The sequence below is a fragment of the Plectropomus leopardus genome, chromosome 6, assembly GCF_026936395.1.
Source record: "Plectropomus leopardus strain MGB_pleo_1.0 chromosome 6, ASM2693639v1, whole genome shotgun sequence".
NCBI lineage: Eukaryota > Metazoa > Chordata > Actinopteri > Perciformes > Serranidae > Plectropomus > Plectropomus leopardus.
Window position 1 is genome coordinate 9619088 of NC_142181.1, and position 72089 is coordinate 9691176.

The following is a 72089-nucleotide window of genomic DNA, read 5'->3' on the forward strand; positions in this document are numbered from 1 at the left end:
AAAGTAAAAACAAAAAAACCACCTTATCGTTCCAAATGTCAAAAAAGTTACAGTATAGCATGTTGAAGAAAATTCTACAATAGAATCTTTATAAACGGTCCAAAAAGTCAACATTTTAAACAACAAAAAAGTCATAATATACTATGTAGAAAAACACCATACTATAGCATGTTGAAGAAAAAAAAAACAGTCGAAAATGTTAGTATTCCAACCAAGATGTTGAAAATGACATAGTATAGTATGTAAAAAACACTTAACTAAGGGATGTGTCTATTATTGACAGTTAAGAATTAACCTTTACATTCTTCTCTGAAATCAATGTCCTGTTAATGAAGTGTGCTACTTTGCTAGTAAAGCTCTCCTTCTGAACTGATGAGCTACATTAGCCCTGCTTATAATTCAGATTGCAGCTGCCCGAAGTGTATGTAGAGCACAGATGCAATCATATAAAGTCCATGATTTAAAAAGAGTGTTGTCACCCTCCTGTGGTCAAAGTGCAGAACCGTGAGCCCTAAGACAACTCACTGCATAGACCCCTCATTACAACAACTGACAGAACAAAACACAAATAGAAAACTCCTGTATTAGAAGTTTTTTTTTTAATGTTTACTTCTGAGGCACAGTAACACCCAAAGAAAGAAAAGAAACACAAAAGGCAATCGATTTCTTGACCCTGTTGTGATCCCTGTAGCGTCCCTTCAATAAGCTTAGAGCTTATATTTTCACATTTAGCACCCACTTCAGTAACCTTACAGCAGTCAGTTTACACCAGCAACCAACATTTAGATGCATGTTGTCTGTCAACACTAAAATACCACAGAGGTTACTGCAATACAGAGGCTGCGTAGGGACGTGAAGTGACGTCCACTGTGACCAGTCTTTCTCTATTGTAATTATTAATCATCAGTCACGTTTTTTAAATGTAATGCTTGGTTGGCTGGAGCATCTCACACACTGGTTCACCATGTACAATAACATACTCAACATAGCACTGCACACAGGGTAAAAAATATATACCCAGCCAAAATACACACATTAAACCTTTCACATCTTTTAAAAAAAAAAAACCCAAACACATTTACTTTAACCATAAAAGATAAATCTTCACCCCCAAACCATTTCCACCAGTTCCTCTGGTGCACTGGGAGCACAGCTCACATACATCAGTTGATATGATCAATACGATTACATGCACTGCTCAAAAGGAGGGCGGGGCTGGGGGGCATCTATCAAAATAATTATCTTACATACACCTTGTGAATATTTCACTTGGAGGAGAAGGCAGGACTTCTGTAAACAGCTTGTTCGTGTTTTTTTTTGTTTTGTTTGTTTTTCTCTTTAAATATAAATATTAACTCTAGTACTGTTATGAACAACAGCACAGTGGAGTGCTGACAGAAGGCAAGAGCATAATGAGCTGTTAGCGTTAAGACTCATGCTGCAATAAAGCCTCATTCAAATAAAATTCATCTGCTAAGAGAAGAATATCATACAGTGGTTAAAATCAAGAAACTGCTTTGGAAAATTAGCTTAAAATGTATAAAGAAACACGTTTAAAAAGAAGTAAGCATTGGTAACTCCTGGGGACCTCTCGGAAAGTTAGATGCAAGAGGAGGCGGCCACAGATTTGGTGAATTCCATTAATAAAAAGTGCGTGTAGTTCCATGTGATATACAGTATGTCTGACAAGCAAAAAGTATTTACAGAATGTACACAAAGCAACTGGGTGGTTGTTTTCGCCATCAGATACAGCAGTCTGTAAGGTAATCAGTAGGAGAGACAGGGAGACCAGACTTCACACTTACTGGAATAGGAATGATGTGAACACATAGAGCGGTGTCGTCTCCGCATCACTACAGCCGATTCACACAGTCTCCCAATCACTGGCTGATGCCTTGATTGGTGTAGTAGTCGTAACCATTGTCCACGTACAGCTCCTCAGCACTGCCGACTCCGTTCCCCACCTCTGGGGGCGCCAAAGGATAAAAAAAGTCAGTGTACTGCATAATAACATGCACTACCATCACTTCCAATACACATCCGTTGAGAAAATAGAAGATAAAGGAGTCATCGCAGGCAACACTGAATGAAAAGATGAATGAAAGAATGATGAGCCTCAAACAGCTGTCACTGATATGACTCACCTTTGACCCCCAGCACTAGAGGCTGTCTAGACAGACTGGGGCGTCTATTAGCTCCCCTACACTTGACGTTGTCTCCGGTGGGAGAGTAGTGGGGGAGGTTTGGTGCATGAAGGGGTGGATGGATGAAGGGGAGAGGGACATAGTATGCAGAGAGGTGGCAGGTAATGGATGCATGGATTAAAGGAGGAAGAAGTCATTGCTGGCGGAGGAGGTGGTAGCATGGACAGGAGGTGGTGCACATCACACAGGCTGCTACTGGGGTTGACCTTTAACAGGGAAGAAAGGAGGAAGACGAAGAGGAGGAGCAAGAACATTCATAGACACTCAGACAGATGCATGCTGGGGCGTGGTGACATGCTAGCTGGGCACCTCAAACTCAAAACCTTGATTCCTCATCTCTGACTTTTTGTAAATCAGCAAATTAAATTTAAAGTACAAAGAGAGGGATTTAAATCTGAGTTCAGAAGCCCAAACAATAGCACACTACAAAACATCCAGGAGTGACAGACACAAACACGTCTTCCTCATCTCAATGTGAGGGTCTTACCTGAGAAGATGAGTTTCTCCTTCATGACGTTGAGGTCTCTGCTGGACCTCCTGACTGCGGCGCTCAGCATGATCTGTTCAGGGTTGTAGCTGCGCATACCACTCATCCGGTACCTGTGGGATCACATGTTAGTCAGAGATCTTCAAGACAATAACATCAATAAATACTGCTGCCTCCCCTCTCAGAATGCAGTTCAGGGTCAAGTTTTGGTCAATAAAGGGATAACATTTACATTTTTAGAAGGATCTATGGAGTTAGTATACATGCCTAACTCTGTTCTTTATGAAACAGATCTATTCGATTTTAGATAGCTTAATGTGGCATTTTATTTTCCCTGGGCATTCCTCTATTGTTGATCCCTGGTACCACTTACTGATAAGGCATCCTGTAAGTATTTATATTATAACTAAAGGATTTGTTAACAGTTAATGAATTATTTCCTTATACTTAGTGGTTCAGTTGTATTCAGTTGAATTTTCCAAACCTGGAAATCCTTAAGTGTTTTTTATTAACTGCCTTATCTGTTAAATTTTACTAAATTACACATTATGCACTGAAAGGTCTAATGGTTACAACTTTATATAGGGGCCCTGATGGAAAATGTTACCAAATTATGTCATTTGTGATTACAATGTGTGCAAAAAGACAAAAAAAAAATCAACACAACTACAACAGAGCTATTTTTCTTTTCTTCCTGCACTCATCTATTAAAAATACCTTTTGAATTAATGATTGATAAAAAAAACATAATTAAATACAGAACATTTTGCTCTATCTCTGAGTTCATTTACTCAAAATTTGTTCACAGAAAAACAGTCCCTTTCCTGTAAGTGAAAACTGTATTCTTGTTTTAATAAAAACAGCCTTGGTTTCTATTAGCTGCAGTAGTCACAATGAACTGCGACTAATGCACTGCAGCTTTTAAACACAGAAATGCAAACAAGCATGCTTTTAGTCCTTCAGCATCGATACAAGCCAATCCTGAGGCACTTTCCCTGATGAATGCATATCCGTACTTCATTTTGGACGTTAAGTCATTTGGCTTAATAAGATGGATAATAAATTTTAAATCTCATTGGCGACTTAATTCTGTGGATATTTTGTGCTGTGTGGGTGGAAAGCGTTCATTTTATTTATCCCGCAAGGAGAAAGACCTGAGATGAGCTCCTCCCTTGAGGAAAGTGGCAGAAGTGCAGTACAACGACTCAGGTGAGACAGAGAGAAGTGAGAGAGAAATAGAAGGACAGTGGGAGTATGGTGGAGACAGAAATCCGATGGACTTGATGTCAAAACAAAAAGAGCGACAAAAGAAAGACAGAAAGAAAAGGAAAGATAGAGAGAGTGCAAAAGAATTCATCAAACAACAGAACGATGGATAAGACTGTGAAAGACAGAAAGACGGTGAAAGAAGAGAAGACTTTGGGTCAGAAGAGGTGACCCAGTTACCTGATCATGTGATAGCTGAGAGAAGATGCCAGAATGCAGCAGAGGAGGAGAAGAGCATGCACATCAGGCAGAGGAAAGAGGACGAGGAGAAGCGGAAGGACAAAAAAGGACAAAAGAAGGTGGGAGACAAGAGAGGTCAGTTTAGAAGCCAGCAGAAGCTACTGAAGAGCTCAGCTAAGCAGAGCAAACCCACAGTGGTCTGTTTCAAAAAAAGGAAAAAGAAAATACCACTGCTCTCCATCCCAGAGACAACATGAGGACAGGCCATCTGTCTCTGGAGTTGTCACATAAAACAAACAAAACCAATCTCTCAAACAGAAAGAGGAAATACTGCAGGAGTGTAAAGGGTTTAAACATTTTAGCCAACAGAAGATACATGCTTGTAGAAAGTACATCTTCTCTTTCGCCACACTGAAGTGCAAGAGGAGAAAACAGCAAATACATTCATCATAACAACTTATTAAATCACATAACACATAAATAATTACATTTAAAATAAAATAACATTTAAAAATATTTTTTTGTCCTTTCCAGCCTGTCATTTCAATATTATCACTAGCTAAATCATTTAAAAAGTGATCGAAACACAAGGGAACAGCACTCTCTGTATGTATGAGTTAGTGTTTTACTGATGTGTTCCATACAGACAGGTATACTGAGGTAATGTGTGTCACGTTGAGAGAGATTAAAGTTGCTTGTTAATTAGCACTAATGAGTGGTATGTACTTCACATGTGTGAAAAAGCACAACAGGAGAAAAACACACAAAAACAAAAAGATCAGTGTTAACTATCCTCATTATACACCGGCAGGAAAATGGAGAAACGTTAGCACTTCTGTAAGAACTCACTATAATGACTTGAATGCGGTTATATCATTGAGTGGCTGTACTTACTTCTGGAAAATGAATATTCCTATGACTATAGCAAAGGAGATGAGGTCCACAGACACCCACATCAGGCAGTATTCATCTGGTCTCTGGAAACACAAACGCATAAGTTTACAGCAGAATACATCACTGGGTGGCGCTATAAGTCAATAATACTATCTCTAATGTGAGCAGCAACATCCAAACTGTCTCATATTGTTCAATACTACTGCAAATAAACACACACTTTGCTCTCTTTTTAAATAAATCCATTTTAGAGAAAATGCATCTGAACTGTGAAATGCAGGAATTTTAAAACCCTTTTGGATGTGCACTCTTGTGAAGATGTATGAACACGATCCTCAACATTGTCATGTTCGGCAACAAGACGAAAACCTGCAAAAAACTATCTCCGAGGGTAAATTTTCCCTTCCACTGGCCTTAAAACATCAAATGGCAGATTTCATCTGACTTTTCAATCAACAGTTGACACTGCAGATGCCCAGGCAGCTTAAACTCTCCCTGAACCTCAGCAGGGGGCCAAGGTCACATCCACATGTTGTCACGCAGAGTTCCCGTATGGTGCGACAGAGTGGGAGACCAGGCTGGCACGCTACACAGGTGAGGTGCATGTATTGATACCAGAGAAGCACAGTGTGGGTGCTGCCCATGCTGAGGAGGTTTTAGTAGATGACTGAACTAGAAAAGCATGAGTCATGCACTACAGGATCCACTACACTGATGATGCTCTTTTTTGAACCGTGCTGGGACCTCGGATGAGTGTGGAAAAATAAGAGGATCGCATTCTCATTGCAGGAAATAAACAGACTTGATGAGCTGAGATGAAAGCGAGGCTCAATTGTTGGTATCTCCTGTTAAAATCTAGTAATGCAGAGGAGAGGCTGCTGATGGACAGTAGAAAGGTCGTCATCGAATAATGCACAGATTTCAACCTCTAACCAGTTCATGAAACACTTTTTACACTTGTTTTAAAAAACTTGTTAGCAAGCGAATCTTTTCTAGGCTGAGAGACAATGGCTGAACAGAGGAAAAATAAGACAGTCACACTGAGAAACTCAAACATTATCAGCAAAGACAGCAAGAAAAAGATATTTTTCAAACAACAGTGCTTGATTGCAAAGCGATACCTGAGATGTTTAGTGCAAAGAGGACGAAAATGCGAAATAGTATGTGATGAGTCCTTACCATGAGCCAGATGGGGTAAGGCACCTTTTTGAGGATATGTGAGGCCTCTGAGGAGACTGCAGACACCCCGCTGCACCAGAGTACCGAGAACAGCCAGGGCTCATTGATGGTGTACAGGGTGATGTTGATGTTGCTCTGGGAGAAGTTTCTGAAAGCAATCACACACATTCAGGCATGTCTCTGAATATATATGTATATATGTGTGTTAAGGTGCCAAACTGATAACGTTATCATGTCTGTGTTTGTGTTCCTACCTGATTTCCCATGTGCTGGCCTGGTTGTATCTGAGCAGCAGCCTACTGATGCCATACTGATGAAGGCTTTGAGGACTCCGTTTCTCCACTGAGGTCTGAATCAGAGCGGGTGCCAGCTGTCTCACCTGAGCTCTGTGTTCATCTGGAGTCCACATCACCTGAACACAGCAGAGAGGATAACAGTTACACTTGTCACAGTGAAACTTTGTGCAGTGTTGTCTGTATAACTGTACAGGTCGACTGGGCAGCCACGTCAACAGGAAGCCCCATCTGGCAAAAAATGTCCTTGAACAAGGCAATGTCTGTTACTTCTCATGTGTGTTATTACAGTGTGTCTGTAATAATAACTGCTAAAGTCAGTTGAACATGCGAATTAAGATAACGTTGTCAGTCGACTACTGCTCACAAACCAACTCGGCAGTGAAAGAAGTGCTAACATGCTGATTGAGTTGGTGTTTTTGTATTTTTCATTTTTTCATTTATACCAGAGTATATTTAGTTAAAACAGATCAGTGATAATGTTATGAACAGAAACAGACAAACCAGCTTTAAATTTTTTTTTAAAAATTCTTACTAGATAATTGCTGTGTCATGGAAGTAATTTATTGTCATTTGAAGGGTGGTTCATGTGCACTAATAAATATATGGAAAGTATCTAATAAATGTTTAGATAAATTTTAAAGTGTTAAATGTGAGCACAGAATTTGGTGGACATTATTGTATTAATTCACATTTTAACCACTTGTTTGCATAGGTGATGTTCAGAATACTTAATGTTGTGGAGAGGACTAAACAAGATTCAGACTGAGTATGTCTAAGCATTTGGTTTCTATGTACTTACCAGGCTCTGAGGAATGCCAGATTGCTGCACAGCCTGCAGTGTATCATTGATCCAGCTGTGGTAGCAGGGGTGCTCCGGAGGAGGCCTCCTCAGCCGGAAAGCCACTGTGCTGTTATGATAGGAAGCCAGCTTTAGAAGCTGCTCCAGGCTGCACACACTCTGGTTGGCAATCAGATCCTTCTCACGCTGAGACAGGGTGTGCACAGTCCAAAAGGGGTCATCCTGAAACACAGGCAGAGAACAGCCTGAGGATGAAGATCAAAGATGTGTTTAACAGGGCCATTATATCACTACTTTTACATTTTAAAATACAATTACACCATGGTAATAACATTTCTGCTACTAGAAATTCAATTGTGTTCAAAAAATGTACAAAAAAATATATACATGTATTCATTATTCTTATAGTTACTTTGAATAAAAGCGCCCATCCATTTCATGCAGAGCAACTGGACAAAGCCATCAGCAAATAAAAATAATGGAATATTTTCCCCCATTTCCTTCACAACTTTTCTCACTTTGCAGAGCAGAAGTTCAGATGCCTCTTTTTTTAAGTCTTCCATGATGTGCTTCACTACTGACAAAATGACACTTAATCATTGAAATGACAGTTTTATTACACAGTCAGGACAGATTAGGACATGAGAAATCACAATTAATATGCACAGAAGTAGTTAGGCTTTTCATGGAATGCAGTCTCCAGCCTCAGCGTGCTCTCATGCAATATAGCCTGAGAGGGAGAAAATAATGCAGGATCAAACAAATACTGACATAGCTTCAGAGTAAAATAAATATATATTCAAACACATATACGTATGTGTTTGAGCATTCCTTTAGACACGGAAATAGACGGTGAGTGTATAGATTATAATAAATACAGAATATAGGAAACACATGCTGTAGCAGTTTCTGAGCGAGCAGACAAAAATAGAGAAGAATATTTGACAGGAGGGAATGTAGAAGGATTAAAGTGGAACACAGCAAAGTAGCACAGGGCACAAAAAAAGCAATGTATCTACATCACTGCATCTTGCCAAAAATTTACACGGATTCTGTTCCTTTCCTATTGGAATATAAAGATAAATTAATTTACATAATCTGCAGCTAATGGGTAAATGAGAACACAACAATGGAGCATTTCTAGACGGTGCAATATCATACGCAGGAAACAGTAATTGGGTACCAGAGCAGGCAGCATTTGTCATGGCTTGTTAGCCAGTGTGTTTTCATCCCGTTTGTCCCACTAAGTACTTCAAGTAGGTGGAAACAAACAATTATTTTGAAGCACTAGTTGACCTTGATCCGCTCTGCATACAGAAGAGTGTCTCTAAAGCATTAATGGATCTCAGTATTTAGATGAAAACAGAGGACCAGAGTACTCATGACTCATTGGGCTATTAAACTTTATCACATATCACAGTACCACATCACGCTTTTACAAAAAGATGAAATGGCTACCTTGAGGAACCACTGCCCTGCGTTGAGCTGCTGCAGATCTGTCCAGTTGAAGAATGAAGCATCTTCCATTTGTCTGTCTGGGAAAACCTTCACTACGTCTGTGGTCCTCCGCAGGGTGTGGTCTTTCATCAGGAATGGCACTCCATCTACACTAATGGTCAGAAGTTATACGATGCAGTTCACAATTTTTGTCAACATATTTTTTTTACCCCACTGACATCAAATACAGAGGTGACATTCCCAAACCACTGTCATTCTTTTTTTTTTTTTTTAATAATTGAATCAGAATTCAACCAGGATTCTGATTTAAAATTATCACTAAAGGTAACTTTATGTATAGCTTGTGACAGAGGAATCAAAGTGCTCATAGTTACATTAGTTACAAGACAAGAGCAAAAGAGACTGGAGATGGCAAGAGGCTAAACTCTTAAAAACACATCAAACAAAAGCAAAAGAAAAAGTGACAGAGTTTGTCCTAATTATGGGGGGGGTTGGGTGTTTGAAAAAGTGGCTGCTCAACATTTGAATACCAAATGAATGTACTTTTTTGTTAACCAGAAAAAAAAAAGGCAAAACCAAAACTAAAGAAAACGCCTACACATTACTCAATATTTGCTATTCAAATACTTTGCTGAATAATAACTCCTTTCCTATGTGTGTGTGTGTTATGTGGATGTGTGTGGACGTGAACGGATAACTCCTAAAAATATCTTAATACAAAGTTTATCAGAAAAAAAAACACTGAATGATAAACTGATGAAAACTGAAATAAGGAATGCATAAACAATATTTTGTCATGCTGTGGGCGTTTGTGTGATCTGAAGCAGGAGTGGAGCGTCATTGTCGCTCTGGCTGTCATCAAGTCTAATTACTCTGCACAGTCAGGAGCTCATCTGTCAGCAGGCTGCACCAATCACACACCCTTTCTCCTCTCTTCAACAGCGCGCGCACACACACACACACACACACACACACACACACACACACACACACAAACAGACACATGCACACACACAGCTTACATAATTGCTACTGAAGCAAAATAGTCTGCAACTAATTAATGTGCAAGAGTAATTTAAATCACCTTTAAACACACTTCTCTAGAAAATAATGTTCCAACCCACAAAAAAACCCTCTCCCAGAAAAGCAACACTCCCCCACCTCTACACAATCACTCATCCTCCATCCCTGCACATGCATGAGTGGACTTGCTCACCCACTATCCATCATACACCATGGCCATACCGTCTCAACCCTCCAACCTCCCCCCACTTCTTCTTCTCTTCCTCCGAGTGTGTTCTCTCTGAACGCAGCCTGTCACCTCCCATTATGTTGGTGAGGCTATGCTTCTATCCATTGCCTGCTGATAGACTGATCTGTTGCTGCTTCTCTGTAGCCTGTTCAATGTTGCAGCCCTTTGACTGTTGTGTTCCAAGTATCAAATTTTATTGTTATTTCGTTGTGTTTTTTTACATTGAAAGAGTATTATCCTTTGCCTATTTCTTTTTGACAACAGTCATCTGTTAAGACTGCATAATAATAAATTCACAATATATCCTTGCCTAACATTTTGAGTAGAGTAACAAAAGCAACGCATTGTGCTTTGATTGGTAATACCGGGCCCTGTGTGAGCTTTTTCCGAGGACGGGTATTAAGATGTTTTCGGTGAACAACTGTTTTCATAAAGTATGAAAGAAAATCAAACAGCTGAGAAGAAAAAAGCCAGAGACTAAATGACCCTTGGATTTGACTTTGTCATCCTGCTGTATTGATTGTGTGTGTTTGTGTGTGTGTGTGTGTGTACCTGATAGCCACGTCAGCCTCCAACCCAGTGACGTTCATCTGCAGAGCTCGTTGGAAGGACCACAGTGTGTTCTCTGGAGCAAGCTGGAAACACATAAACACACACAGTCATTACATGTAGTCCTGTAATAATGATGTCATATGTGACTTTACAGGAAGCCCTACAAAACAGACAAGACGTTAATTCATAATAATCTATTATGTAGGTTATGTTACAATGTCAAAAACATTAGTGTAGTGTATCACATACACACATATATATATATATGAAAAAATACTCCTGAGCGATGAGGAATGTTGTGAAATGAAATGAACAGGGTTACAGATTGCTCTTCAGCTCTTCAAGCCAAAGTTATGAATAATAATAGTTGAGAGGTCAAACATCACTTTCAAGAAAAGCATCCTCCTATGAGACCTATGAGTAAAGCTTATGACTGAGAAACACAGGATAGGAAAGATGCTGTAATCAATACAGAGTCCTTCTGGGAAACACAGTTGAGTCATGTGACTGAATTTCTCACAGCCTTGCAGAGCCACTCCTAATTTTAGATTCCACCGTTAGGATCGATCGCATTAGACAAATACCACAGAAAGCAGGGTGTGTATTGGGTCGTGTGAGTAACTGTTATGAATAACCAGAAATCCTCCTTCATTATCCTTTCAAGTATTGCCTAATACTGAGTCAGATATTGTGCCAAGTACATAAATCCTTCTTCAGGTAACATTTAGAAGCAATAACATTACTCCAAACGCATAAATCAAACTTTGAAAAATGTGCTTTGGTGTGCATAAACCTGATTTTAACACGGCATACTTAACAAACAGGCTCTAACAGGCTTTTTAACCATGTAGTAGAGCTGACAATCGGATCTGTGAGAGATGGTGTAACAGAAATCTGAATGAGAAAGCAGTGAATTTGATCATAAGCAATCTCCAATCGATTCAGAACAAGCTGACAAGTCTGTCTTTGTCAGGCAGAACTACACAAAATCCATCAGAAAATCTATCCCGGTCATGTATCAGGCAGTGAGAGCTTGGTCCCTCACTGTGCTGTGATTGTGGACTATTTTCAGTTGTGCGACCAAAGGGTCATTAATAGACTAGAATAGCTTTGGGAAGTGCAGGAGAAGAAAAATGTATAAAAAAAAAAACAAGAGGAACATTTATCTGCAAGGGCAGCACAGTTTTTCCTCCTCCTCTTAATCAGAATCAAGTGGACACTGACACTCTGGATTAACGGCTTCATATCCTGAGTGGCTCAGCATCATTTACATTGCTGATGTTAGTGGTTTGGCCATCTGTGAAGCCAGTATCAGGTAGCTAAATTTGTATGGCAGTGTGAAAGCATGTTTGATACAATTTCTTTTAAGTGGCCCGTTTTCATATCACCACATTCAGATTGGACGACAGCGGTCAGCTGACTCACCATTGGTGCTCCCTGGTGGCCGATGACATCAGGGCGTTGTTTGAGGCTGGAGGGGTCCATGATGCAGGGGGAGGTGATGTACAGGGGCACAATGTAGAGTCCTAGCAACACACTGAGATACAGCAGCACAACCACCACCTGAAACACTGGGAGATAACAGATGATGACAGAGTTGCAGAGGTTGAACAGTCTGGGCGATGCACTTATTTACATTTTTGTCAAAAATTGGATTTTAAAATTATTACAGCTCTCATGTGTGTACCGTAAAAATTCAGTTTCAACATTGAGTTTTATTCATGATGGCCAATATTGGGACTAAGTACAGTAACTTTGGCTTGGTTTGAGTTTAACATAAGGAAATTGCAGGTCATGCAGGTTTTTAAAGTTTAAGACTTTTGGTTAACAGATTTGTTTCTTCTGGCTTGATCAATAGCTATTATTGTATATCATCTACATAACAATGGAGGTTTACAGGGTGATTTCCAATAATGCTGCCTAAGGGAGGCACATATAATGTGAATGGAAGTGATCCAAGAACAGAACCTTGTGAAAATCCTTAACAAACTTTAGTCGACATGAAGTATTCAAATGAAGCTACATCCAGCAGTCAGTTACCTTAGCTTAGCATAAAGACTAGAAAAGTATTAAACAGTTAGCCTAGTTCAGTCAAAAGAACAAAATCAGCTTTAAAGCTCACTAATTATCATCTCATATCCTGTTTTCTTGATGTGTACAAAAAAAGGTAATCAAAAAGAATATGCATACAAAACTACTTCTTACAAGCTAATTTAATTTTCAGACATTTTTAAATTGGCTTTTATAAAACAACTGCCATGCTGATAGTGATGGTATTTTTGCCCTTATTACATGGTTAGCTGCTTCACCTGGCTGACCAGTTACAATGCAGCTCATTATCCAAGCTAGTTTCTCTCTTTTAGTAAACAATCTAATAAATAAACTAATACGAACATCACTGACTTTCAGGAGAAAATGGTGATTTGAAATAAGTTGTGTCTTGATTTGAAACAAAGATAATTTTGGGGGGGCGATCTATGAGTCTCAGTTTTCAAATATATGTGATGTAAGTAGTTGGTGTTAATATGGGTAATGTTCAGTACCGTTAGCTTTGCACAGCAGCCAGCAACATTAACATTAGCGGCCAAGCAGATACACTTTCCCCTGCATCCGCCTCAGTGTAAGTGAGCAATGAAGGCTGCGAGTGTGGGCCCACACACACACTTAAATGCACACACACAGGGGAATGTATTTGTTTCAAGGTCAGCTCAGGGGTGAGGTTGAGTAGAAAACTCTTGTTACACAGGACACTCACAGCCTTCATCCACACACATACACACCGACACACACACCCTTGCATCCTCTATGGTATTCAGAGTCCACTCTGCATTACAGCAGAAGCGCTTAAGTGGACCTAGACCTTTCCACCTCATCAAGTCTCTCCAAAAGCAAAACCTAAAACAAACCACCTTGTCCAATTCCAGGAAGGTCATAAAAAAGACAGTTATGCAACTCACTGAAAATAAAATCCTCACAACTAAATGCATCTTCAGATTGATTCAAGGGGTTCAGAAAAAAAACACACAACTTGCATGACTGACTGCCTGCATTTATGTAATCAATATTTCTATCTGGCTGTAATTTCCTCAGAAGGCAGTAAAATTGGTGCATAAATAACACTTACTTTCAAGTCCATTCTACAGACACCAATAGCAGCGAGATTTAGAATACACATTAAGAGCTGCCTTTTCACAGAAAGATCCCTGTCCTCAAGGAGAAAACAATCCAAGGTGTCCTGGCTGGAAAACATCACATGAGCCCTGAGGAATGTTCGTTATCTCCGACACCCTGGGTGGAGGTCCTGGCCTCTGTCTACACAGTGTTAATCATTCACCACTCTTCCCGTGCGTGTATGTGTGCTGCCGATGCTTACCGCAGGTAAGAATAGCTTATATTCTGTGTTGCAGAAGTAGGTGTACCTGTTTTTTCTGCGCGAGCAACCTGTCCAGCCACAATCCAAGACAGCGCTGTGACAGCAGCAAGGGCACCTATGTGCAGGAAGGGACCTGTGGCCTGGACAGAGATGTGAAGCACAGTGGAGAGGATGAGGGTTGGACAGACAGAGAGAAAGAGCACAAATTGAAACGAAGACAAAGGGAAAAAAGGTACGAGAAAAAAAAGTCAGGGCTTAAGAATGATGACAGTGAGCCAAAAGAGAAGAGAAACAAAGACAAAGACAGAGAGGTGTGCAATAACAGACATTATCTGGGGTTAAAACAATGGTAACACCATTCAGAGATAAAAGCTGTAATTTGTGAAGGCATTCAGATTCAGATTTACCTTACTTTTGCATCTTATCATATCAAAAATACAAAAAGTGCAAAATTCTTGGGTCTTGTCCCACACAATACAATGCTATTGTGGATACAATATAAAGTGCGCAGTATAAAGTGCATTACTGAGGTGTGTTAAAGTGCACCATAATTACACTAAAAGCAATATTAGAATAAATAATGTCCCATAAAATATTAAAATGAATAATTAACATAAGAACTATACTAAAACCTAAATCACAAGACTTCACAATCATAATAACAGAATCTAAAAATATGCCACTAAGCTTTTGGTGCCATTTAACTGATAGAGTCACTGTTAGGAGGAGTGCAGAAGTCTAAACTGCTTGGTGGAAGAAGGAGTCACAGAGCCTGCTGGTTCTGGCTCTGAGGCTGTAGTATCACCTACCCGATGGCTTCAGTTGGAAGAGGCCATTACTAGGGTGACTAGGGTCCCGGATGACTCTACGGGCCTTGTTAATGCACCAATTTTCGTAGATGGCTGTATGCAGGGGAGCTCACATCTCAGTTTGAATGGCACCAGTTTCAGTGGAATTGTGCGTCCACTTCAATCACACATTCATGGTGGTGCAATAATCTCACAGAGACACACTAATTATAGGCTTCTCACAACTCCTTGGCTATCGTTTAGCTGTGAACTTTTAGAAGGATAAATGCGGCTTGAAGGTTGTGTTACTTTCCATATGGCAATGTAAAATATGGAATTTGAATTACAAACATAATTCATGACATGTTTGTACATTATACACAGTGTATGGTTTTTGTAAGAGAAGAAAAACTTATATACAATGCATTTGGAGAAATAAACATGATGGCGCATTTGAGGGTAGGATTGACTCTTATAGATAATGGTCTATGAATATTAGAAAGATAAAAATAGGGGTGTAATGATATATTGAGGTTATGTAGGTATGGCAGACTGCCTACACCCAGTGTATCACAACACTCAGTTTAGTTCTCCATCTTCATATATCAAGCTGTCAAAGCAGCCTGGGGGTTTTACTGTGTTTCAGTGTGTGCTGACCTGCAGTGAGATGGGGACGACATCCCACTCTTGCCCCCATGTTTGATTGACAGATATCACCCCAACAATGGTGGTGAGTAGAGCAGCAGTCACTCCTATCTGTGTGGGAAGAGATGAAAGAGATACCGAAAATCAGAGAGGCTGTCACTTTGGACTGCTGGCACACAAACACACACGCTCACACCAGAATAACCCCAAATAGCCCTTTCACACCCCACACAGTGTGGTCCTTGTATTTGGTTTGATGATAGCATATTAGACCAGGTCATTTACTGGGCTTTCGCAACCCTGCAGGGACAACATGATCCCATCTGTAAGTTCAGGACAAGTTCAGCTGATCAGCAATGAATGAGCACACATGTGGGCATCAAGCCAGCAGATTAGTGTATAAAAACCCTCACCATGTACACACAGACACACACCAAGCACACACAGACACAGACATCACATTACCTTATGGAGCCAGTGCAAATTTAACTGTTGCCCAAGTGCAATGTGGCAAAGTGCTAAAACCTGAAAAGAGAAACACACACAGAAAAGTCCAACTTTCAAAAACAAGTCTGCTGCTTAACAGTCAACTTGCTCAGCATAACCACATGACGGCTTACTATGTGGCAACACATGGAAACAATTCAAAAGCTGCTAAATCACTACCAAGCATCATGATGGACACAACATGTTTAAGTCTCAATATTAAATATTAGATATAAGACTGACCATTAAAAATGCAATGTAGGTAAACCCAGCAGCAGTGGTGGCCAGGATGGGAACAGTGCCATCACTCCACTCCCCAGAGCGGTTGTAGAGGAACCTGCAGTAACAAGAGATTGAACAACACGTCTCATACTTACAGTTCATCTGCATTTCATCACTATCAACAGGTATGAAGGCTTGGGACACCTTAGTGTTTGTGTATGAGTGTGCCCTTTTGAATTAGATTTTAGAATCTTTTTTTTTGGCCACTTTCACTACCTTTAGACCAACCATGCCTTATAAAGCTAGGTTAGAGCTTGTAGGAGTGTCCCCAGCATGAGTTTGTGCATGACACAATTATGCCATGAAGGCTCTATAAGTTGATGTGGCGCTTGGTTGTGCAAAAAAGTTTTGTAACTAGGCACCCACTGCACATGCTGTGCTTATCACTTCAACAAGGACGCCTTCAAAGGAGGACTAGCTGAGCTAAAAAAAACTTTTTTAACATAAAGACCTCTGTACATGTTGTAGCTTGTGCACGATCTACAGAAACCTGCGCCACAGTGTCTCATGATGCTAGAATAAACAAAGCTTGAGTTGACTCATAATAATGTAAAGAATGACACCATCATATTGACAATTACAGCCTGAGGTTATTTGCAGCCTTCTTTCCCAAATAGATAGCGGGGTTAACAGTAATGTGAGTTCATGAGGCCTATAGCATTAAAGGAGAGTTGAAAAACAAGCACAAAAACAAAATTAAAGCCTTGTGGGTGATTTAAAAACTAGACTGTTGCAGTCTCAAAAGATCTTTGACTTGCATTCAGATACCAATCAGGTACCCTCAAGCTTAATGCTTTATTGTTGCAATAAAGCTAACAGAGACACAACAAAGATAGCAGCCTCAGTAACCGCAGAAACTATTGTTGGGCAGCAGGGAGAATTCAGACCAAAGAGATTATGTGATTGTTTTATTAATGGATGGGTGGCAAATTGCTGTGTGCTGGTTTCTGTCTTATGGGGTGCTTCTGGAGGGAAACAAGTGCAGGCTGGTTATCTTTGCTGTTGCCTTTACTGCCTGTCATATATTTCTTTTATGGATAGATGAAGACAGACATTGTTGCTCTTACACATACACACATATAAAAATACACATCCATGTCAACCTTAACTGAAATGCTCAAAATAGTAACATTTTGTTTACATCTGCAGAGCAAATACAAAGTGCGCACATGTGCGTTTTAATATGACAGCTAGACCACACAACACTAATTACTTTCAAAGCCTTATCGTTAATTCTAGTGGCATAGAGCCACAGCAGGGTCACTTAGTGCTGATGCTACCAGCCCTTTGTGAATAAATTTATACTGCAGATGGACTGGGACACTCCCTGCTGCTAAATCACTAGAGCACATAAGGGCAGGGATGTCATCTTGGTGATTATCTGTGGAAACCAAAAAGGAAGGAAGGAAAAAGCAGCACACTTCCTATTAAACAGGAATGGCAAATTTTTGTCTACCATAACTGACATCCAGAGATAAATAAACACTGGTGAGATTGCTGATAAAAGTGGGTCAGAGTGGGGAATATACACAGAGCAAAACATGTTGGGGAAAGGGCTATGAGGAAAAAAGGGACAAATGAGAGGAGGAAAAGGTGGCTGGGATGTCATAGAAAAACTATATTGGGAAACGACTATGAGAAGAGATAATGGGCGGCCACGGACGATAATAAGAGGAAAAGGTGACATTGCGAAGGTTACTGAGAGCAGGTAGAGCGGGGGATGGGAAAGGTAGTTGGAGAGAAAGACTCGGGTGTGTGAGATTATGGGAAACAGCAGTACTACAGCATGTATAAGAACATACAGAACATAAAACTACACTCAAAATCAAATTTACCTACTAAATGAATGTTAATTGACTGTCATTAAAAAGAATGTGTGCTGTTTGATCTACATCCTGAAGGATTCAATTTTTTTTGCCCAGCAATACATAATCTTAATGTTCTGAAGGGTGTTTGATTAATTATTTCTGTTAGTATTTTCACCTTGAGGTCATGAAGTCAAGTATGTATTTTGAATTTCAGCAGCAGTTTTTGCATGAAATCATGGGATTGCTTGCCCGTAAAGGAAAACTGCGTGTGGTTTTTGCATAAAAACATGCAACTGAAAACAGATGAATTCTGCTTACAAACTAGCAATAAGTCTTATTTTGGTAGATTATAATGTTTTCAGTGACATAAACTTGTGGTCACATTAAAATGTCACAGGGCTGAGTCATTTACAGTGTAGGAAATGCTGGGCGAGCCATCTCTGTTATGTAATGGTGTAATCTGCAGGGGGGGAGGAGGGGGTGGTCTCTGCTCAGATTAAGGCAGAGGACAGACTGAATTGACGATTAGGAAATCAACATACCAGCACACATGGACAGAATTTGTTTACAGCTAAAACAATACGTTCACAGGCTACAGTTTGACCCTACAAACTCACAGGAAGACACAGTTAGGCTATACTTACCAGTTGAACTCATTGTAGTCATTATGTGCCTCCCACCAGAAGTAGAACCAGACAAGCAGCAGACAGAAGGTAAAGAGGAGGATGAGGGACCACAGCAGCTCCCACTGCACACACAGACACATAAAAACATTTCTGTCGATCCACTTTGTTCAATTAGAACCAACCAATGAAAAATGACTTAAGTCCATATAGTGGAGAGTTGTTTTGAATGCTGCCAAAACAAAGGAAAGATATATAATTAATAAATTATACTGTAGCACAAAGCTGTTATGATGAATTTCTTTGGGGCGATTATCTATTGCTTATCAGGTCGATAACTTTAACTTTTCCAGAAGGTCTTCACAGAGCGGCAGAGCTCATTAGAAGTTAACTCTCAACAAACTTACTTTCGTGGAGCACATGGTGTCAACCTCACTGCTGACCTCCGCAGATAGTATTCCCTTTTACACTTTGCTCATCATCAACAAATGACTTTTAATAACTTCATAAGCAAGCAGACTAATTACTGTCCTCACCTGCCATGCACTTCTGTACTATGGCAAATATTAAATTAGCTACATCTTCAGATACAGACAGAAACACACCTCTAGACCATTCTCAGGAGGCAATGTCCAAGCAGGCATGTTCATCTCTGTCTCTCTCAGCGTACTTTAAACTCAGCTACATTTTTCCTTTTACTCAGGCAAGAACCTTATGATCTCTTTATACAGCACAGAAAATTGCTCTTGGTTAAAAAAAACTTAGTGCACCCAGGGAACTGAGCAGTAGCAGTGTTCACTGACAATTGATGCTGATTAAGTGACACACACACAGTGTTGAAAGACAAAAAATTTCTAAAGCTTAACAAGACTTTGAATCATCCGACACCAGTGAACACATAAAGCGACAGGGTGTGAGAACACCACAAAAACATTTTAATCACATTGTTAGATATTAGTTAGGCTCGCTCAGTGACTTGAATTCTATGTAATCTGGACAAACTGCATATTTCCTTAAAAAAAAATTTTAAAAAATCAGTTTTTTATCTAGGGAAAAAAAGTCATATCACAACAAAAGGTCAACTGTGGTAATTATAGATGTCATGTGTCTAATGTATCAAGTCCTTAGGAAGGCTAAGACTTACATGCAATACATGCAAACATTTGCACTGACAGTAAACATTAATTAATTAATTTTTATTAATTGTAGCAAAAATGTCTTTACTGGTTCCAGCCCCTCAAGTTTTAAGATTCGCTAGTGTTTTCTGTTCTACATCACTGTAGATTAAGTATCTTTGGGTTTTGGACTGGTGTTTGTGAAAAACAAGCAACTTGAAGTGAAGACACTACATTGAGCTCCAAGAATCCAGTGATGGCCCTTTAATTAAAAAAAAAAAAACCCAGTGACTTGAAAAAAGAAAAAAAACAATAGACCAATTCTTATTCATCAGTTATTATCGTTTAAAAATAAGTACGCATGCACTGGGAGCATTGAAAGAAACGCAGTTCAGCAACCTTAGTATATCAGCCTGAACACACCATTGTTGTGTGTGCAGAGGATCAGATTATTATCGCCTCGGCCAGCTGATGCGAGGCACAGGTAAGACAGTCTGCCTGACCTGTTTATATCTGGTCTCATTCCCAGTGTGTGGGTTTTTTTTAGGACAAAATCTAAAAACTTTCAAATCTTAAATATGGAAGTTTTTAACCATGATACAATCAAAATACACTTCCTGGAATTTTTTCAAACAGTCCAGCATTTGCAGGTCATGTTTTGACCTCAAGTTTGTTTTAAGAGCTTTCCCACATTTCAACGTTCAGACCTGGGGTCTATCTTGAAGTGGAAATCACGATGGTATAAGGATTTATTATTAAATTTCTGGGCATGGTTTTATGGCATAACAGAGATCAGTTGTACAAAAAAGGGAAACAAGCTTGGGGGAATGTTAATTCAATCCCCTCTCATATTTGGACATGGTCTCTGAAGTACATCTCAGACATGCAAGAAAAAAATTTATTATGTAAGAAGCTCCACTTACAACATATAATATGGGCATCAGATAAGTTTGGCTGCACATAACTGTCTTCACATGGAGGGAATGACCCTAAAAAGTAAAAGCAGTCTTTCTTAAGCAAATAAAACAAGTACTGCTTGACCATTCTGGTGTTTTTAGCTTTGTTGTAAAAAAAAAAATTTAAAAAAAATTTTTAAAAAAAGGAATAAATCAATCAATCAACAAAAATGCTACTATGGTTTCTCTTTAGCCTAATTCCCACTGCACAAAAAAACCCTAACAACCACTAACATCCGGCTTTATAATTTAATGAGAATGCGTACAATCTGCATTCACACCTGGGTCAAATAACTCTGTAGCAGACATGGGTTTTTTAATCGCTTCTGGCTCCATTTGGCATTGATGGGAACGCAATACCCGGGTGAATGTGGTAATTTCAGCTCCTTAACCGTCGAGATGCAATGATGCGTCATCACTAGTTATTGTCCGTTTCCTCCTAAGCAGCACTAAAACACAGATTCGAACATCTGCATCGAGTTTGAAAAATAACAAGAAACCACTGTAATGTTTCCAAAGACCTCCGTTCCTGCTCCTGTATGCTGTTTACCTTTTCTTCTGCCTAGCTGTGACATAGCAGGGTCACACCAACAACACAACACACGCGCACACGCGCATACGTACACACACACACACACACACACACACACACACACACACACACACACACACACACACACACACACACACACACACACACACACACACACACACACACACACACACACACACACACACACACACACAGGTTGGCTGACAGAAAGGCAGACTCGCTCTCCAGCGGTTAATTCAGTGGCAGTGGGAATACAGCCATTTAGCGGGTTTACCCGTGTTTAAAAACCCTACGTGCACCCGTTAATTGGGAATGAGGTATGTGAGAGGCAACTCTGTGTCTGACAGACAACTCTGATCATTGATAAGAAAGCAGCAACCCTGGTTCCCATGTTCCCCAGTGACTACCTGGAAACACCTGGAAGATCTGACCTTGCTCTCATGACAGAGGACATTGTTCATCCCCCTTTCATCCCCCCCCTTTATAATGGATGCGAGCTGAGATGCCCCTTAGAGACCTGTGATAGTGTGGTGAATAAGTAACCTGCACTGAGGTCTCTTTAATTAAATGGATCACCTAATAAACTGAATCCCAATGTCATTTATGAGAACTGATGCTGAAGGTGGGCTTTTATTATCTACTATGACTGACACACTGCTATACTGGCTTGAAAATAGCGATTAGCCTAAATATCTCTTAAGGCAGGATGAATGTATGCCCATTCTGTTCTATCTCTCATTTCTTCTGATTTCATTCATGCGCACAATAAAAACTGCATCCGAATGACACTGCAAATGACACATTTCTCCTTGTTCTGAACAAACCATGTAAACATGTTTTGCTCTCAAAACAAATCTGCATTAAAGAATAGCTGATTTCTCATTACAAAAGATTTAAGCACCTTGTTAGGTCTGATGTTCTTTTCCTGTTTGCTAGCCAATTTGGCAGCCGCGCTTGTCCAGCCTGACGTGACTTGGCCTGCCCTGGTGACATCACATTACCATTCTGCATGGCTGGCATTTTATCTGGGAACAACACCCCATGGCACGGACTGACAGTGCAGAGCAGAAATCTATCAAGAATCACTGGGAATGTTTAAAGAGCAGTGTATGCTAACAGCCATTCGTGCTTTGTTCTAATAATGATTCTGAATAGTGTTATGCTGTTCGTCCCTTAGAGAAATCGCAGAGGATAAGTTCTCCTTGTGAGGAGTCGGATCTATTGAATTAGCTTCAATTCAAATCAAATTTGTGGGCTGTAATTAAAAGAAAAAAGGAAAAAAAGAAAACATTTGAATGGCTATTGAAGACCACCAAAGACTAGTTAAGTAATGTTGTGACGACAGCTGCAGTGGTTAAGATTAAATATATGTCTAAAATAATGAAAGAATTTGTGTCCCACACCCAAAATATTGAAAAAAACATGGAAGTCAATGAAGATGCCTCAGAGAACAAACTCCAGTACTAAAATTAGAAGGATCAATTGATCAAAGAAATCAATGCAGTATGTAAACACTCACATTAAAACCAAAAAATAATATGTTCCTGAAAATCCTCTGGTTGTACTTGCTCACTGAAGTCTGCATAATGCTACAAACATACAGTTATTAGGAGCATATCTGTTATGGTTTTATATCCCTTTTTACTTCCAAGTCAAATATTTTTTTTTCTTTTTCATTACATGATTGCTGGAAGGTAAAACTAGGTAATTTAGCAATTGCAAAAACCCTAAAAATAGCATGAAACTGATAAATCACTGCTGACTCACCACTGTGTCAGTGGAAATTACATCAGTTATTTAACATCTGGGCAAAGCAGGTGTCAAGAGAGAAAAAGTAGACAACTTTGGCCCTGTTCAGAAATATTAAAAAGACACACATAGCAACAAATGTTGTAGCATATTAAAAAAGAGGTGCATATAAAATCCCATGCAGGTGCTGTCTGTAAAGAGCCACTGCTGTGCAACATTGCAATAACAGCCAACATAATTCTATCTTTCTGCCTCCCTCAGTGGCATTCTGTCTCAAGTTTTTATTAGTCTGAACTTCTAATGGCTCACAGTCAGTACAGTACAGTCAATAACAATTGAAGAAGCCAATAAGATATCTATTGAGGAGGCTTATTGGATTTCTAAAATCTGTTTACTGCTATAATATTGAGAAGTTCAAAAAGTCTTATAATTCTGAAAGGTCTTTTTAATTATATTACTGATTTTCTTGTTGAACTGACACCATCAAGCTATGCAACTAATGTTTCCTCACACTGCGAGATCACAGCTCCAAAATAGTGTCATCTCTTTATTTCAAGGTCTCTAGCAGAGAACATTTGTGCTCATTTGCTTTCCACAGGCGTGAGATGAGTCTCAAACAGCCCAGGTCTTTAAATCTGAATTTAGTTCATGTCATTTTATTTAACTGTGTTCCAGCCCTGATCCTACTAGGGTGTACCATACATATTTACTATAGTTACAGTAGACTGCAGATATGCAACAAACTGACTTCTAAATGTTTAGGATTTTTTTTGTGTTGACATTTTCATTTAATGTGGTCCTTTGGGACAATCCCAATCAAATTAAAACCATGAAAATGGGGCAGGTATAGCATAAAGTCATTGATTATGTAGCCTATTGGTTACAGAGATTTCTCTGATATTGATTTGCCGTCCTTTTCCCTTTATTAGTAACTGCTAATGATGATGCCAACAAGACTGAACCATTTGTGTGCTCTCTCTTATCCTTCCAAGAATGCTTCAATACTGTATGTCACACAACAGGATCTAGGCTAATAGTGTCATACCCGTAGGATGGATAATATTCATGCTCAGCAGCTGCTCGACTGCACAGGTTACATATGCATGGACAAGCATGCCCTGCTTACTTTACTTAGATACACATAAACATGCTGTATGAGGATTTAAACAAAGCAAATATGAAGCCACAATACAACATTCTTGAGAAGTAAAAGAAAAATAATACATTCATCTATTCATTAACACAGTCATTTTTCAGATTCACAAGTAAAGTTGTAAATTACCATGCATATATGAAAATTTATACAAACTGTCAAACCTACACTGTGGCTACAGTAGCTTTCTGTGCTAAACTCTGACAACCTGAACAGCATGTACACGGAGGAGGAAGATAGCCCGAAAGCCTATAAATCACACTGGGGAGTATGTGGATTTATTATAACTGCAAACATACCAGAACATTTTTTTAATAGACCTACTGTATGAGGTGACAGGAAAAAACACGAAGAAACTGCTTGTATCATGTACAGAGCGTCACTATGTACACTGACACACTGAAAGCTCTTTACATCACAAGACGATTTTCTGAAAACTTTTTGTGCTTGGCTGTTTATGTGCTTCTGGCTGTCGGATGACTTTAGAAATTGCAAACTCAGTCTATGTGGGTTTCAGTACATATTGACTATATGACAAGATAAGACACAGGGAAGACAAATAGCAACGTCGATATTGGCAACCTAGTTAGAGATGCTGAAATGTCTGTTGAAGCACTATACCTAAGCTTAGACATCATGCCAATCAGACCTATTTGTCAGTATTTATTAGTTATCTATTTTTTTTATTTTTCAGCTATTGACTCTATGTAATATGTATCTATGTGTATCTCATATTTTGTTAGCCAACATAAGGATTCCCTGTGTGGACAACACACAATGAAATGATGTATTAAATTAACAGCTTGGCTCAGTATGCTGCCATCTAACATGCCAACACTGTGTAGAGAAAATATGCTGCGGGATCATCCTGAAATCAATTTGCTGCCAAACATAAATACAGACAGATACAAACAAAGCCAAACATGGTGTGAATAAACTTGAAGACTGAAGGACGGACACTTTTTCAGCTAAAGCAGGGAAAAAAAAGATAAATCTGCTTTCGCTGACGGTGCATCTTTCTTCCATGAGGCGCAGCACAGCCTCACATGCCTCCATCTTCACCGGATTTAACACCTCAGTCCCTTGTCACATTCCTGAGCGTATCCAGATAAGTCCCTGGCATTTCACACAGGGGTGTGCACTGCTTTATAATGTAGCCACACTACCACAGCCATGCATACAGTGTAAAAATGTCTGCAAATAGGCTATGTGATTGTGATCCTGTTAACAGAAAAATATGACACCCGTCTACTGTTGAACTGAGCCTCAATTTCTCTATTCAATATTGTGTAGTGAAAATACAACTACAGATAACACTGTCAATATGGCACAAATCACATACTGTATTCATCACAGGCTGAACAGCCGCACACCAGGAAGTAGCATGGGGATTTTCTAATTACAGTGGATAAAGTAAATACGTAGTTCAGCAACCACATAAGTTATCAGAGCACTTAGGCGTTAACAGCTGGATATTTTAGATTCAACATAGTTTCTTTCAGCCCCTTAGCAACGGCTGCTTTGATTCTTCCACAGTGTGTTACATTTGTAAGGCAATGTCTGTGCTGCCAGTCCACCTTAATGTGACAGCCCGGAAATAAGAGGCTCTGATTAAAGTTTCAGATAAATTACTTTGATTCTTAACAATACAACTGCGACCTTTGCCGTTTTCTGATGTTATGGTGAAGCTGCAAATATATTTCTCACCTTTTAAGGCCTTGGTTTCACTAACTGGAACATGTGAGTGTGTACTGTCTGAGTGACTGGCTGTGGTGGTGAAAACAGCAGATCACCTGTTTTTAGTAAATATACATTTCTACTGCTGCCATAAAAACTCTCTATTATCAAAAAGACTTCTATGAGTCATTATTAACCGATTTCAAATACAGTAAGAGTGCAGGTGTTAGGTTAACTAACAATTACTTGTATTATCAATTAATCCGCTGATTATTTTCTTGATTAATCGACTGATTGTTTTGTCAATAAATGTCAGATTAGAGTGAAAAATCTAATCAAGATTTCATCCAAGCTGACATCTGCTAACTGCTTATCATTGTTTTTTTTAAAGATTTTCAGAAACCTATAATTCTAGAAAAAGGCAAGAAACAAATTCTCACAACTGAGAAGCTATCAATAAGCAATGTTCAGCCTTAAAGAGGTCCCAAATGAGTAATCAAGTAATAGCCTTCTGTTACTATTCTGTTGATTCACTTATTGATTAGTCAACTAGTTGTTTCAGCTCTAGTTAGGTACATAACATATAGCAATGTGGTGAAAAATAAAAAGGTTTTAGCATATTTGAATGAACACTGAATGAAGACAAACCATATAATAAAATGTGGCTTTTCCATCACATACATGTCTGGCTATTCGGAGGCAATCAGTGAATAAAAGATAAATGGTTCCTATTAACGATATTCCTTAAAATGTCCCAAAGCAGAAAAAAAACCCAATGTAGCCTTTGCCCTGCTAGACTGTCATATTTCATACCAAATGTGATTTCAAAGTCACAGAAGAACAAAGATGACAGATGCCCTGGAGAGGATGGGAGTAATGGGGAGAGGAGGTCTAGCAGAAGAATATAATCCACAATAACTATCCTCTTTGCTTTTTTAAGACAAAACTGATACAACGGATGAATTTCCCACACATTGCTGACAAAAATGAGCAAAGTTCAGAGGACACCAAAACCACAAAACATGTTACTATTACTTATTGTGATATATATATGAACTATTTCCATCCCCTCAATTAACACACATCTGAGACCATCCATTATATCCTCAGCCTCATGATCAAGCCACCTCACATCTGATTTATTGAGGATCATGATTTTGCAGACTGCCAGTCAGTGGGAGTAAAGCTCAAGTATGTGATCAAACACAAAATGAGCTGAAACGTTAGTGTCCTTTACAAGTCTTTAAAAAACATTACATATCAGAGGATGCAAAAAAGGCAATAAAGCTATTTTATGCTAAGAAATAATTTCAGTTATTTTAAGAGATTTTATTTCTGCTTATTTGATCATTTATTCTCTTGACACTGTGACTGTTAATTTTCCAAAGCAAACGAACACCAATATGAAACTCTGTGGAGTCCAATATTTCCAAGGCCAGGAATAATGAAGCCAACAAGGACCCTGATAAATAAAGGCAGAGCAGCTTTGCTTCCATTTTTGAAGCCTTTTGTGTTACTGAATGGTAAAGACTGGCTAAATGGAAATACTTTCAATTATTACTGAGAGGCCAGATCGCCTTGCACTGCATGACGTGGGCTGTCTTCCTACAAAGCACCTTGAGCACAGACAAAGACAACTTCACTAGGACAACCAGTCAGCCTGAACGGCTCATTACAATGAACAAAGATGAAAAAGGGGAGAAATAGCATGATCCACTTGTAGATTATGAATGAGTCTACAGTTGTTTCAACAGGAGATTCTCAGTTCTCACGCTTCTGTGATTCACACAGGTCCAGTTACGTGTAGCTGATACCTGTCCTCGATTGGTCATAGTTTGTTTACTGGGATCGTTAAATATGCAGTTTTAGAACATCACCTTGACCTGTGGTAGGAAACATCTACAATAGACATGGCAGCTCTCTGCTCCTTGTAGACACTCAAATATATAGCAGATTACAGCTCTATTCCGCTATTCTTATCATTTTTGACAGCCCTAAAGCTGCACTGAGTTGTCCATATTTACGATTTTTGTAGAATGCACCATTTTGGCTCCATCACTCACCACATAAACAAATTAAAAGAATGTGGAGGAAAAAATATCCACTTTCTGAATAAACTGAATGGAAATTAACTGTAGCCTGCAGAGTGCATGTGCCTGTCTGTGTGCTTCTTATACTGGGGTCAAGACAAGTGCTATCCACTGCCACACGGTCAAAACAAAGGATGAGCACTGTGAACACAGAATGCCGACTCAGCTCTATCCTATCAGTTGGACTGAAAGACAACCACTTGCAACAGGAAACAGAGCTACACAGTGTCGAGTTTCCTGCAAACAGGAGGGGGGAAAAAATCTATATATCTTTATTTTGTTTTGTAATGCTTTTTTATGATCCAAGAGCTATCAAAATATAACCACGCATTCCTGCTTGTATTATTTGTGCCTGTTTGTTTACACACCTAATGCAGGTTTGATGCACGCCACACAATTTGTTTAGCATCTGTGTGCTGAGTGACATGAGTCTATTGTCTGTGTGCTAGGTTTCTGCTTTTCTAAAGTAGCCTATGGTATGTGGGCATAAATAAATTATACAGCCTTGTGTCACATAGGAACAGGCAGTGTGTGTTTGAATTTGTTGCAGCAACATAACCTGTGTGTCCTTTCTAAATACAGAATAGATAAAAGGGAAAAGTTAGAACAAATTGCTTATCTTGTGTAGGTTGTGTTATGGGCCCAAATACTAGAAAAAGCACAGCAGTAGTCTTTGGTTGAGAGTTGCACCTGGATGTTCTGGGTGCACACTTTGCTTTTTTTTTTTTTTTAAGAAATAAAAAATGGTTAACCAATTATATAGGTCTTGTTTCAGTCTTTTCAGACTATGACAAATGTAACACATTACACAAAGGCCAGGTGCTGCAAGAAACCCTCATAGAAAAAAATATGATATGATTAAACTAATAAAAAATGTGTAGAACGTCAGAGATATGTAGGAGATGGCAGAATATTGGAAACAGTTGAGCACTGTGATGCCAAATAAACCTTTCTGTGAAAAGCTTAAGGTTATTGAATGGCAGGTGAGCAAGCAAGGACATATTTGGTCAAAGATAATTGTTCACTGTAAATCAATGACAAGAGACAAAGGCATCTAGAGACCTTGAGGTGTATGAGCACATTGGTATGGATGCCAAACACAGACAGTTCTATGGGTTTTATATGTTTTTCCTCAGTAATGCATTCAGTAACAGAATAATTTTTATAATATCCTGCCTCTCCTACACAGCCACCTTGTTATTCAGAGCTGTAAGCTCACACTAATGTATTAGTTAAAATAATGTTTTTAATTTCAGTCAAAATCAAGAGGAGGAATACTGGAATTTTATTTTAAGTGAACATTTTTAAGTCACTGAAAACTGGTGAAAAAAACTGTAACGTCTAATTAAAATTCAAATAACTTCACACTATTAAAAAGGACTGCAGTCTAAAAGCTTAGAATTTATATTATTCTACATCGGTCTCTCAGGACAGTACAGTTATCACTGAAAATGACCTTAATGAGATGAATGACCAAGAGAATGAGATAATCAGGTTTCATTTACTGCCAACCTGATGTGAGCACAGCACATGTGTATGTGAGTGAGAATACAGCTTAATATGATTTTGTAATATATCTGATATCAGCAATGGCAGCCTCAACTCCATTTCCTACTGCTTTTCTAACCAGTGATGTTTTGACAAAAGCATATATTCAAGTGTCACACAGTTCTTTGTTTGTTTGTTGTTGGGTTTTTTTCATTAACAGGAAAACAGTAATCTATGTTCTCTTGAGTATGAAAGTTGAGTCAATCTGTCAGACGTTTAAGATTTGGACTCACAGTGTAATGCTACACGGTCATTCAAATGTAATTCTAGTGCATTTACAGATTAGCACACACAAGCAATGTTTATTATGTAGTGAAAATCATAAACATGTTCTGTGTCTTGTATTGTATCCAATATCTGACTATGTTCTGTAAAAAAAAAAAAAAAATGATTGATGTAGTTCACCCACAAAAATGCTTTCCACTCCCTCTCACCTTGGTGGTGTCATCATGGGAACGTTGATAGCGTTTCCAGCGGCAACCGTAGATCCCCGTGATACATGACAAACACAGTTGGCGCTCATAGACCTGGAGGGGTTGGTGTTTCACCATGCTCCTTCAGTCAGTCCTGCTCCCAGAGCTCTAACATCCCACTGACTACGAAGTGTCCTGTAAGATAATAAATAAAAACAAATGAAAGCATTACTGCTGATGCAACCAACATGCTTACAAATATTAAGAGGAAGAAGAGCACGTTGAACAATCCATGGGACAAACAGCTACATAGGGAACATGTCTGGCATGCTGATAGGAAACACAAGGTGACCTAAAACGCACTGTGCTTTGCTACAAAGCCCAGCCTAAAATTAAGAACTTATTTCCCAGCTCCCATTTCCATTGCCAACTGAGACTGCTAGCAGCTTTTATCAATATGATCAAGGAGAAAAAGGAAAATGAAATTGAAAGGGGCTTGTGAGCACAACATCTATTGAACATCACATTAAATTACAGTGACCATGAATATATCACACAGTCAGTATCTGGGTCAAAAGACAGCATGCAGACCCCATCTCTCCCTTTTATGTCAGCCTCAGGAAGAAAAGCCAGGCAAAAAAAGGCCAACAGGTATAATGGCTACATGATGTAACGGTGATATTTTAGCAAGACCCTCCACTACTCCTTCTCAATGTGAAGAGCAATAGAGTGCCATGATAATTTAGAGAAAAAAAAGCCAGCAGTGTTGTCCCTGAATAATCAGAGTTAAAACTCCCATTGAGCTGCTGATTCAGCACTGAGAGTCTGCAATCAGCTATAATAACAATAATGATATTACAGCAGTGCTGGCTGTTATCACAAGTTTACCTCACTCTCCAGAGACATCATGGAGCCTGTTCTGCTGCCTCAAATCAGTCTGGGGTTGAAAGTGCATCTCAGTGCTATCAAAAGCATAAATAAACTGTGCATAATTAATGGCATCTCTCTGCTGATGAGAATCAAAGTGATTAAAAGTGTATATTACGTACACAAACACGTGTCTCCCTGAAGCATTCTAACTGGTGATATCCCTCTTTCCTGACAGTTTGTTGAGCACAGTTAAGTCCCATCTGATGTTTCAGGGAATTTCTGCATGTTAACTACGCTCTTCCTGCTGTAATCACGCCGTCTCAGGCTCTGGGCAGCTGCTCATTAGCATCTGCTGCAGTGGCCACGTTTCCTGTTATTAGTAAAACTGCTCTGTGAAGGGGCGGACCCAACCCGAGGGTATAATGAACCTGGCCCACCCCAGCAGGACCACAAGGGTCTTGACAGGCAATGCTGCTCTATATCTTCAAATGAAAAGTGCTACACTTCAGTTAACTACACACAGCAGCTTCTATAATAAATCTTGATATACAACAGAGATGTAGCAAAGGAAACAACACTGGCACCAGGCTGAGTGGAGGCAATGAGAATCAAACCCATGACACTGACATGGTTAATATTGTGCTTTATCCATTGACTGATACAGGACAGACACTGTCAAACAAAACCAGGCACGGACCGGATGGATGCAGAGAATCGCTGTCTTCTCTGCCACAGGCCAAACACAATATTAGTCAATGTGTTATCAAAAATCACCTTATCTACTTGGAGTCTGCACTTCTGTGTCCTCATCAAGCTCTTAATGCAGCCAGTCTTGATCAGATCAGGAACTGCATGACAAACAATTATGCTAAACCTGATGTGTCCTCTTTATTTATGCAATTATTTGACTGACACGCACTGTCCAATATCACTGGGGTTATGCATATTTTTGAGCCAAAATTTTTTTCCCTTTTTTTAAAATTAATTCAGCATTGAAGCATTAATTAATCTACATGGGAGAACACTGGACATTAAAACAATCCCATTAACAAATAAACATGATATTTAAATGTGATTTTTTAATTAAAATTATGTCACTCACATATGAAAACCAAATGACATGTTAAATGGATTAAATGATTTTGCATTAATATTAAAAGAATACGGATGGTAGCATATGATCAACATCTCCTACATCACGAAGAACGGACAAATATGGATGTGTGTCTGGGCTTGCTGACAGCAGCTGACGTGGTTAAAAACCACATTGGTGAGTTCATCAAGGCAAAGTAACAACCACTTTCTGCATGTCATGTCATCACTTGTTGACAAATGGTAATGTTCAAACCTGCTGTATCCACAGTGATGTCTCCATGTTGTTACAGCAAAGTGGCTCATGCCGTTTATGTCACAACATGTTTACTTCCAAAAGCTTCCATTTACATCAGTGTCACTGCCACATCACAAACATATCAGTGCTACTTCAATTCAGCCTAACATCAAACAGCCCTTTAATTCCAGCTATTTGATGTAGGATATTATCATAATTAGGCAGAGCTGCACCAAGGCCGCACGTGACACCTTGAAATAGTGGGTTCATCCATTTTTTACTTCCTAGTTAATATGCTCCAACCCTCATCATCCGAGCTGTAGGAAAAGCATAGGGATTAATCCCTTTGTCAGCATGATGTCTTACCACAAATTCATCAGCTAAATATTCCCAGCGGAGACAATTAAATCTTCAAAAAGCCACCATGACTTGGCAAAGCTAAGTTAAATACAGCATGGACAGTAATGTTTTATAGTTCAGACTCAGAAGGAAATTATATTCACCCAAGAATCTGCACTTGTCATATTTTGCCAACATGGTTGTGACAACTCGGGCCACAGTAGGTGCAGAAGTGTGACCATCGTGCACTGTCACAGTGACTCACAGTGTCACAGACAAAACAACAGAGCCACAAAAGCTGGAATGATTGAGCACAAAATAAACAAAGACCACCCTCCTCTTGCTTAGTTTCACATCAAAATCTCTCCTGAACAAATGTACTTTGCAAAGCCTATAAACACAATTTAAGATCCTGTCACAAATAATTAATAAATCAGTTTAAAATGGTGAAATCAACAAGTGATCAACTCTTTCCATCTTAGGAGAAGCTGCTTTTCTAACATGTATGTGTAAATCCCAAGTTGTTTGAACTTGGGTGAACGAGAAGATGTGAGGGTTGTATCAAAAACCCCTAAACAGCTGTCGTCATCCCCTTTTCTGCTGCCTCATTTCCTCAAATCAAAGGCACAACAAGGGAAAACAGTCTGCAGGGGAGGAAATGCTTCAGCAGTTTCCCAGCAGAAAACAGTGTCTTCTCCTGACCAGGGAACAGAGGGAGAGGCCAAGCAACAGAGAACTATGGGACAGAAGGCAAACTCACTAATGAGAAAGAAAAGGACAAATTACTCAGTGTCACTCAAAATACCTCTATATGTACTGACAAAAGTGGACAAAAAGTAGCTAGTGTAGTTACTTTTTTTATATGCTGTGAAGTTTGAAATGTACAAACTCTCTCAGAGAGGTATCAAGCAAATGTTACTTCTCAACTTTATTCAACTGGTGTTTTGGGTTTTTTTCAGCAGGGGTTGTCTTGTTCTTGTATTGTAGTGCAATGTAAGGTGTTTTTGTTGGGGCGGCTGTAGCTCAGAGGTAGAGCGGGTCGTCCACGAATCAGAAGAACTGCAGTTCGATCACTGGCTCCTCCAGTCAACATGTCTAAGTATTGGGAAAGATACTGAACCCCAAATTGCTCGCTATGGCTGTTCCGTGTGTGTCCGTGTGTGTCCGCGTGTGCGTGTGTGTGTGATGTAGTGTAAAAGAACTTTTGAGTGGTCGTAAGACCTTTTACCATTCACACCTCAGAACTGGAGTTGAATTCAGACAGGTGGCATTCTATGCAGGTTTATTGTAGGACCACTGTTAGTTGTTTGTGATATTTTTTTGAGCTCTGTATGTTATCTGAACTATAGGTATGAAGCTGCTGCAGCTTCATGTCAACCCTCTCCATAATGTTACTGATAACTTTTTTTTTCACACAAATGTCAAATGTTTTCTGGAGCTGAATGACTGCAACAAGGGTTAAAAACTCCACATACCACCTCATCAGCTTCTCCAAGAGCATCTTAAAACATCGAAAGAGGTTAACATGCACAGCAAAAAAAACTTTTGCATGACACAGTAATTCTACACAACTTAGTGTGAAAAAAAAATTGAAACAGAAGAATCAGAATAATTTAGGTCCAAAGGCATAAAAGTTACAATTTTGGTTTGAGAGTTAAAAAGGCAATATTAGACGACAACACCTTGGTGATACAGTCACTTGAGTAAGTCTCTATATGAAAAAATTCATCAACACAACACATAACTATCATGTATATTAATATTAAGGAATCTATTCAGCCGTCAGCCATTGGGCCCCCGATAAATCTTTTTCTTATCCCTGTCATGTTTAAAATTTGACTTGCTTATTGAGATGTGCAATGGATAATGAAGCACCATGGAGACTCGGCTGATCCACGTGGCATCAAAGGATGCCTGTTAGTGACACATGGGTGATAAAACCCACTATAACAAGCACTGGGAGTCATTACATCAGAGCTGTTAAAGCTGGCTCGGCCCTGACGGTATACAGCAGTAGAAAATATACAGTGTCTTGGCAACATTAAAAATAAAGTCATTAAAGCTCCTTTGCCCTGCTACTCCCATCTTCTGTTAAAGCTACCCACTGCCACTGCTTTCTCTAAACCTCTGTGTGCATTTGTATTTGTTTAACCATTGCTGTGTTGTATCAGTTTCGACAGTGTCAAAAATTATAGAAAGAATGAAAAAAAAAAGTTTAAAGTTTTACCATAGAGTAGAAATGATAAAACAAGCAAACTTTGCATTACACTGTAGTTATCGCCTCAGTGATTCTCTGATAAGCTTATCTAAAAAAGCAGGACAAAAATATACTTATACTTAATCAATCTTGAAAGGCCAAAAAGCTTTGGTAAACATAGGTGAGCAGAGATAATAAAAACAGACACATGCTAATACAGGATATGCCTCTCTCTGCTTTCTGTAATTCCTCTCTCCATGTAACAGAGCCAGGCAAGTTTCCTTGGGAAACCAAAAATCTGGAGACATGTTCTAACCGGCCAGGCGTAGACTACATAGTGTTTATGAGTGTGCATGTAACTCCTTCAACCACTAAGGTGAAGCAAGGGGAACACTGTCACATCTCTATCACGATACTGTTAAATGATGTTTACTTATAAAACTGGAGCTTTGGATCAAAAAAAAAAAAAGGTGAGGTCTATGCTCTCCAAAAAATGAAGTTAGACCACAGAACATAACTTTATTAAAGCAGAAAAGTCATTAAAAAAAGATTTTTTGCTTCATATTTCTTTCTCTCACAATACATCTAATTTAGTACTACCTTATTATTACTTTTGGCCCTTTGGGCAGAAAACTTATAAAGTGTGTCATTTAATGACAGACTAATCTCTGTAAGTGGTAGATTGTTAAGAGTGCACAAAAATCTGCATTTGCATCATAAAGAACAAACTGGGAAATCACAACTAAGTATTCACACACCTAAAAGATAATCATGTAGCAAGTACTATAAAAACAGATTTAATAGGTTTGTGTCCACCATGACAATTAGCTTATTCACGCTAAATGAGTTCTGAGACCCTCAAAGCATCTGTTTCATTTTGTTTCTCCTACCTGTATAATGAAAATAACAACCAGCAAAACAAGCTGTAACCACTATCATCTTGAATAACACCCCTTAACGGCTATGGAGTTAATTAGCAGAGGATTCAACCCTGAAATACCAACCGAGTCCCTCATTTTCTAAGGGCATATGTAAGCTGCTTTGCCAAAAGAAACCTCAGATTTGAAGACAACAAGACTCATGAAGAAGTTGTACAAGCACACTACAAGAAAAACATTGTGGGAACACAAACAAAACCATGCATGTTTTGGTTCAAGCACCAACAGACCCTGCAGCATTTGCTCATTTGCTAAACAAACAGTTTGCTCACGAGGCTCAGCAGGCTTTTCTCTTTTGTCGTAAAAACATATTGGACAAAGGGTTTGCTTCTAGCCTTAAAGATCACTTGGCAAAATATCTCACTGTAAACATATACATGTAAAAACTATCTATACAAGGTTGCCGGAAAAAAAAACCTTACCAACACACTTCTGGTGGTCTTAAAGCTTAATGCATGTTATATTTTTAGCAATGCGGTGCAATACGAATTGAGCTCTTTTAATAAGTGACGTTTCTTTATGTCAATTTAGTAGAAAGCCTCTTCATCACCCAACAAAAACATTGTTTGGCATGTTTCCATCTAATCTCAAATGAAACCATAAACATCAGCTCAGCACAAGTTATCAACGTAATTCCAACCAAACCCTCACAGAAGTCACTCCCATGAGTCAGTGTGGTGGAAGTCAAACAACGAATGGCCGCAGCCTTAAGAACCACAGCTTATCTTCATCCCCAGTCTGACATTAAGTCCAACCACAAACCACTCTCTAATTGTCAAGTCAACCTTGCAAGTAAATGATAACTACTGCACATGTGGAGAGAAGCTGATTTGTGATAGTGATGAAAACATCGTTTCCCAGCCTTTCAGTCACAGGTCCACAGAGAGAGCTTGAAACTGAGAAGGGAAAATAATCGCAGTCTGGTTAACTTCCCATCTTAGTAAAAGAATTAAATTTAAACTTAAAATTAAATTTTGAATAAATAAACTAAATACATTTAAATTATATATCCACTTATCCAAAAATTTGGTGTTAGGATTAACTGGGCATTTCATAGTTTTGGTAGATAAATGTCTGATCTATGATAGAATCAATCACAGCCATTGATTTCACTTCCACCTGCAGTTAGGAGGGTGTGACAATTAGCTTTCACACACTATTGGAGATGAAGCGAGGGGTACTGATTAGGCAGCAGCAGGTAAGCAAAAAGCAAGTTAATAAGCACTGACAATGCAGAATTAAGTGCATGCTGACTAACAAGCTGTTTGCTGTGATGTTAGGACGGGCTGATGTCAAGAAAATCACTCCCAAGGTCTACGTTTTCAATACTGGATGCAAGGGGCAGAAGATTTCTTTTATTTTTTTTCTGGGTAGGAATTTCCAGATTGAACTGTATTTACTGTTATGCACAAAAATATTGAAAAGAGAGAACTCCATATTGTCCTATTACTTGCAATAAACTTTAATATTAAGTAAACAAAGTTTCAGTTATCTTTTTCCCCATTTATGTACAAGTTCCTCCTACACACCTGTCCACAAGTTTTTGATGGTGTGCATGACACTCCACATTTAAGTTTTTATGCGTAAAAATATTGAAATCACATCAAATTGACAGACAATCAAAATGTAATTACTCTGATTCACCTAGGGTAAAAAAGGTGATTAGCACATGCCTTGCTTCTCTCATTCAAATGCAGCATAAGCTGGCAGGTGGCTGTAGTTGTAGAATACAGTGCAACTTTTAACAGTCAGCTTGGTAACCTTAAAAGTATTTCTTGACATATTCATTAAGAATATTCATGAGAATAAACGCAGTTTGTTTCTAAGCATACTATACCTGAGGCACAATGATTTTGCATAACTATCTCTTGCTCTCTCAAGCTTCTGACATCAAGATGAAAATGAGAATCCAGTATTCAACACATATTTGTTAAGAGGCACCGGTGCCAGATCATTCTGGCCTGACAGGCGAGGATAGAGGGGTTTTACAAAATGCTTACATGATAGCTCTTGCATGTCCTTCCTGTGCTCTTGATACTGGACAGGACATCATTATAATTTTATTGATTATTGACCATGAAACTGATGGATACATTTAGCCTGATAATCTTGAGTAAATGTATTATCTATGATTAAAGGAAAGCGTTAGAAAACCACAAGACATATAACATAAAGGACACAACAGCTTGGTGAAGCGCAAACAACAGCTCACCACTACAGAATTGGTGTCCTCTTCTGACCAACTGAGATGAGCAGTCTGCACAGCAGCTTACAGTATCAAAGTGATACATTAAACCTGAGATTTAAGACTCCAGGGATGTGCCATACAAGGTAAGCACTGCAACCCAGCCCAAAGCCAGCTATAAAGCTAAATTATTGCGAGGAGAGAAACATTTTAAACTGACCAACTGCACGAAAGTAGGACTGAAAATCCATCAGCTATATAAGTGATCAGCAACAGAGATAGAGAGATAGAGAGCTAGATCTCAACATGAGTATTTCATGTCCGAAAAGGAGCTGGAGGAAGTAAATACGTATCAAATTCTATCCCCTTTTTCCAGTTTTTATATACACACATATATATACACATACACACATACGAACATATGCATTCATATACACATATACATATACATACACACCTACATACATACATACACACATAAGTATATACATACACACATACATACGCATATACATACATAAACACAATTATATATACATACATACACCTACATACACTCACATATATACACCTACATACACATATACACCATACACACCTTGATCAAACCAAACAGGAGTCAATACAAAAAAGAACAAATCAATCAGTATAAATACACACACACACACACACACACACACACACACACACACACACATCACAGGGCAAAGAAACACATCAAAAAATGAAGTCACACCAACAAAAGCAGACGACCTGTCTTTTATCTCTTCTTACTGCCCGTTTCCATCTCTGTTCTACCAGCTCATATCTCTTCAGTATATTATTTTTGTAGACATGTTTAAACTCATTAAATGTTTTACATGTGTTCAGTTCCACGCTACAGCTGTTCCATAAATTAACCCCTCTGACTGTAATACGATGATATTTCGTGTTAGTCCCCACCAACTGTTTCTTGAACATAAAAGTTCCTCTCAGATCATGTGTATTTACCTTGATTTGAAACAACTTTTGGATATTATAAGGGAGGAGATGATTTTTAACTCTGAACATGATTTGAACTGTTTTGAAGTCCACCAGATCCTTACATTTAAGTGCTTTTAATTGATTTAAAAAAAAGAAAAGCTGGTGGGAGGCGTAAGGTAGAAGAACATCCACACAATCACATCCACACTTTGCCCATCAAACCGACGGCTCATCAATCTGACAAAATATGGGTCAAACATAATCCGAGGAACAATTAATCCAATCACAATCCATCAGCACCTTCGAATTAGAACAGTGACAGCAGGAAGAAATGAGTGACAGTCATTACTGTCACTCATTTCCATTATCAGAGCAAAACAAAATGATAAATAACTAGGAAAAGGGGGGAAAAATCCACCCACTCATTTCTGTGAGGAGAAAAAAAGGAAGGTATAAGTAGGTCAAGTAATATGAGGAGACATTGCTCTCGTTTGTCATCTGGAGGTAAAAAAATAACCCTTTAAAGAGTGGGCTTCACCCGATGGTATAAAGCCTCCTTCACGGACTGAAGAGAGGTAATTCGACAGAGAAGTGAGCTGGCTTCATGCTGCAGGGACAGTGCTTGGCAAAGAAATGTAGATGCAATGAACAATAAAGCAATAGTAGAAGTTCTGCAGAGCTTTGTGAATAATAATAATCATCTCAATATTATTTACCTAATTAGTGATATAAAATGGTCGATAAATCCATGTAATTAAACCACCCATCACATCATCAAAGTCTGTCTTTTGTTATTGTTTTGAGTGAGAAGCAGCAGAAATTATAAACTGTGGGTGTAAACCTAGTATGTAGGTGTATAGAAAATACCGACCACAGCTGCTATTTCTGTCCACTCTGTTTCCACTGTCAATGAAACGCTTAGAAAATGTTTTAAACCCTCTGTACAGAGTTTGACATGCTGCTGACCGGACTTAACATTTCTTCATCTGTTTATTATGTTATTTATTAATGGAATTTTAATTAATATGGTTTTGAATCTCCCTCGGATTAGTGAAATGTTCTTCTGTTTGGCAAATGTTGTCATGTCCTGATAATAAACAACAGTTAAATCACAATTAACCATATGATTCCTTCAACTTTCATGTGGGAGACAAAATTAGCCTTTAAACATGCACCAAAAAAAAGATGGGACTTTTTTGGTGGATAATTATGGATATCACCCAATACGAAAATTTTATGTCATGGTAACATTTTTTGCCACATCGCCCTGCCCTATTGGACATTATTGATATAGGAGTTTCTGGTATTGGAAATGTTGTGCTTCTAGCCAGAAGCTTCATCTGATGTACCATGAAAACATGGATCTACAGTTTGAGCAATAGCTAGACTCTGTAGTTGAATCTACCAGGTGCAAAGGCAAAAGGCGGGAGTAATGTTTTTTTTGGAGCATGCTGTAATGGACCATTCAAAGACATGTTTTGGTGCAGAGGCAGAAGGGAAAAAACAGCTTCGCAAAGAAACACCCCAGTCAACTTTGTGAATTCTGAACCAGCACCTTCCTGCTGTGAAGGGACAGTGCTAACTAGCTGAATAATTAACACCTCTAAGATTGGATGACACTTTTGTCTGCTTAATGTATATTTGCAACACACTGTCCTCATTGACTTAAGTACAGCCTTTTATTTCCGATGCCTGGAGATAAAGTGAAGGGAAGCTTTCAGGACAGGAGGTGGATCTGGGTTGTTTAGAACCAGTAGAACTGACGTGTCTGGGGAGACCAGAGCTGAATTTCTCTGCCCATGCTGCCTACACAACTTTTCAAGCTGACAAGAGTCCACAGATTACAGCCAAATGCTCCTTTGAGGTTGCCCTTTAACACAGTGGTCCTTCAAGCTAAATGCTACCATCATCTTTTTAATATGCTCACTATAACAATGCAGGCACTGAACTGGTGTTACGTTTATCATGTTCACCATCATGGTTTAGCATATCAGCGTGCTAAAATTTGCTTATCAGCAGTACAAACAATGTACAGCTAAGACTAATGTGAATTTTACATGTTTTGGAAGTAGGCTACATTTAAACCAAAGTAAATAACAGATTGAAATTTTGACCTGATGAGACAGCCCTAGACAAAAAATATGAATGTTGTTTCAGCTGGTCTTTACAAAATTTCAATTCACTGAGTAATTTTTAAGATATTTTTCTCAGGGCCAAAGTGTTGGCGCATTGGACTGACCAACATCGCCATTCACAGACCCATGCCGCTACAATGGCTAATAATGCAAAAACATTAAGCAGCCAAAAGTGAGCCAAGTACATTTACATATACAAGGAATGTGACTTGGTGTTTTGGTGCAAAAGTTTTAACATAAGGGAGAGAATAAAATATTGAATTTAAATAGAATAGAACATAAGATAAAAAATATAGAAGCAATTTAAAAATATAAAATGACAAAACAGAATATAAAGGACACAAAATGTATGCACAAAAGGTCAATGGAGGGATTGTACAGTGTACATTGTACATTGTTTGAGTGTAAATGTGTAAACCAAAGTCATTTTATTTTGTTCCTTCATGGACTGGCCTTTACAATAAAGCATTTTATCAGAAGAAGAGTGCCTCGGTTTAGCTTTTCTTTTTTTTACTATCTCTATTTTTTAACCAAACAGCACCTTCTTTTTGCTTTGATGCCTCACCTGCATACAGAATGCCGAAGCTACTTTGTCCCTGTAAACCAAAGTATATTGACATTTGTTCTGCTTTGACAGAGAAAATGGTAATGTGGATAAAGGGTGTTGCGGGGAGTAAGAAGATGAGCACTTTGCCTTTTTTGTCAAACCAGCTTGAGTATGTTGGTGTTATTACTTGAAGCAGGTATACAAATCTGGATATGGTTATATTCAAGCCTCATATGAAGAGGTTACTTTTTTTAAACAGGTTTATAATCACACTTTGATCTGGATTTAATGTTCCTTCTCTCTGATTATTAAAGCTTTGATAATGAAAGAGAACAAAGCTTGAAGCCTCCATGCAGAGCTCCCCCGACTTATCAGCAGCTTCAATTTAACACCCTGTCCCAGCTATTCGAGCATGTAATTGTTAATTCACCAAACTGTTCATAAAATGGCTCATAAATTTGGTAATGACACAGAAAAACGTGGGCAGATATTTTTAGGTACTTTTTACTGATGGCTCATAATAAAGTTAATGGTCCATTTTACATATCTACAAAATGCATTTTGTGTTAAAGTGTGTAACGGCAGCAGATATACAGTCTATTACAACCACTTGTCAGAGCTCTCCAGCCTGCTTAATGCTTTTCAACCAAGGCTACAGTTACTTTTTTAGAGCCCCCCTCCCATACAGTTGAACCTATAGTATTTTATTTAACAAATGTTTCTGCTTTCACAGCTGCTTTTGCCATAAAATACCAGTCGACAGAGAAGAGGGTGTGGGGCCCCTGACCAGTCAAAATTGCTGTAACAATTCATCTCTGAGAACTGCTTACTTTCAACAGTGAAGATGTGTAATAATGTTTCACAGAGGCAGAGAGCGTTCTGATTGTTTTGGTAATCACTGAAATCAGTGACTGTACTCTTTGGATGAAAACTGCGTGCTTGGCACTTCATGGTACATGACTGTCGTGCTGCCAGCCTGGCCAGAAAATGTTGAAATTACTTTCAACACTGTTTCACCCTGCAGCAAAAATACATTTGTTATGACACTGTTGTGTGTTGTGAGGCTTAAAGAAATATAAAGCAATGGCAGAATTATGTCTTGACCCTTCCTGGCCTGTCTGCCTGTTAGCGTTGAGAGAAAGTATTCGGAGGTCGGTCCCTAATCATAGGTGATACTGCTGTGCTGATACTGTGGCCGGGAAAGCAAACAGCTGACAAAGACATCCGAGGCATGCAGAGACATGGTGGGAACCATTGTTGTACTGTGTGTGGCAAATGGACAACTCTATTAGCTTAGTTTGCTCCGGCCTCTTCAGTCTGACTTTTGTGGGTGGACTAGCATGTTTTATCAAGGTGCCATCTGTACGTCTACATGAGGGCTCTTCACCACCATCTGTGTGTTGACATCACATCGAGTTGTCCTCTACTGTGACTGCTGTCTGAGCCCGGGAGGCAGCGCCAGACGAGCAGGTGCCACTATGGTGGACTTGGCGTTCTGAGAGCAAAACTACCTCTCTTTATACGAACATTTGGCTTCTTTAATTCTATTACAGGGATTACACAAAAGCAACAGAACGGGTACAGTAAACCGGGTAGCTAAAATAAACTTCGATCATGAAATAACCTGAAAAACTACTTTCCCTCTCCAGTTAAAAGGATAAAATAATTTACAAACACTTAACCTTTAACACTTTTTACACAAAAGAGGTGATGCAGAAACACCATAGGCACTGAAAAAATGAAAAAGCTATAAGAGCGCTCATTCTCATTTTACAAAATGTATATATATACTCAGCTAGCCAATGTTTGATCTCTGTGGAGGTGGGTCTCAAATGGTGGGAATATCCCCAAGAATGAAAGGAAAACAAACAGACTGGTTATTTTGTCAAAAAGTTTTTCATCATTTTTCAAAGCAGAGCTTCAGCTTTGACAAAATAACTGTGCACCTCCCAGTTTGTCTGTGCACTGGATTTTGAAGAGAGCTCAAGTTGCAAACAATGACAGAAAACCAAAGTCTCCTGTGTCTCCTGAGGGTTACTTTAACAGCAATTGGCCTTGGGAACGTTACCTGCACAAATAAGGGGAGGCAGAGAAACTGATGTGTTCCATATTTTCTGACTTTTATTATAGGCTCCCATCGGACAACAATTTGTCAGAAAATGCAGTCCTTTAGGAGGTGTCTTCACACACATTTCATGTACTGCTGAGCATCCATAGTGACAGGATCTGCTATGCATTGCAAATATCAAGCATGTTTAACAGAGGGGACTTGATGGGAACAGCAGGGCTTCTGAGGAGGGTGAAAGTGACCCTTTTCCAAATGAGTTTTCTGACTTTTACTTTTGCTGTCTGGAACTAGTTGTGTCTCATAAATCTGTAGTGTCGTGTAAAAGACCATTCCAGGAACTGTTACACTCAGCATGATAGTAACTCTGCAGTTTCAGTTACATGCCTAACACATGAGACGTATGAATGATAAGCTCAGAACCACCGAGCCCACCATGATAAACAAGAGACTTTCAACTTGTTAGCCAGTCATCCAACTTCACCCTCTTGTTGATTATATTCAGTCTGTGTTGAGCAACCTTGTTTATTTTGACATAACGAAACAAGGCTCCATTATGTCACTTCATGTCAGTGACTGAGTTCTTTAACATCTATTTTGAAATTCCAAGCATTTTATTCATCTACATTTCCACATCACCCTCAACAACATTCATAAACTGCACAGACTCCCAACAAATCACTGAGTCAGACCAGCTCATACTGCAAAGTCCACCATTACTCAACACCAATTTGACCTCAATTGTTGCTAGCATGTGCTCTATTAACCTTGTTCAAAGATGGCAGCTGTATTTGGTTGCAGTCAAGTAGCAGTGTGACGTAAAGTGCTGTGGAAATTATAGTCCCTGACTGAGTCAAGACTGTTATGTACACAGCCTTGTACCCATGATTTTCTATCATTTTCTCAAATCTTTAAATACAATTTAGCAAACCTTACTTTTGCATTAAATGTTTGCTATTGTTTCAGCCAGTGGAACCACATGGAAATCTGTTTCTTTTTTTTTTTTTATGTGGGTAATAGGAATTAATTGTAAACTCACTCATAAGCGCTCCAGCTCTTGGTGGAGGACCATTATCCTCCCTGGAGACAAGCACAGAAGATGAGTGCATGTGTGTGTTTGTGTGCAACCAAGAGAGAGACACACAGAGGGTTGGACTGGAACGCACTGCTATAGGGCAGCTGATAATAACAGGTCATTTCTTTTAGTCAGACTCGCACTGCCTGCCCCTGGATAATTCTGCACAGCTTCAACGGGTCTCACAGATGTGTTTCTTTTGGTATATAAGGCTTGCAAATATCCTACAGGATATTTCTGTTACTGTACGGTGAGTATGTTTCTCTTCTTAGATGAAGCTATTTAAGGAAACATTTAGATGTAAGTATGCATTGGCTGTTACATAAGCAGTGCAGGACACAGCAGAATGTCTAGAACACTGAATCGATACTCAAATGGACAAAAGGCTCAACTACCGTCTACACAGTGCAACTTAACATGTCTTATAAGCAGGACACAATCAGCAGCAACATGCATACAACTTAAAAGCTAGATAAAGTTAAATGCTCTATAGTGTGTCTACAAAACTGTGAAAAAGAGTCGGTAACCAGTAAGTGGATTACTGTTGTGAACACAGCACGCTACATTCCTCCCTGTTCTGACCTATTACATCTTCTTCAATTCTCCATTTATTCTCCTAAAATAGCTTTTCTAAGGTGATCTTTAAAGCACTCCTCAAACAATCTCAAGCCTTTTCAGCGTGGCAGCACATTTTTCAACACATCACCTTACCCCCCTCTAATCCAAGCAAATTTGAGGAACCGTATATGTTGTGTCACTTTCTCTGGCTAACCTCGAAATGTCACCCTTTGTATAATTTTATCAAAACCCCTGAGCTGAAACTGGAGCAATCCACATGTCAAAAGTAATGTTTATTTTCTGACAAGGCATAAAATATAAGATTCAATGTCGTAGTGCTGGCTGCCCCTAGGACTGGGGCCCAACTTACTATGCAGAAGCATATACGGCACTGTTCTGTACAAGCAAAGAAGTGAAAAAACATAGTATTCAGCACACTTCACTCCAAAGCCCTTCAATCCATTAAAGATGCTGTATAAAAAAAGTAATAAAAGGAAAGAGCCTTACATAGTCACTTTTAAAGTCATGACTCCTCCTGAGTCATCTGTCTTATGAGACCAAACAGGTTCTCAATCTCTTTAAAAGCAATTATTGACATGCCTAGAGGATGCAAATAAATGTCATTTGTCAACTGGAAGCCCTATCAAAAGCAAATAAGTACAAGCTGTTTTACTGGAGGTGTAATAGCGACAGATAGGGAAGTGTTAATATGGTCAATTGAGATCTAACGGTAAGAGACAATGTGCCAAATGAATCCTCTCCAAAAATTTTATGATGATGAAACACCTGCAAGTTTACCAGATTTAACTCCCTCTGATGAAGCGCTACATAACAAAAGAAGTAAGTGATCACACAACCTGCACAAGGCACTTGGAATACCAAAATACCAGGACCACCTACATGACAACCCTTCAACTTCAAAATAAAAATGCATGGTGTCATGAATTATGCAAGAAAATAGGAAGAGTGCTGTGCATGAGTAAACACAAATGCACTGCATACTGTGCATATGGATGAAGGAGTTTAGCCTCTGTAGCATCACTGGCATTATGCTGCAATGCATGCATTCATTATTTTGTGATGGACAGAAACTGGGGATGGGCAACTCAAGTGTGTAAATCAATACACAGTTTTACTACAAAAGGAAAACCCTGGCTTTCATAGGATACAACGTCATGGGTGTGTCTCATGTCTTTGGGTATAAGAGACCACCAGCTAGCAGTGGGACAAGTACTGAGGAAGCCTATGATAATAAAAACACACGTGGTTATAGCTGATACACTAAATAGTCCTATAAGTGAAGATGCCAAAAGACCCAACCTTTAAATATGAAAACATATAAAACAGGAAAGAAATGTGTAAATACTAGGGGCGGGGGAAAAAAAATCAATACAGCACAGTATGGCAGTATTTTTGCATGTGTATCATATTGCCACATGGATGCAAAGTATCAAATTTTCAATTATATAACTTATATTACAAATAACTAATAACTAATATTACAAATTAGTCTTTTGGTAGCCTATAACATAATAAGATCAAGTGTTTTTTTCAGTAAAATATACAATTTGCTGCAATAAAATGACTGAAGTGAAATAAGCACAATGAAAACTTTATCTCATGAGATAAAACACATTTTCACAAAGTTTCCCTTTAGGGATATTACATTAAGTTGGGGAAAAAAGAGGTAATAAATCACAATATATCGCATCACATTATTTCAATTCTCTGCATATCGCTCATTGTTTAAAGTCGCAAAAATATTATATATTACTATGTAGTACTGAGTATCGTAATAACATCGTATCACGGGGCCTCTGGTGAGTCCCACCCCTTGGAAATACTAATGATTTGTGAGGGATGTTAGCATGTTTTCGACTCCAGGCATGCTACAGAAATGTTTGCTAGTGTTTCCATAGTAAAAACTGTCATTGACAACATTGTGGCATAAATGTTACGAAAGAATAAAACAGTCCACAAATGGTGCTATAAAACTCACCTAGGCACAGGTAAATGTGATAAACACTTCAAACAAACACTCACCTGTCTGAGGGCTGCCACCACTTTTCTTTGATTTCAGTTGTCTTTACGGCACACGGCGAAGTTAAAGCCTTTCTTTTCCTTTCACCCCGGTAAAAAATGTCTCTTCCCCCGAAAGTCAAACAGGGACAACCCGTGTCGAAGGTGGCGTGTGAGAGGGGTGGGTGGTCGGTTGGGTTAAAACGCTGACAGAGCTGAAGTTTACACCGAAAACAAAGGAGAAAAGAGCCGGCAGATACCAACTCGGTAGCTTCGATTTGGCTAACAAACGTCCCGTTTCATGTTTTCAGTTAGCCCGTCCTCTGTGTTTTTTGGTCCTCTTTGTGGATAAAGCGTGCCTCCTCGTCCCTGTGAGAAACCGGCGGACTAATTCAATGTACTGAATAGTGGGAGGAGTATGTCGGTCTTTTTATCTCCAGCCCTCCTGTACAGTGAGAGAGCGTCACCGACCTGATTTTACTCCCGGTCTGTTGCACGTTCAGGTACCGGCGAGAGTAACCGCTGGTGCGGATAAATGTCCCGTTGCTGCACTTTAAAACCGTCCACATCGTTTTTATTCACTGGAATTACCAACACTCAGATAAATTCAACAATGGTGTTAAAATTTTAAATGCAATTGTCATCATTTTTTCTCTGTGAGAGCAATGAAAAATTATGTTAAACTACCATTCCCAGTACACAGATCATGCGTATTCAAAAAATCTGATGGGATTTGAACGCAACAACGTCCAAGCATCGCTAAAGCCTAAAAGGTATTTTACCAATATGTGTATTATCTTAACCATTTGAGACCCGAGCAAACTGGCTTGATGTCTTTAAAAAAATTGAGAAATGACCCAAAATTAGCAAAAAGAAAGAACAAAAATTACCTATATATATATATATATATATATATATATATATATATATATATATATATATATATATATATATATATATATATATATATATATATATATATATAGTTTGTATATATATATAATAAAAAGAAAAAATGAAAAAGTGCCTAAAATTTTAATAAATAATTATTATAATTATAAATTCAGTTAATGTCAAAGTCAAGTAACAATGGTTAACCCCTTGAGACCTGAGTAAACTGGCTTAATGTCTTTCAAAAACTATAAATTCCCCAGAAATTCCCCAAAAATTAGAGAAGTACAAGAAAATGACCTAAAATTAATATAATAACAAAAGAAAATAAATGTATAATTACTTGAACAAAGAGCCTAAAGAAAAAATATTTCTATAAAATAATTTTAAATGATTATTAATCATTATTATGATGTATGATTATTATAATTATAATTCTAAATGCAGGTTTTAAGACTTTTTTGTAAGCTTCTTAAAAAAATTTTTTTTAAAAACTACGAATTTCTTGCAATTTGCAGAACTGTTTTTGCTATGTTGCTCATTGCCTTTTTTTCCCTACATTTCCAAAACAAAGCAAACCAATTTTGAAGGTTTAAATACTTGTGAAGGTGTGTGATGCAGCAAGAACAGGTTTCAAAGGGTTAACAGCATACCTAATAGGCTAGACTGCTGGTAAGGAGAGTTAATAAAGAAAATTTAGTTTTGCTTGTTAACACATCAAAGTTTAAAGGTCATGAGCCATGTCTGGCATAAAGGTGAGTGTTGGCACACCCAACCAAGCAGATTTATTTCTGTCACACCAATCCTACTTTATCTGTTTTGTTTTTCCATCCTTGTATTCTTTCTGCAAATGAAAAGTATTGTCTTTTTAATGATATTATTCATTTGCATTGAATTTTTTTAAATCCTTATTTTTTGTGCTTGTTGCCTACTTTAATAAGTGATGAGGTTGCTTTCAAGTATCATAGGAGACCATTGCATCTGATAAAGTGAGTTACTCTTTAAATTAGTCACCCACCAAACAAATAAACAAAATAAACAATCAAACCACCTCCACAGTCAAGTGTTTTCCAGGTTCAGACTTTGTTGACCTTTGACTGTGTTGACACATACCGGATGAGTCATTAAATGAAACTGAAATATTGATTTTTGTCACAAGAACAACAGCCAAGTCATAATCAGAGACAGCATGTAATGAGAGCAGTGCCTCGAAAATCCCCAAGTGACACACAATGTGACACATCAGTGTCGACCTCTTATATGTGGAAATGGTTTTCGGGAAATAATCAAATAAAACAAGTTTGCCTCACAAAAGATATTTGTTAACTGAATCAATACTGACATCAGAAATTACATTTAACCACAATTAACATACCCTGGTAGCCAAAATCACCTCAGCCCAAACTCAGCACGCCAGAAACAATCAGTTGAGTTACATCCGGTTGCCCCACTTGGCTGAGATTCACAATGAATGATGCCCTAGAACCGATACCGGCTGCAGACACTACCATCACTAGGCCCTTATCAAGAATTTCCTGGCCCAGCATTGGTCCAAACTCAGCATGCCAGAAGTAATACGTTGGAACACGTCTGGTTTCCCTACTCAGTTATGAATGAATGACTCCCTACAATTGGGCCAAATGCAATGGCCCAATAATGGCTGCTGAAACTCCCATCACAGAGCCGCTTAAAAAATGACCTGGCCCAACATCTACCCAAACTCTGCACACAGAAAGAATAGTCATGTCTGACCCAGCTAAGACTCAGGATGAATGACGCCCCAGAATTGGGCCACATAAACTGACCTGATTCCAGCTCCTGACACTGCCGTCACTGGGTATTGAAGACATAAAGAAACACATTGCATTGTCTGCAAAGATAAAATTTCATCCATTGTTAAGCATCCAGACAGTGCTGTGATGTGCTATCCAAAAGTGACAGCTGGCAATATAAAAAAAAAAAAAAGAGATGTTCAATCACAATGATTCTAGTTTGATTAGACAGACTGCTTTTCCTGGAGTACATCATCCCACAGTGCATTTATCATATAAAGTATAAAATTATGTATTTATTTCATACATTGCTGTTTTTCTTGTGAAACTTTCTCAGACTGTGTTGATCATCTTCAACAACAACAGGTAGACAGCAGGTCTCTAGCATGTGAAATGACTCATCAGCACATACACATACAGTATATGAAGAATTTGACGATTTTCAGATCAGTCGCATTTAATTGGTTAACCTGAATTATGAACACGTCTGTGTCAAGTGGAGGAGGAACTGTGGTTAAAAGGAGTAACAGATCAAATGTATCACCAAGGAGACAGTCAGTGCAGTGATGTTGGGTAGCATCATATTGATGCAAATGAAGAGCTTGTTTTTGTGCAAGGTGTGTTGCAGAAGACTACATTCACATCAAAAAGCGGTTTAACTACTCCTTAATATTCTCACCATTAAAGATTACTTCAAACCGAATAATTAGATGTCAAGATCATATCACCACCGTCATACCCATGCAGCCGCTCACAGACACACATACACGTTGACCTTGTCTCTCCATGACCATCTCTACAGGTGGGGGAGCTAGCTGAAATGTTCCTCTCAGGATGATTTCCTGTGACATATCTCTATTTGATGTGGCAGGTCTGGGCTTCCCTGCTCCTCTCTCCACAGGTAGGTATTAGTCGGCAGCTCAAGCTGCTGCGCTTTGTTATGATCTCCACCCATTTTAAAATGTCAACCAGAATCCACAAGCAGGAAGGGTAGGATGGCTGGTATGGGTCTCCTCTGCAGGTGGTGTTACAGCACGGTGAGGAGTTTGTGACTGGCTGCTGTCTGAAAGGGCACAGAACATGACTGGTGCAGGGAGAGAATACCAATGTAGACACTTGTAGAGCGTATCATTTAAATGCCAGTTCAGCTGCTTGTTATGACTTTGAAGATCTGCTGGACGTCTGATTTATTCAGAGGCCTCACTGCATCACGTCTGAGATGGAACTGAAACAACACTGTCACATTATAATACTCTAAAAACTTTTACAGGGAGTTAGTATGAAATATATTACTTACTCCTACATAGAAACCAGAGACAAGTGCTGATGTCAGGAGCCATCCCACATACACTGAACCTGTTAATGTATTTTAATTTCAATTTTATTTAATTTTCCATACTGGAAATATGACAACAGTAACATGTGTCAGAGGGTCATAAAAATAAAGTGGAAGTGACTAGAACTCATCTTACTGACTTACTGTTTTTTTTTTTTTATTGTGTTGCTTTGCACCCCATCTAGTGGTTGTTTATCCACAATGCAACACACACCCACAATTGAAATATCTACTGTGTCTGACAAACAGTTAAAATGATTTCCACTGGTTCTTTTAAATTTGTTGACATTTGTGGCTTATATCCTTAGATCCTAGGTGATGGTGGATGTTTTTAGTTTCAGTGCAAAAATTCTGCTTTTTTAATTGTTTTATCTGCCAGCATGTTAAATTCAAAACTTCTCTAAAATAAAGTAGAGAACACAAACTTAAATCTTTCCTTAATTAAAACCGTAATTACTACAAAGAAAACTTTGATTGCTTTGAGGGACCTTTCAAACTTTTCCCACCAGGGGGCATGTTTGGTCAAAACTATTAAAGGGATTAAGAGTATGGCTGCCCTGTCATCATCAAGGGAAATCCAAAATAGACTTTGCTCTGTAAAAACTGGCACAATATGACTGCAAATGTTTCCTTGAGTTATCCAACTATCAATTTTGTTCAGTACAGAATTTTAGCATGTGGTCAACATGGCAGGCCTTATCACTTTGATGGATTATCATACATTTGCCCAGAAAGTAATTCATTTGGATATTTTTAACACCTTTTAAACAGACAGGCTAGTTTCAAATGTCTTCTTTCATGAAGTTACAGATACACTGTTTAGTGAATGGATACAATCAGTGATATGAGGATAAAACCTTTTTGTCATAAATCTACTGATAAAAAAATGAATGTATAACATACTTTCTTAGGGAGCTGTAATTGAACTGTTTCGGTCCATGTAAATCTGCAGTTGTTTAATGCAGTTACTGTATAGTCTGTGCCTTTAAAATCTTGCTTAATTCATCACCACCTCATTACAGCTAATGTGAGTCTGGTTTAAAATGACAGTGCACATAGACAGATTATAAACTGGTGAAGCAGCTCACTGCATTTATAGGCGAAAAAAACTTCAGAAAGTTACATCATACAGTGAAGCTGAAACATTTCTCTGGTCTTGCGTCATGCTCTATTTGGCAGCTGTGCTCTACTTTCCTTCACTTGAGTCTTTGTGTCCATCATGTCCTCAGTGTGTCGGGGTCATAGCAGTTTGGGGTTGACAGGTATGCCACAACAAACTTAGACAGATGGATATGTTGCATAATTTACAAAACTGTCAGAAACCTCTTTGAGAAACTTTTAATGATAATGAAAACTTTTAATTTCCTATAGGTTAATACATTTTATTTTCCACTTTAAACTGTCTCTGCTGCACCTGGGGAGAGCTTAACATTGGAATCAGTAAATAACAATGTGTCAGCCCATCTGTAAAGTAAATTTAAGAGGAAACTAAACACCAATCCTTCTAGAAGAGATAAGCAGACCAAGGGGTGTTTAGAAACCCCCTAAACAGTTGCAACACGCTGCCAAAATACTGTCAGTGTTTTTGTTTGAAAGACTAACACAGATGGTAAAATAGGAGACTGACTGAACTCCTCTGTTTGCTTGCAGCCCCCCATATACCTCTGTGAGCGTGCACAGTGGAAACCTTAGCTACAATGCAGCTGCACCTGTTGGAGCGTAATTTTGTTGTTTTCTGTTCCTTACAATATATCAAAGATTTACAACTTATATGATTAGGCCTACCCACAGTAATATTGCACGCTAAACTACTTCTAAAATACTGTTGATTCTGTTAAAAAGTGCTGGTATTCTGTTAATAGATATGATTTATCACTGAAATCCAAATTTAGACTTGAAAATCAACAGCAAAAAAAACATTATATTGATAGATTCAATTCTCTTTTAGCAACATAACTGAGGATGCGGCTGACCAAGACTGGTGCAGAGGGTAGTGGAATGACGTCCAGATGTTGAATCAGCTCCTTTCCTCAAATAGCAACCCATAGCTCCACCCTCCAAATCTCCTTTTCCTTCTCTTGGTTGGTGCTGAAATATTGCATCACTTAGTGTTGAGCCTTTAGGTTTAAGATCCTTCCCTCTTCATTCGTTAAAAGTTAAAGTATCACTATAGGGTTCAGGACAGTGCGAGAGCCTTCTTTATGCTCACAAAAACACCTAAACTCACACGCAGTATTAAACATTATAAAGGAGGTACTGCGAGGTACAAATACCCATCAAGGATGACCCCCTCCAACACTTCCTTATACATAAACAATGAATTAACATGCTATTTTGTTAGTATCAAAAACACCATTGTGCACTACTCTTCAATTTTATGTTAAGCACTCATAATAATTTAATATCACAAACATGCATAGGTGTAGATTTTGGGGGTGGGGGGGTAGGTGGATACAGGGGACAAGTCTGCTTCAGTATTTAGAAATTGTGGATCTGTCTACCCTAATAAAAAACTTGAAAGTAGCAGGAGTTTTTGTCTGACAAAATACATTTAAACCAAACCAATCAATTGATGGAGAAAAGGCAAAACATAAGTACTTGGTGCTCAAAAATGTTTGGTGGTGCCCCCCCACCCCTAAACATATGTCCCTTACAAACATGAATCCTGCTTTAGATTATGCACTGTTGCAAAAATAATCCCACCCTTACAATTGTGTGATCTTATTTTAATTACCTGCCCCTGTGAGCTTCCAGGCCTTTGCCACTCAAGGAAGACAATACAAGGTTTGCAGTGTCATTGGAGATTAAGTGTATCAGGAAATTTGTTCAGACCTGCTTGACCCTGAAGTTACCCTCACTCTGCATAGGCTGAGGAATTTCATTGCAAACTGTTGGGGCTTCTTCACCATGACAATAACCCCCTGAGGGGAGGTAAAGGACTGCAATCCTGCTCTTGTTTCAAATGTTTCAAAGCAGGGTTTTTTCACTGTCCCCAAAATGTAAAAAATGCAATATCTGAATTTACATGACATGGTTGTGGAGTTTGGATTTAGGGACCACTTTTTTTCCATCAAACTCTCATACAACATTCTTGATGAAACAAGTCATTAAAAGAACACAAGCCACTCAACAGTTGGCATGTCAGGACAGGGAGCTGCAAAAGAGGAGGAGCCAGGGGGATTAAAGGGATTGATGAGATTCCTCTAGTTGGGTTGAAAAAGCAGGATGGGGGTTACTGGAGTAACCTTCTTCCAAGGTGTATGGAGAAGGGAGATAAAATCAAAGGCTTGGAAACTTGAGCACCACTTGAAGTATTTAAAGAAACTTAATTTAAGACCAACACGTTTTGGCTTGTGGCCCTGTGGACTCTGATGAAGACCACAATCCGAATCTGGTCTTGCAAACATTTTTTCAAAATACAACAAATGTTGCTAGAGTTTTTTACACTTTTGTAAAATAGTTTGTGTCAGACACAAAATGTATACTGTAATGCAGGGTAGCTATAAAATGCCTTGCTCTGTCATTGTATAGTGGATATAATCGGGGCAATCTGAGTCTTTACACAGATTATACACGGGGGAAAAAAGAATGAGAATCTGGCTTATTGCCAAGTAAGTTTTCACATAAAAACAATGACAACAAAAGCAAGTATTAACAATAATCAGTGGACTTGTATATATATAATTTAAGAAAATTAACTGCATGGTTTTAGAAGTGGTGGCTATGTGCAGACATTTGTAAAGTATTGTCCAAATGTCTAAAATATTGTCTAAGTTGCCATTATAACTTACTTCAGAGGACCACAGTGGAAATAAGTTATGCATTTAACTTCATTGGGTTATCCTTTGTATTTAAATGTAACTGAAATACACTATAAAATTTGATATCAAAGTGCTGACATTATATCAGTTTGATGTGTGTAAGTAAGGACTGAATTGGTGTTTCACAAGTGGCCAATTTATGACTTATTTTGTCTCTTTGTCGGCAGTTTTTACGACAGTGTTTCTCCTTTACACCCCCATCCTTCCAGCACCCTGCAATCAGCTGCTGAGTTGGACAGACGTGGCACTGTGGGGGTGGGGGTAGGCCTGGGGAGCTTATGTGAAGCAGATATTCTCCTGAGTAAAGCTTTTAAAGTTCTGGACATTTCCATTTGAAATTAGAAATATGTGCAACACGATTAACAGAAGTAAGGTGACTACTTCCCTGTCATGCTTTTCAATGGACTCATTCACTGTCTTGTCTGCTGAGATTGCAGAGGAGTTGTGCACCAAAGAGTCTCACACACTCAAATTTGCAAGAAAAACAGTGTGTTAATGCATTTTTAATGCATAAAAATCATTCAGTAGACATTAAAACACACTTTTCACATGTGATGAAATCAATATTAGAGATTGAGTCAGCTATAAGCTTTAGAACCTAAAGGCTAAGAAGAATATCTGCTCCAAAGCAGCTAAGACTGACCCAGAATCAGATTTTCTCTGCGTTTCTGTGTGCAGCCTCAGGAAGTAAAGTTTGAAGGCTGAGCCCAGACCAGTGCTGAGAAGTTAACTTAAACCGACCCCTCTCATTCCAGCCTGTGGTTTCAAGGGGGACGTCCCAGCTCCCAGCTTCCCGAGGACACACAATACGCCCTCATTTTAATATCCCATTCCCACTTCCAGAAAGTTCTCTCACAGGATATAAAAAGCAAGAGAGTGTGCTACAGTTACACTACTCACTGGACACAACTCGAAGGAGAAAACCCTGCAAATCTGCACAAGGTAAGGATTAAAAGATAGCTGTCTTTGTATTCAGGAAGGAATGCAGAGGAAGAATGGGGTGCTTTGTCTTTTATGGTTTAAAGTAACAGTGCAGCATGCTTTCCATTTAACCCTTACTTTCTTCAAATCTCTGACTGTATGACCTACATACAGAATATTACAGATTATGTGGAGTGAAAAAGATTAAATCTTTGCTACTGCTTTAAGTTTTCATGCAATTTATCCCAGCATGAAGATATTAAAGCTTTCTGCTTCCTGCATGTCAGTTGTTTGAAATGCATTAGATGCAATAAAATGAGGGCAAGTCCTGTATACAGAACTGGACCCTGACTGTAAACTATCTGTTTTTGATTAAGAGAGGTGCAAATCTGTCCTCTAGAAATCAGTGCTGCTTGGAGCTGATTGGATAAAAGTTTTTTATCTGGGTCACAAACAGATTGTGGATGACTAACTGTATAGTAACTTCCATTTGTTTAGTCTAAAGTTCGAAAACTAGTGTATAATATTGAGAAATAAGACAACACAGAAAATGTCTGCATCAGAGCCTGTATAATGTCCTACTGCCTGCTCTATAGAGATTACCACATACAGCTATTACTACATACAACTCTTGTCTTTCAGAATGAAAATGGCAGACATCAAAACATCTCAAGGTATCTGAACATGATGTAAAATCATTTCCGCTATATCACAAATATGCAAGTACGGAGATACAGGCAATATATGCACTCAGAATTGATGAGAAACATGTTTAAAGATGCTGCCTGCAGCTGGCTAATTTCGACTTTGTGCATTTGGTCCTTTGTTTGAACAAGTTATGTGATGAGTTAAATAAAGCCTGCAGGCACACGCCCTTTCTCTAAGCGAAAAGATGGCTGCTACAGAGAGCATGTGAAAGTCTCAAAGACTGCATGTATGCATAGCTAAATGCAGTGATTTCTGATTCTGTCTTCCTCTAGCTCAATAACAAGTTGTCAAAGTGCAGAAATGCAACAGTTTGTATTAATTACAATAAATGTAGAGTATAGAGACAAATCATATTTCAGTGTGGAGTCAGCACAGAGCTTCACCCTGATTGGACAGCAGCTCCAGCAGTACAGCTAGGCCTAAGTTGCTGCCTACGTGGCGGGGAACATGGCTGCCTGAAACTGGAGGCGTTCCCAAGCTTCTGTGTGGGCTGAGCCGGCCCTTTTCCTGCCACATCCTAATCATAGGCTATATCCTGGCATTTTGTTACTGAGACACTAAATCAAAGCATTTCTGAATATTCATTCATGACACAAACTCACTCTGAGGAGACATGTGTCTTTCATCTCAATCTAAATACATATTTGTTTTATTTTAGATTTTAAGACACCGACCCAGGTTCAGAGATGTTAACCAGAACTTTGTCCTCTGTTCCGTTTTCACAGGCTGCTGCAGCTGCTTTTGGAGACAAACAGGATGTGGATGACAAACGTCGTAGCTCTTTGTCTACTGGCCCTCGTGGCCTCTGCAGAGGACAAGAAATTGAGCAGCCATGCCACCATGCTGGCTGATAACAGCGCCAATCTGGCCTTCAGGTCTGACATTTATATATTATTGCAATTATAATTAAGTGTATATTACAATGGTGATTTTTTTGTTACATTTTCCTTGTTGGAAACATAGGCAAATAACCTTTCTTGTGCTTGTGATTCAGCCTCTACCACAACATGGCAAAGGAGAAAGGCACAGAGAACATCCTGATCTCTCCTGTGGTGGTGGCCTCGTCTCTGGGCATGGTGGCTCTTGGTGCAAAGGCCTCCACTGCCTCCCAGGTCAAAACTGTCCTCAGTGCGGACAAACTGAAGGATGAGCATCTGCACTCAGGCCTGTCCGAGCTTCTCTCTGAGGTAAGCACACCAATATAAAATACTGTATGTAAGACCTAATTTTCAAACATTCATATTCATAACTCTAATCTGGCATCACAAGTGCACTCAGCCTCAAACTAGACATTTAATACTTTCTACATATTGCCCATTTATCACCATTTATACGTTGATCCCTCCTAGGTGAGCGATGCCAAGACACGCAACACCACCTGGAAGATCAACAACCGCCTCTACGGCCCCAGCTCAGTCTCCTTTGCTGACGAGTTTGTGAAGACAAGCAAGAAGCACTACAACTACGACCATTCAAAAATAAACTTCAGAGACAAGAGGAGCGCGGTGAACTCCATCAACGAGTGGGCAGCCAAGTCTACAGATGGCAAGTTGCCTGAGATCACCAAGGATGTGCAGAACCCAGATGGCGCCATGATTGTCAATGCTATGTTCTTCAAGCGTGAGTATAAACTGTCTTTTATTCATATTTCACTTCATTTCTCATTGTAATAAGACGTGGAGATGCCAAAGTATTGTGCAAATGTGTTAACAGAGTCCACTGTATTTTTTTCTTACAGCTCACTGGAATGAGAAATTTCATGATAAAATGGTGGATACACGTGGTTTCCTAGTTACCCGCTCATTCACGGTTGGAGTTCCCATGATGCATCGTACAGGTGAGTTTCTCCATTGCCTCTACTTCTGACCTTATCTTACTATGTCCTCAAAACTGACTGTACCAACAAGAATGCAAGCAAGACAAGGTGTACGATTTGTCTGCACTTTGCAGGTCTGTACGACTTCTATGAGGACAAAGAGAACCGTATCTTTGTGCTGAGCATGCCTCTGGGCCAGAAGCAGGCCTCTATGATCTTTATCATGCCCTACCACCTGGAGCCCCTGGACCGCCTGGAGAAACTCCTGACCAGGAAGCAGGTGGAAACCTGGATCAGCAAGCTGGAGACCAAGGCTGTAGCCATTTCCCTCCCCAAAATTGCATTGGAAGTCAGCCACAACCTGCAGGTAAATGGTGTCAATATGATGTACTAATGGTTATCACAATAGAGGTACATTATAGATGTAAAACTCAATCAACAGCTCTTTTAATAAATCGATTCTTTGCCTTTTCTAGAAACATCTGGCTGAGTTGGGCCTGACTGAGGCCATGGACAAAGCCAAGGCTGACTTGTCCAATATCTCTGGAAAGAAAGACCTTTACTTGTCAAATGTCTTCCATGCATCAGCCTTGGAGCTGGATGTTGGAGGAAACCCATTCGACGCCAACATCTATGGCTCTGAGAAGCTGAGGAACCCCCAACTTTTCTATGTAGACCACCCCTTCATTTTCCTAGTGAAGGACAACAAGACCAACTCCATCCTGTACATCGGCAGAGTGGTTAGACCTAAAGGAGACAAGATGCGTGATGAGCTATAATGTTAATGTTGTGAATTGTGGTGGATAGTTTTGTCCTTTGTGAAATGATGGCAGGAATCTATGTGTATTTTGGTATGACTGTTACCTCATGAGCACATTCCAATAGGACCTGTGGACTGAGCTCGCTATTTTATGACACACTAAACCTTCCCAGGGAACATTCTTTATAAATGTTAGGTCTCAGCCTTAAATCCCCTTCCAATAATGATTGATCTCAATTACAAATATGCGCCTCACTTGAGATCTCCATGAACAAACAGCAGACGACATGCTTATATTAAGTAAGTTTTCATTACACCTTGTTTCTGATGATCCGTGTGCGTTTTCTTGCATCATCTTTAATGTTTAAAGAAAAAAAGATCTTTGCACAAGCTTGTCTTACAACTGTGTCACTCATTCCCTTCACATGCTCAATTTTTTTTCCTTTATATTGCATCCAGTCTGCACTGAAATGTTCCTCTGCACGAGCTGAGCCTGCAGAGGAAAGATGGCAAATGTCTGGTGCTTAATTTACGCTCACCAACCATGCTGTGCCACTTTTTCGCTGTAGGTATTTTCCACAGAGAAGCTCTTGAATTGTGAGATTGTGAAATAATGTGTTCATTTTTCAATAAAAAATAACTGAAAGAATATTTGTGTGCATTCTATTTTTGCATGTTTGAATACCATTCAAACAAAGTTGATATAGTCCTCTGGAGCATTAAGCAGAGAAATGTGAGCTCACTAGAGTTAACATCTCAGAGGAAAAGGATAACAATCTTTCCAGTTGGCTGGAGGTCAAACAATTCTCCCAGGTCTGGAATGTGAAGGTTATTGCTTATCTGCCGTAGACAACTATCCAGAGAATCTCATGGTTCATTTCTCCTACCCCCACTGGCCTATATAATAAAGCCAGTGTTACCAGGATATCCCAAACAGAGGAAAGCAGACTCTGCAGGGCAAAAACTGGAGTGCAGGATTCTCATGGTGTGTGGTAATCTCCTGAAATTTCATCACAGCAAATAAAATGTTGCAGCTGAATGCACAGACTGACAAAACAACAGAAATCTGTAGTTTTAAAGGCGCCTTTCATATAGCATTAGAACTATTTAAACACTTTTGTTTTTACATACTGTCACAATCTCGTTACAAAACTATGTCAAATATACAGTATGTGTCTGGAATACTTGACTATTACAAAATTATACCGTCCCTCTCTGAGAAAAGAATCCCTTATGGATTTCGATGTAAGAGCTGTAGCACCACCCTCTGGTTAAAAAGAGGAAAAGGACTGGTTAGAAGAGAGTGGGTTCAGTCGAGACAGTTTTTTCCTTGAGGTGTCTTACTTGAGTGAGGACATGACAATATTTTCTTCATCTACAATATGTACATATATAAAAATGTGATGCATCACTGGCAATACTCACACTGGATCTAAAATAAACATTTCTTAAAGGGCCTTCCAACAAAAGTGCTCACTTGGCTAAACTTGCCCTCAATAAAGGGTAAGTTGAACCACATGAGGGGACACCTTTTACCTTGTTCTTATTATCTTCTCCTGGCTGATTTACATCATCCATGTATCTCTTTAAAGTCATCCCGCCGATCCCGTCACATAGACTTTGCATTCTGTACCTCTGTACCCAGTAGTTACAAGCTATCATCATGTATAGCTTTGTATCATAATACTAAAATAATATGTGATTTTGTTCAGACTTTCAAACTCAAGCTAATTGCTCAGACAAATCAATCATGACTCCTTGAACATAAATACAGTAAGTCACTATGAACAGCAGTTGTTTTTTTGTTTTTTTTTAAATATGCTAATCACTTAAAAGGTACCCCAAGAATGAGTCCTAAAACCTGCAAATGAGTCAGCATTTCAGCACTCACGGTTCCTTTGTCTCAAAGTCAAAGGGTTTTTGTTTAGAAGCCTTAAATAAGGTCTGTGGTAAACACAAGCTTAAGAGATTTTACGCCTTGTTCAACGACATAAAATGTGTCAGTAAACACCCCACTTGTGACTTTTGAAATTGTGTCTAACAAGCAGCTATATTAGACCACAGAACCTCATTTTGTGTACGGTTGCCTGGAAACAAGGAGGGACTGTAAACTTCCCCACAGGTTCAAATCACCCCGCTCTCCCCTACACTGTAAGGATGCCAAACAATGACGGTGTTACAAATGAATGATTTAATTACTTAGAGTCATATTTACATACATCTTATTTTTAATGTTACAGCAAAAATAAACACAAGACAAATAACATAAATTACACAATATACACGTTTTTGACTGACTGCTGTTGTTTTGCACACCAAGCATGAATGAAGCTGCTCCTACATCAGTTTTAAAATGAAGAGATGCAGGGGATTATTTCCAACATATAGATATTACAATCTGTTTAGTTCTATATTATTTTAAGTCTGTGCTCTCAGGCATTTCTTATGCCTACATGTCTTTTTAAATAACTTCAAGTGAACAAGTAGCAGTGCCTCTGAGAAAATGTCTTAATTTGAACACTAGATGGGGCTCTTTAGCACAGCTCTCAGAAACATCATAAGTGAGGTACACCAAAGTCTCTAAATGTACCATAGAAGAACATTAATATAGTGCAACATCAGCTGTTAGGGAGACCAGCTGTAACACTTCCAGATGTGTTTAACATTGTGTGCAAGTTACTTTGATTTGACTTTTATGAAACTTTTGGGAAATGTGATATATAAAATTGTTGTGTCAGCATCAACGCAGTGAACATGTTCTCATATTGAGATGCTAAGGAGAGGTTTTCAACTTGTGATAGTGGAAGAGAAACAAGATTTTAAGTTGTTAAAATGCTGAAATGTTGAAAAGATTGCCTTGCAAATAACTGAGTGCTTTGGAAACAGCAAAATGTTTCACTAATAAACCTTAAAACTATAACAGAAAAGTAATATAATTTCTTTTCATGCATTGACATGACTTTCTTTTGTCATTAGAGTACATAAAATAGTGACAGCTCCAAAAATAAATATTTTGTAGGAATGTGTTTGAATGGACTAACTTAATTCTCATTCTGCTTTAATAGAGCAGAAATAAAAGTAGCATATGTCTCTTTTTCACCTTTGATAATTATAAACAATAGCAGCCTTTGCCTCTGACATCAGAGGGCTAATAACATATAATATTCAGCCATAGCTAAGTAACATCTTTCGGCCCCACAACTCTATCATGAGCTTCCATGGCGAACTAAAAACAGACATTACCACCAGAACACATAACATTTCATTTTGAAATAGGCGTTTGGGGCGTTCATTCTTCTGATGGGTGAACCTCTAGTTGCCCTGAAATAGGTGACCACTCAGTGGCCGGTGAGTGTAGAGAAGAGTGAATGAGTGCATCCTTCATTAAGGAGCGCTGCAGCTTCCCTGCGCTGCTGGCTGCAGGTACGTAGGCAGGTAATGCAACGACTCTCATTACATTAGCACCGTGGTGTTCTGCTGCGCTGGCTGCAGGCAGATTAGACAGTCGATGGACAATCCTCTTAAACAAGTCCGCATTAAGCCACAGTGAGAGGCTGGGTGGTGCTTTCTGTCCTCTGCCTGCCCCCAGCTCTAGATGTGTCCATCTCTCTTCCTCTGGTTTTACTACTTTAACATCTTTCATTCTCTTTCTCTCATTCAGATCTTTTTGTCCACTTGCCTGTTGGCCTTGCGAAAAAGGGTCCTAATCTCCTCTGTCACCATCTCTTGCCAGTTGTCCCTAGTAAACACAGAGGGTGGAGTTAAGACCAATATTGTATTTTACATTTTTAAGCTGAGGCCTAGTATTCAAATACACAAAAATGCTATAAAAAAGCACATCACAAAGCACACAAAAAGTGCAACAAAGGATACAAAAACTATAATTAAAAAGTTAATTCTAAAAATGTGCCAGCCAGCAACAACGAAAATGAATGAACTATACAAAGGGGGCTTTCCCCAATCTGCTTAAGAAGATGTAGAAGGTGATAGAAGCAAGAGATTAATGAGACTAGTAGATCACAATCAATAAGATTCAGGAGAAATCGAGAGAGGTCAGACTAAGAGGTCACATCAAACTGACAGCCGCAGTAACATCTCCACAACACAACACCAGCTGCTGCAGGTCTCTACCTCCTGTGTTTGGACTAAAAAGGTCAAGCCTTTTTCTCAGCTTTTTTTCTCCTGTACGCTGCTATATCCTCAGGGTTCAGCCCGTGATTGTCTTCCCTGAGGTTCAGACAGTTTTGATTAGCATGAATTGAAAGTTTATCAGTGGCAGTTACATGTGGACAAAACTAATGAATCATTGAATTCTTTAAAAACATATCTGCAAAGTGAACTATGATAACAGATGATCATTTCTGATCCAACTTGGGTCGTAATCAATGAGGGCTTGTGCACATTTAGTTATTATTCAAGGATCGAGCCATACAAAAGCAGTTTGAAGCTCTTACCCTGGTTTGATCTCTGGCGGTTTTGGCAAAGGCTTTGTAAAGTTTGTTTTCCCTACAAGCCAGTATGTTTCTTCAATACCTTTACCCTGAAAAACAAAAACAAAAACAAAAAAGGAATGGATTAACTGAACCTGAGACTGTCTCCCCTGAAACAGAAGTACACTGTTGTGTTACCTTCAGCTCTGTCTTGCCTCTGACATCTATTTTATAACCCTCATTAAGAGAATGAAGGATCTTCACAGTACTCATATTTACATGGATTCTGTAAGCTAAGGGACAAAGTGAAGAGGAGAAGATGTTAGACTGGAAACACGAAAAAAACCCAACAAAAAAACAACGAAATATGCAGGATACGCGTTGACAGGAAACTTACGCAGCCCAGTGGATTCCATACGAGAGGCAGTGTTGACAGTGTCCCCAAAAAGGCAGTACCGAGGCATGGTCAGACCTACCACCCCAGCAACACAGGACCCTGAAAATACAAGAGAAAAAATGATGAATTGATCTGATGTGTAGAGGCTGCATCAGGCACAGTGATCAGTCAGTTGTACAGACTTGACTGTGTGGGTTGTTTTAGATGTGTAGAAGTGTAAACGAGACTGCCTAAACAAGTCAAGCCCAAAACCCGATTTTGTCCAGTTGAAAGTATGATTAGAGTGAGACTGGGAACATTACAAGATCCAATATAATACCAAAGCTGTAACTGCGTTGTTTTGTCATCAGTGTATACAATCTCCTTCTCATTGTCACTAGGTTCAATGTTAATTTGTCGTCATTTCACAATACAAGGTTGTACAACAAACAACACAATGCAGTTGTCTCTTTATGCTACACAAGAAAAAAAAAAGTATAATATGTGGAGTGTGGTGGATGAGGGTAGGGTTAGGTTAGGCAAAAAACGCAACACTCTAAATGAGTGCTGACATGAGGCACGGGCACAAGAGGCTTAGGTCTAAAATATGCTTTAAAATGATTCTTCATTTAAGTTTTGATAATTGATTAATTCAACAATTAAAAAAATAAAAACTGTGAAAAAAAAGCAGTACAAGGTCACAGTATACTGAGATGAGTAGATTAGTAACTCTTTTCCCAGTAAAACATAAGAACTGACAGTTTCAATGTGGACAAGCTAAAAAAACAGTACTGGTTACCTTAAAAACAATGGAAACACTTCAGACAAATGTTAAAAAAAGATCACTGATACCAGGAGAATAGTAGTGATCACTTGCTGCAGACAGCTGGTGCAGCTGAACACAGCCTTGGTTGTGTTGGGCTCCAGCTATGACTGTAGAGGTGATTTATGAGGCCAAATGTCTCCTCTGTAGTGGACCATTTTTAGACAGTTAATGTCAATAACTCAAACAAAGCAAGCATTCGAAATAAGCCCTGCAGTCACTTTCATCTCTACTTGGGGGGAAAATATATATTTTTTCATAATCTGCAGAGAGCTGCACACCAGCGTAACAAGATAAAAATGTTAATAATGTTGGGAGTGTGATTGAGACTTTGCACTGTCTCACCTGAGTGGATTCCTATGCGTATCCTGACGGGCACGTCTGGCATGTGCCGCATATGGAAGGTTCCCACTGAGCTCAGGATGTTTAGAGACATGTTGGCTATCTCGGCAGCGTGCTTGTTGCCATTTCTCTTTGGCAGACCCGATGCTACCATGTAAGCATCACCAATGGTCTCCACCTAGATAGTGTCAACATATTTATACAGCTTAATACCATGTCAAAATTCTTGGAGATATACAAGGATATACAACTTTTTTTTCAAAATTCTAAACAGTCCAGGTTAATCTACCCTTTTTCTTTGGTGTTTCATTACAAGCAACAATATTGTAATTAACCCCGTTTATCTAATACTTAGAAAGGTAGATGTCAGTAAATATTGTTGAGATAAAGGAGAGAATCTCTCAAACATCTTGACACTCTCATAAACTCATCTGTCATTTTCTGACACCGGAAGAAAATTAAACTTTACCACAAATATTAAGCGTGTTCTCTGACCTTGTAGACATCGTGGTTACTGAGCACGGCATCAAACAGAGAATAGAGGTCATTGAGGAGGTCAACCACTTCGATGGGATCACTGAGTGAGGAGATGGTAGTGAAACCCACAATGTCACTGAAGTAGATCGTCACCTGGTCAAAGTACTCTGGCTCCACTGTGGCACCGGTCTTTAGGGCCTCAGCCACAGAACTAAACATGGAGAGGAAGAAACATTAAAAGAACCATATGGTCCAGACGTTTATTCGACAAATGTTACTAAATTCATAGATTTTATTGTTTTTATTTGTGTAGACACTCACGGTGGGAGCATCTCTGACAGTAGTTTTTCTGTCCTCTGTTTTTCCACCTCCAGCTCCTCTGTTCTCTCCCTAATGAGGTCCTCCAGGTTGGAGCTGTACTGCTCCAGCATCCTCAGCATGGAGTCAATGATGTTAGTCTTCTTACCCTTGTTGATGATCTTAAACTAGTCATTTCAGAAAAAATATAGAAATATGTCAAAAGATATGTGAATGACTCTTTAAAATGGTTTATTAAAGTGGAATAAGGTCACATTGGTGTACCCTGTCAAAGATCTCATCGAATGTTGGTCTGCGGTCTGGCAGTTCGCTCCAGCACTGCTTCATCAGCTGGATGCACTCCAGAGGAGCCTGGTCCGGGGCCACAGTGGGGCGACACATGGGAGGAGGCTTCTTCACCTTACGTATGATCTCTGATGAGGAGGTGGATAGGACACGTCAATCAAATTTCAAATCAAAGTGTTGTAAATATTGCTGACATGTTCTTGAAGTCTACATCACAGTTGCCACAATCTCACAAAAATGTTCTCAAATGTGTCTGCTTCTCCTTATCTACATCTTCTCCTCTGTTATGGATACATACCCTCAGGCGGTAGACCCAGCATGCAGTATGGTGGCCCTCTGACCACCACCTCCTGAAGGATGATAGAAAAGCTGTACACGTCTCCCTTGTAGGTGCCTTTACGTGAGTTTGCAAGGTCCCTTAAGAACTCTGGAGCTGTCCAAAATAAATCTGAGTGCAAAAGAGAAAAGATTGAGAAACAGGGAGAGGAAACATGATCCCAATCGCTACCGACTGTTTTAAATGTATGTATTGTATGTGTGATGCTGAATGTAAGGTAAAAGTTCAAACTTTAATCGTTATAAGAGACATTTTTTTCCAGAATAGACTGTACCTTCAGGTGGAGGTTCTTCTATAAGAGCTTTCTGAGACTCCAACAGCTCATTGAAGCCATAGTCAGTAATCTTGAGGACAAAACGCCCGTCTACCACACAGTTGCGAGATTTTAGTCTGCCGTGGGGGAAATCTCTGTGGTGAAGGTATTTCATACCCTGGAAGCAAAATATGTTCAACGCTGCAGTTCATTATACAGGAAATATCAGGTAGGAAAATTGTTAACATGCAGTGGATAATTCATGCAATATTATGCATATTCAGTAGATCTGTGTTTACCTTAACAAGATCGAGCACAAGCGAGGACTTGAACATCCAGTCTAATTTGACGTCCTCGTTCCTCAGCAGGTCCTGTAGACTGCCCCGCGAGCAGTGCTCTGTCACAACTGCAAACATGGAGCAGTCCAAAAAGAAGCCGAGGAACGGATTCACATTCTCGTTTCTCAGGTCTTTCATCTGAGAAAGTAGATAAGTAGATAAGTTAACAGAATGATGGAGGAACAGAAAGTTTGCTGAGAGATCACAATACCGCGTGTTTCTACAGTATTTATTATTACTGGAACTCATGTTTTTCTCTTGATGAAGACAGATGAAGACATGTTGCTTTACCTTTGTGAAAATCTTGGTGGTGCTCTGCTTCACTTCTTTGAACTGTCCCTCCTCAAATTTCTTCAGCCACACCCAGTCACCCTGCAAGAGAAGCCAAGTTATTTCTTCCAATTTTTTTTTTTTTTTTTGGCTTTTGGATGGATTGCGTTACTTCCTGTCATGTGCTCCTTTTACTTCTAGTAAACATTTTATTGCTGCCTGTTCATGCACCCACCCACATTTTTTTGTACATGTAAGGTACTGCTGTGACTCCTTATTAAAAAGGACCTCATCCTTGCAGAAAACCTGGATTTGTTTGCAGAATAAAGTTTAAGTAGGGACTTACAGTTTTGGACCATATCAACTCAAAAACATTTTTGCTTGAACAAAATGTGGAAATTACACATTCAAACCAATTTTATGAAAAATACGTGACACTATGTGGAAGATGTGACACTAAGATGTCATTGTTTTTGATGATTAGGTGCCATTAGAGCCAAGACATGTGCTTCACAAGGACACCCTTCCCCCCTCAACAAACAGACTTGCTTTACTCAAATATTGCATATGCATACAGGCTGAAGCAACAGATTCAATGACTCTGTCAGTATCACGTACCTCGTACACAGCTACATTGGTGGTTTCATGAGTTGCAGTCTGCATGCTGTTGACAGAGTGTGAGCGATCTCCAGATTTCTCCTCTAAAGCACTCTTGGACTCACTCAGATCCTCTAAAGTGATTTTCTGTGGGATATTGAATGCCAGGGAAAGAGCAAAATAAGCTGCATTCTATAATTTTATTTGGCATAATATGTGCATTTTCTCATACTTTGATCTGACATGTACTCAAGTTTAATTTCATGATGATGACTGCGAGACAGTGATACTGTTTACCTTTTTGCTAAGCTGGGGATTGATAAAAGTGAGATCCTCTAAGGTCAGGAGGATCCGATTGGGACCTTTGATGAGCTGGATTTGCTGGAGTCTCCTCCTGCCGATGAGATTGAGAAACAATAAGGAAATCAGATCAATCAATGGGTTGCCTAAAACTACAATACAGAATATCCTTGGAACAAGAAAAGATGATGAACAGGAAAAGCTCTTCCTTTTGAGAACTCCTTCTAGTCTCCTGTTAGCATATTGGTAGCCAGATAGGAAGATGTTTAGTTAAGTTTTGATATTTTTAATCAAGACTCTCCTTTTTGAAAAGACTGTCATATAATTTCAACAGAATTATTTAAAGTACTTTCAAAGTATAGATTACTTTGACCTACTGCTCTCTTCTGTGTAACTATGATTCTCGTTTCTCCAGATACGTATCTGTGCTGACTCATGCTTCTTTCTTTACCTTCCCTACTCATTCTCAAGCATTTAACACATTCATCATTGTGCACATCCCACCATACAGTATGTGAATGCATATTGTCCGATACAATAATCTTAAAATTTGTGGGTAAGGGGCTTAATTTGTTTGATAGAAATGATGAATCTGTTTGTATTTACAGGCTGTACCTGACATAAAGACTTATGGCAAGCCCTCCTACAGCCAGAGTGAAGATGACAGCAAGCACCACTATGATGTGGGTGACCTCCACACCTGAGGATGACAACAGGTAACTTGATGTTGTGGGAAATGTCCACAGAAAATAAAACTGTGAAGCGTTAAGCACACACATCCATACACCTCCTCCTTACCTCCCGTGCAGACGGCATTCTTGTCAAACCAACAGCTGGAGTCAGACGGTGGAGGAGATCCTCCTGGAAAATGAATGGACCTCCCAGCGAATCGAAGCACTCCGGACATCAGATCCACTATATGGCTCTGGTACAGCTGGCTCCCCCTGCTGTCAGAGTCCAGGATGATGTAGTTGGTCTTAACGTCCCCAGCAGTGTCTACTTTGACCTTCTGGTTGAAGCCACTGAAGGTTGTGTTCTTAGTGAAGTATGCCAGGTTTGAGCCTGACAGCCGCATGCCTGCTTTCCTGGCGTTGTGGATGGATCTGGCCAGCAGGTAGATGCTGTTATAAATGGTCCCAAACAATGGGTTAACCTGCAAGGAGAACAAGAAAAGACATGACGTGTTAGTATAGCAAGGTATCTGTGAAAAGACTATATTTGGTATTTAAGATGATAGACAGCTACAGAGCAAACCCAGTCACTTTTTGCTAATTACATGACATATAATACTGTTTTTCTTGTGGCACAGTGACGGATAAGAAAAAGTGAATTTGATTCTAGAAGAGACTAACATTTGGAAGATAGCTGCTTTATTTACCCAAATCACAGTGACTCAAATTAGTTCAGGTTGAGATTTGCATTTCTTTTGCACACATTGAGAACTGTGGATTTAGCTCCCCAACACTTTTACTTCATACCTACCTGCTCTGGCTGCACTGCTAGTGTCATCTCCTCGCTCCTCTTGGCAGCAGCAAATGCCTCGTTGAAGGACAAAGGCTCAGAGGCCAAAGTGATAGTGAGCACAGCATCATAGGCCTCCCTCAGCCTGCTGTTGTTTTGCAGGGGGAAATAGGAGACGTTGGTGTAGGGCAGGCTGTAGTGGAGGGTGTCGTAGGGCACAAACACATACTTCCCCGAAGTCAGGCCCATTTTATGTGCTTTGAGAAGAAAGGTGGCCTGCTGCTCTCCTCCAACCAGGACTGAGTGCATGCACATGATGATGACTGAAACAGACAAGAAGTTGAGTTTAACTAAAATGTTTGTTTCTTGTTTCTTATTTCTTACATTTACAGCAAACCTATATAACTGAGTAGGAAAGTAAAAGTGTTTAGTTGCAGTACTTTCATCCTTGGACAGATGAAATGACAAAGCATTACTGTCCATCATGTAGTTGCAAAGTCTTATTTCACATCTCTTTATAAATTAAGCTCAGAAGGATGCAAACTGCCTGAATGTGTTTGAAACTAAACCACCAGTTAAGAAATAGTTCAAATGAGAAGTCGAGGTTCCCTAATTTAACCTCTCTCCCTTTCTTCTCTTTCCTATCGTCTTCCAGCTTCTTAAATGATCAGTTTCATTGTTATTGATTTTGGGGGACCATAGCCATTGCATTTACTGCTTAATGGGCAGGACTGGATATATCTATTTCTATGAATCCACTACTTAAATAGTAGATTTTTCATGATTATATTCTACTTTGCGATAATCTCCACTAGTATCACTTTAACGTACATAGAATATTTTTTTTACATTTTATCATTAATATCAGGACAGACTCACCCCTGATCTCTCCTGCAGCCTGGATCCTCCACAGTGTGTTCTCCACCTCCGTGTCATTCAGACCAATAGATGTGACCAGCCCAACAGGAAGCCCCTTATGCCTGAGAGCTGTAGCAACTCTCCCAGCCGTATCCCTCCAAATGTCCTCATTGGATGAGACCACCACAACACTGGCCCACCTGAAGTGTTTTAACACGGTGAACAGAACCTCAGTGGGAAACGGCACCGTCCTGGCAAAAGTCGGGTATCCTATGATGCGGTCCAGCTCATAGTTAACACAGCCGTAGGAGAAGATGGCCTTATCCCAGTTCTTGGCCAGCAGAGAAGCTGCGACACAGTATCCTGGGTTGGTGGGGCCTACAAATGCATTCGCCATCTTCTCATAGTAAATAAATGCAGTGAGGGCTCTGGAGGTTTCACAAGGCTCCTGGAGGATGATAAAGTCCATTTTCAGGCCTAGGTCCAGATTTAAGTCCCCGTTTATCCTGCTGACAGCTAATCTGGCGGCTGCAGCGGGCAGGGCCCTGTAGTAAACAGGGTCGCAGTTCCAGGGCCCCAGGACCCCCACTTTGAATATTAAACAGCGGACACAACAAGGGAACGTCAACACTCCGAGGAGGGCCCATAACAGAAAGTTATAAAAAGGCAGCGTTGTTAAAGTTGGTCTGCTTTTAATTATGGGCATACATGCATGGTTGGACTCCCAGAGTGCCCCTCTGAAATTGGGAGGAATATGTTGCATTGTCTTTCCAGGGTGTCCAAGATAGTGAATCTTGTGTTCACTATTGAATTCAATTAGACCAGTGACACCTACATAACAGGCAAAGATAAAAGTCTTGTTAGTTTATTCTTTTTGGATAGATGGCTAAAATGGCATAAATGACTGAATTTAAACAAACTTACCACTTATTCTGTGCCATCAGGACAGCTTCAGGGTCCGATGAGACAATCTGCCAGGTGTCCTCTCGGATCTGCTTTTCTGCATCCACATAAACCATCACCTAACCATCCCCCAAATCTTATCTATTCACCCCGAGGATCCACAGAGTCGCTCCGGTGAAGACTGAGCCAAGTCATTGTGTTTGGATTATGAGCTGAAGGTGACAGGCAGAGAGCTCGGGCGCTGCGGCTGTCGCGTTTGGAGACAACTTCAGCACCCTGGAGAGCTACTTACGTCCCGCAGTCAGCGCCTCTGAAGGCTCCCGTGCGTTTCCACAAACACTTCTGATCACAGCAAGCATTATTTTTGAAGAAGGACAAAGAAAATCACATCTGGTCCCCGGGATCCTTAATTTCATTTGGAGAAAATGTTTTACATATTCCAAATTGGAGGCAAATCCGTTCAAAAATGAGCAATCGTGCTTGAAAATAGCCTATTTGAAATTAAATGTGTTGGCTGTGTTATCTGTATAGAAGATCAGTGTCTGCTAAAGGTCCATTCAATCAAATCCCTTCAAAGTGACCCGGGTCCAAAACGTAGGTGTTACCCTCTAATCCATTTTCAGTGAGGCACAATATAAGAGGATTGACA

The 72089-nt window shown here is 39.3% G+C and overlaps 3 protein-coding genes across 7 annotated transcripts; 1 reads left to right on the plus strand and 2 right to left on the minus strand.

Annotated features, from left to right (window-relative positions):
- Nucleotides 1-580: 580 nt before the first annotated feature.
- On the minus strand, nucleotides 581-47489 carry gdpd5b (glycerophosphodiester phosphodiesterase domain containing 5b). 4 transcript variants are annotated; one of them, XR_006105843.2, is made up of 18 exons: nucleotides 47072-47489; nucleotides 29848-30021; nucleotides 18594-18697; nucleotides 16103-16196; nucleotides 15839-15898; nucleotides 15386-15484; nucleotides 13987-14080; nucleotides 11993-12138; nucleotides 10568-10650; nucleotides 8764-8914; nucleotides 7306-7527; nucleotides 6465-6622; nucleotides 6211-6358; nucleotides 5032-5114; nucleotides 4138-4152; nucleotides 2692-2804; nucleotides 2145-2410; nucleotides 581-1966 (listed from the first exon to the last, which is right to left on the minus strand). XR_006105843.2 is itself a non-coding variant. In XM_042486619.2 (17 exons), the coding sequence occupies exons 2-17, from the start codon at nucleotides 29962-29964 to the stop codon at nucleotides 1881-1883; spliced, it is 1773 nt and encodes a 590-aa protein (XP_042342553.1). In that variant the 5' UTR covers nucleotides 29965-30021; nucleotides 47072-47489; the 3' UTR covers nucleotides 581-1880. The 4 variants fall into 4 exon arrangements, 2 of the variants coding, with proteins under 2 accessions (XP_042342553.1, XP_042342554.1); XR_015776778.1 differs by lacking the exon at nucleotides 4138-4152 and having other exon boundaries at nucleotides 47072-47488; XM_042486619.2 differs by lacking the exon at nucleotides 2145-2410.
- An 8167-nt stretch (nucleotides 47490-55656) lies between these two features.
- Nucleotides 55657-59721, plus strand: serpinh1b (serpin peptidase inhibitor, clade H (heat shock protein 47), member 1b). 2 transcript variants are annotated; one of them, XM_042486637.2, is made up of 7 exons: nucleotides 55657-55809; nucleotides 57222-57371; nucleotides 57491-57683; nucleotides 57846-58116; nucleotides 58235-58333; nucleotides 58447-58679; nucleotides 58789-59721. In XM_042486637.2, exons 2-7 carry the CDS (start codon nucleotides 57253-57255, stop codon nucleotides 59089-59091), a joined length of 1218 nt encoding a protein of 405 aa, XP_042342571.1. In that variant the 5' UTR covers nucleotides 55657-55809; nucleotides 57222-57252; the 3' UTR covers nucleotides 59092-59721. The 2 variants fall into 2 exon arrangements, with proteins under 2 accessions (XP_042342571.1, XP_042342570.1); XM_042486636.2 differs by lacking the exon at nucleotides 55657-55809 and adding an exon at nucleotides 55919-56462.
- A 1519-nt stretch (nucleotides 59722-61240) lies between these two features.
- On the minus strand, nucleotides 61241-72034 carry gucy2f (guanylate cyclase 2F, retinal). The gene is made up of 19 exons (XM_042486895.2): nucleotides 71462-72034; nucleotides 70559-71368; nucleotides 69701-70002; nucleotides 69017-69371; nucleotides 68834-68918; nucleotides 68216-68312; nucleotides 67940-68065; nucleotides 67343-67423; nucleotides 67013-67189; nucleotides 66735-66891; nucleotides 66422-66571; nucleotides 66103-66251; nucleotides 65842-66005; nucleotides 65539-65731; nucleotides 65047-65221; nucleotides 63900-63998; nucleotides 63701-63795; nucleotides 63527-63612; nucleotides 61241-62811 (listed from the first exon to the last, which is right to left on the minus strand). Exons 2-19 carry the CDS (start codon nucleotides 71298-71300, stop codon nucleotides 62730-62732), a joined length of 3315 nt encoding a protein of 1104 aa, XP_042342829.2. The 5' UTR covers nucleotides 71301-71368; nucleotides 71462-72034; the 3' UTR covers nucleotides 61241-62729.
- Nucleotides 72035-72089: the final 55 nt, after the last annotated feature.

What these genes read in the sequence shown, in the direction of transcription:
- gdpd5b (XM_042486619.2), bottom strand. Translation starts at nt 29,964, where the DNA reads ATGGTGAAACACCAACCCCTCCAGGTCTATGAGCGCCAACTGTGTTTG. An exon ending in ATTTGCACTGGCTCCATAAG is followed by an intron (nt 15,485 to 15,838) that starts GTAATGTGATGT and finishes CTTCCCACACAG; the next exon opens with ATAGGAGTGACTGCTGCTCT. An exon ending in GAGGCTGACGTGGCTATCAG is followed by an intron (nt 8,915 to 10,567) that starts GTACACACACAC and finishes TCTGACCATTAG; the next exon opens with TGTAGATGGAGTGCCATTCC.
- serpinh1b (XM_042486636.2), top strand. Translation starts at nt 56,362, where the DNA reads ATGTCCTACTGCCTGCTCTATAGAGATTACCACATACAGCTATTACTA. An exon ending in TGTCCGAGCTTCTCTCTGAG is followed by an intron (nt 57,684 to 57,845) that starts GTAAGCACACCA and finishes GATCCCTCCTAG; the next exon opens with GTGAGCGATGCCAAGACACG. An exon ending in TCCCATGATGCATCGTACAG is followed by an intron (nt 58,334 to 58,446) that starts GTGAGTTTCTCC and finishes TGCACTTTGCAG; the next exon opens with GTCTGTACGACTTCTATGAG.
- gucy2f (XM_042486895.2), bottom strand. Translation starts at nt 71,300, where the DNA reads ATGCAACATATTCCTCCCAATTTCAGAGGGGCACTCTGGGAGTCCAAC. An exon ending in AGAAGAACCTCCACCTGAAG is followed by an intron (nt 66,572 to 66,734) that starts GTACAGTCTATT and finishes TTTTGCACTCAG; the next exon opens with ATTTATTTTGGACAGCTCCA. An exon ending in TATGGAATCCACTGGGCTGC is followed by an intron (nt 63,796 to 63,899) that starts GTAAGTTTCCTG and finishes TTTGTCCCTTAG; the next exon opens with CTTACAGAATCCATGTAAAT.